General features: G+C 45.7%; 5 protein-coding genes and 1 pseudogene across 5 annotated transcripts; 1 reads left to right on the top strand and 5 right to left on the bottom strand.

The window, feature by feature from the left end:
- Nucleotides 1-8,609: 8,609 nt before the first annotated feature.
- On the bottom strand, nt 8,610-9,567 carry LOC123345016 (olfactory receptor 5V1-like). Its single transcript, XM_044981564.1, has one exon. The coding sequence runs from the start codon at nt 9,537-9,539 to the stop codon at nt 8,610-8,612; it is 930 nt and encodes a 309-aa protein (XP_044837499.1). The 5' UTR covers nt 9,540-9,567.
- Nucleotides 9,568-13,482: 3,915 nt separating this feature from the next.
- LOC123346868 (olfactory receptor 10A7-like) lies at nt 13,483-17,916 on the bottom strand. The gene is made up of 2 exons (XM_044984317.1): nt 16,998-17,916; nt 13,483-13,538 (listed from the first exon to the last, which is right to left on the bottom strand). The coding sequence occupies exons 1-2, from the start codon at nt 17,914-17,916 to the stop codon at nt 13,483-13,485; spliced, it is 975 nt and encodes a 324-aa protein (XP_044840252.1).
- A 5,003-nt stretch (nt 17,917-22,919) lies between these two features.
- Nucleotides 22,920-23,867, bottom strand: LOC123346535 (olfactory receptor 6C76-like). The gene has a single exon (XM_044983987.1). The coding sequence runs from the start codon at nt 23,865-23,867 to the stop codon at nt 22,920-22,922; it is 948 nt and encodes a 315-aa protein (XP_044839922.1).
- A 5,375-nt stretch (nt 23,868-29,242) lies between these two features.
- Nucleotides 29,243-29,982, top strand: LOC123346867 (annotated as a pseudogene).
- An 18,714-nt stretch (nt 29,983-48,696) lies between these two features.
- On the bottom strand, nt 48,697-49,617 carry LOC123346866 (olfactory receptor 14A16-like). The gene has a single exon (XM_044984316.1). The coding sequence runs from the start codon at nt 49,615-49,617 to the stop codon at nt 48,697-48,699; it is 921 nt and encodes a 306-aa protein (XP_044840251.1).
- A 17,374-nt stretch (nt 49,618-66,991) lies between these two features.
- LOC123346865 (olfactory receptor 14A16-like) lies at nt 66,992-67,912 on the bottom strand. The gene has a single exon (XM_044984315.1). The coding sequence runs from the start codon at nt 67,910-67,912 to the stop codon at nt 66,992-66,994; it is 921 nt and encodes a 306-aa protein (XP_044840250.1).
- Between the last annotated feature and the right edge of the window lie 3,643 nt (nt 67,913-71,555).

The raw sequence follows: 71,555 nt of genomic DNA, 5'->3' as shown, positions 1-71,555 counted from the left end.
CTACTGGAGGGTGATCCAGTTAAGCTATAATTATTTTGATTAAAAATATATATTCTCCTAACTTATGTAAGCAGAGTCAGGATGAGCCCCACCCTGACATCTGGTGGTAAATTATGGGGAGTGCGGAAAGAAGTTTAAAGTGTTGCATTGGTATTTTGGTTATTTGCATCGGCACTCCCACCCCACTTAGCATACCTCAAAGCAGCATGGGATGGTTATTTTCACAGCTGTGGGAGCCCCAATTTCATTGTTATTGGGGCAGGAGTAATAAAATGTTGTCACCCCGATTAAGTAAATGAGGAACTACAAAACTGTCTTATGATAGAGGGTTTCATTGTCAATTAAATAGCACTTGCTAGACAAGGGACATGGGTTCCAAAACCCAGTCAAGAGAGAGAGGCTGGGGACAGATATCTGTACTGGGTGGTGCAGGCTTCTTGTGTGAGCCAGAAGCACCAGTTCCACCTGTGCCTCTCTCCACTGTGGAATGTCAGAGTTAATTTTTGATTCCCTTAAGAATCTAGATACAGGTTACTGAGCTGAAATCACTGGCACTGGGGCTCCCCTACTATGAGCTGGAATCACTAAGAGCTGAAATCACTGAAGAGCTGGACTTGCTGAGCTGAGAGCACTGAGTACTGTGCTAATGAGTGGGGGAACCTGAAGCAATACCACGGAGCAGAGCAGCTGGCAGAGCGGAGTGGAGCAGTTTGTGGGGACGACTAGTGGAAGCAGAACCCCACAAAGAGGCAGGGCAGTTGGCCCTGAAAACACGTAAGGTGCCCCTTTCTACCCAGGCTGGGGAGGGGGACCTCTGCAGAGAGACTCTTGAACTCTGGTGCTGCACTGACCCAGGACAGAGACTTTTGGATTGTGGGACTTTTGGGACGGTGGGTGATTTGGGGGTTGCTGGACTCAAGGGCCCCGGGAGAAGGACACGGCCCAATTTGCTGGGGTGGGTCTTTGCTCACGGTTTGACCCATGAACTCTAGCTGACGTATTTTCCCAATTTAATGCTTGTTGTTTATCATGTATTAAACCTTTTCTGCTACACCAAGACTCTGTGCTTGTGAGAGGGGAAGTATTGCCTCCTCGAGGCACCCAGGGGTGTGTGTAAGATTTTCCCAGGTCACTGGGTGGGGGCTCGAGCTGGTTTCGCATTATGTTGTGGGGAAGGGACCCCTATGTATTGAACCTGGCCCTTGCTGCTATCGTTTCGGCCCGGCAGAAGGGTTACACTTATACCAATGCAGGAACTGTGTGTCAACCAGGCTTTTTAAAATCAGGTTCCACACACCATGGCTGACAATGGTTGAATACCTAACACCTAAGAAACACAAATGTGTGACTGAGGAAAAGCCTAATTTTTTTCCATAGCAATTTGTAGATGTGAATTGTGGGAAGTTAATGCTTCTGACTAGAAGAAAATTGAAGCTTTTAAAATGCAGTGCTGGTGAAGACTCTTGTTTATCTGCTGCATGGAAAAATATAGAAAAAAAAAGAAATAAAAACAAATGCCTATGTTAGAAATTTTATTGGAGAGAAGCAGACCCTGGTGTCGGAAATCACAACTACAAACTTATGTACTTTGGTTACATTAGGTGTCGAGATGGAAATAACTTTGAGAAAGTTATTATGGAAGGAATGGTGGAGGGACATTGTAATAAGGGACAACTATTAGGGAGATGGCTGGATGGTATGCGGCAGAGCAGGTATGAGCTGCTGAGTGCTTGACATTTGTGATGGATCTTGAAGGCTGATATCACTGATATCAGACTTGAAAAATGCACTTAAACACATATCAGACAAAGACATGCAGCAGTGGCACACGATGATAAAAATATAGGCTGAAGGGAGTTACGCACCCAACCGCCTTAAAGTTTGATGGGATATGAGTGCCTAATTCCCTTAAACACCTTTGAAAGAGCCTAATTCCCTGAAACTCCTTTGAATATCTACTATCATGACATCTCAATCTAGTTCATATTGGACAGAAGTGACTGAGTCTCTCATTAGAAGTGCTGTAGCCAGGCTGGTCCCAGGATACTAGAGATATAAAGTGGATGAGGAAGTATCTTTTATTGGACCAACTTGTGACCCACCTGGTTTCTCTCACATTAGAAGACATTTTCTCCACCAAAGTACTTTTATCTTTAAGTCTAGGTCTTTGATGAAAATGTTCTGGTTTTTCATATAAAAATAAAACTAATCCTCTGTCACCTCCCTCCCCCAATTTGTTTTGTTTTATTTTTTTGGGAACCAAAATGGAAATGGAAAAAAAAATGTGCAAATGGAAAAAAACGTGTTCTTGTTGAAATTTTGGGTGGGTAAAAGGACCATTACCTGATAACCTCTACAAATGTTGTTCTCTATCATCAAAATGAGCTGCTTTTGTTAGAAGTCAGGACAGTTACAAATATGGTATTTTTCTTCACAAAAATAGCTAGTGATGATTCTGTGGATTACAGGCAAGTCAATCTTATTTGAGTTCCAAGTATATTTGTTCAAATAATATAAATACAATTATAAAATTGTATAATCCCACATCAGTTTAACCAGGCTCAGAAAAGAGGACAGGACTGGGTGCTCAACTGAAAGACACAGCTTCAGCAAGAGGGGCAGCTCAGCTAAGCCCAGACTCAAGAGGTTGGGGCATCTGGGATAAAGTGGGGGGGGCAAGTGGGGCAATTTGCCCCAGGCCCCGTGCCTCGCAGGGGCCTCTATGAGAGTTTTTCCGGGCCCCTGGAGCAGGGTCCTTCACTCGCTGCAGGGGCCCTGGAAAACTCTCGCCGGGCCCGGGCTCCCGGAGCTTCTTCCGCTCCCGATCTCCGCCGGTGAGGGGTCCTTCCACTCTGGGGTGGAAGGACCCCCCGCTGCCAAATTACTGCCAAAGCGGGATCCGCTGCTGAAGTGCAGCCGGGTCTTCAGCAGCGGGTCCCGTTTCGGCAGTAATTTGGCGGCGGGGGGCCCTTCCATTCCAGGACCCGCCGCCAAAGTGCCCTGAAGACCTGCAGAGGGGTCTCCCGCTGCTGAATTACTACCGAAGACCCTGCACTTTGGCGGCAATCCCGCTTTGGCGGTAATTCGGTGGCGGGGGGCTCAGTGCAACATGAGCCTTCCAAAGACATCGGACATGACAAACTTTGCATTGGAAACCACACAATCATATTATAAGGATGAACATGGGGGTGTGGGGTGTTTCCCCGAGATACAGAGTGTCATATGGGGAAATGTCAAAACAAGTCATTGTGACATTTTGGAAACGAAACCTCATTTCTAATCAACATTACATTTATGAAACAATATTTAAGTTTTCATAATGTGAACTTGAATCAACATGCAAAATGTTTCATTAGATCCCAATGATTTTGTTTTGTTTTCTTTTTTTCATTTTGGTGAGACAACCAACCAACCAACTCCCCAACATGTAGTTTGAAACTGAAACAAACCAATTTTGTACAGATTTTTTGCTTCAGCCACTGAAGCAAAAAATCAATAACTCACAGAGCTCTAAGCAAAAGCTATGGGGACTGGCTGTTTCATGAGAAAGGAGGACTGTAAACTTTGGTTCTTGATTTTCAAAGGGGATACTTTCAAATGCCTTTGAACTCCCCTAGTCTCCTTTGAAAATCCCATGCTGGAATACCTGGCCTCTACCACTCAAGTGAAAACAGGTCTCCTTTAGCTACTAGTAGGTCTCTTGTTCTCTTCTGGGTCCAGCTTCTAGAGGGAGACATAACATAGATATAAACAGAGCTATTATATCACCCTGTAGGCCACTCCTCTAGACTTTGCATCTGAAACAACCATAATGCCTCCTTGTGCACTAAAGGAAACACAAAGTGAAATGGGATTTATAAGGAATAGCCCCATGTATTTGTCAAGAACAAATCATGCCAAACCAATCAAATATCCTCAAATATCCTTCCTTGACAGGTTACTGGGTTGGTGCATGAGGGGAAGCAGTAGACGAGATATATCTTTATTTTAGTAAGGCTTTTGACACAGTCCCACATGACATTTTCATAAACAGACTATGGAAATGCAGTCTAGACAAATTATTATAAGATGTCAAGTATCAGAGGGGTAACCGTGTTAGTCTGGATCTGTAAAAGCAGCAAAGAATCCTGTGGCACCTTATAGACTAACAGACATTTTGCAGTATGAGCTTTCGTGGGTGAAGACTGGGGGAACCTGATAAGGAGTATGGGGATCAATTGTTCTCCATTTCCACTGAAGGTAGGAGAAGAAGTAATTGTCTTAGATTTAGGTTAGAATTTTGGAAAAACATTCTAACTCTAAAGACTTGGTCATGACTTATAACAGAGACTGGAACTGATGACTTCACGAGATCCCTTCCAGCCCAACATTTCTATGATTAAGTGATTTGTTACCCTGTTCAACAGGGGACCACAAATGGTCATCTAGCCCCAGTACTGCTGTGGGGAGACGGATCATAGCTGTGGCCAATTACCCCCTGCCTTTGTTGGAGTTTTAGTGCCACGGTGAGTGCTGGAGTCCACAGATGCTTATGTGTCGACACAGGGAGGGCTAACGCTGTGCCATGCTTCTCCATGGGTCAACTGGGGTGAGGCAGGCTCCTGGACTGTCTGCCTGGCACCATCCAGAAGAACTAGGGGCTAGCTTCATAAACTAGGCATGGGGACACTGAGTGTAACCAGACCTAACCTTTAGGTACCTAGAAAACCACTGGGAGTCTGGGATTCACAAAGGCTGAGTTCAGCTCTCAGGCTCCCTGTGCAATGAGTGGGAAGTGACAGGTGCCTCAGAATGAGATTTGCGAAAGCCAGAACTCTGGTTGGGGAATCAGCTAAGGCAACTAGTGGACACGACAAGGAGAGGAATGTGTGCTAAGCCCCGCCCCTCTCAGGCAGTTCAACACCTAAACTTTTTTTTTTCCAAGTGGGGGAAAGAGGTGCTCCCCCATCACCTTTAGTGTAGTAGTTATGAGATACACCTGGGATATGGGAGACCCCAGGTTCACATCCCCCATGCAGAGTGGCAGAAGGGATTTGAACAGGCCTTTGCCACCTCTCAAACCACTGCCTTGTGGGATATTCTGTCAGGGGGCTTACTCAATTCCTCCTGCTGGAGTCATTCCAGTGTGGATTAATAATGAAAGTCATTGGAGCAGGGGGACTGGATTCTGTGTCTCCCAGCTGAGTGCTCTAACCACCAGGTTACAGAGTCATTATCATGCTTGGTCTGTCTCTGTCTGGCCTACCCAGAGCAGAGCGGGAATACTCCCTCTATCTACATCTTTAGGGAAATAGCATCTGCTCAGCTGTAGGCCTCTTTTTTCCCCAAGGTCTCTTCTCCTACAGCAGGGATGGGGTAGCCCCTCTTCGTATGAGTCTGAGGATACCCCCCTCCTCTGCACTCCTGGACATTCTGTGCTCAGATCAGGGCCCCAGAATGCCAGAAGACTCCCAAATAAAAATAGACCTGTGTGCAATGGAAAACCTCAATGCCTTCTCTGAGCTATTAGTGAGATGCTCAGATACTATGGTGATGGAAGTCATAAAATTAGCTCTAGATTCATAGGCCAGAAGAGACCATTTTCTAGAGATCTTTTTGGGGAAAAAAAATCCCATCTTGATTTTAAAATGGTCAGTGATGAAGAATGTACCGCAACCCTTGGTAAGTTGTTCCAATGGTTAATTACTCTCAGTACTAAAATGCACACCTTATTTCTCGATGGCATAGATAGGATAGATTAGATTGGGATAGGCAACCTATGGCACGGGTGCCGAAGGCGGCATGCGAGCTGATTTTCAGTGGCACTCACACTGCCCAGGTCCTGGCCACCGGTCCGGGGGGCTCTGCATTTTAATTTAATTTTAAATGAAGCTTCTTAAATATTTAAAAAACCTTATTTGCTTTACATGCAAGAATAGTTTAGTTATTTATTATAGACTTATTGAAAGAGATCTTCTAAAAACATTAAAATGTATTACTGGCACGCAAAACCTTAAATTAGAGCGAATAAATGAAGACTCGGCACACCACTTCTGAAAGGTTGAGAAAAGAAGGAATAGCTCTGGATTAGATAGATACTGAAGAATAATATGAAATCAATTTTATTTTATGTAACACCTTTTCAGAGAAAATATACCCCACACATTTTGCAGAGAAAAAAAATACATATAACAGGATTAAATAGTATACAAAAGCAGAGAAAAATTGTCATAATTAGTATAAGTTAATGAGAAATAAACACAGATAAATCAGAAATACTGTAACTAAACTTTTTTGTCACTTTGGGCGTGTCTATTACAGACTCTTGGCTGGAATTGGTGTGTCAGCAGATCCCCATAGTGGCATAGCTGCACCATTTGCCTGAAGGACATAAGCTATACCATCAGACACACACTTCTGTCAGCATAGTTCCTCTACATGACCTATTTTGGTGGCATAGCATGTCAGTGAGGGGCTGTGACTTTTTTCACATTCCTAGCCCACATAGCTATTTGGCAAATTTTGCAGTGTAGACCAGACCTTTCACAGTATTTCTCATCTAAAGATATGAAATGACTTTCCAGACAAAAAAAGGTTGGGAAGTTTTGTTTTGTTTTTTGAAGGAGGCTTAAAGGAGTTCACTGAAAAATCAATGGGAGTTGGGTGCCTGACTCCCTTAGGCTCCCTCGGAAATCTGAACCCACATGCTTAAGTAGTTGAAGGACTGGCCCAAAATTTCATTTTTTTAGTCAAATGTATATCATAGAATCATAGAAATGTCAGTCTGTAAGGGACCTTGAGAGGTCATCAAGTCCAGCTCCCTGTGCTGAGGCAGGACCAAGTGAACCTAGATCAGACCTGACAGGTGTCTGTCCAACCTGTTCCTAAAAACCTCCAGTGATGGGGATTCCACAACCTCCCTTGGAAGCCTGTTCCAGAGCTCATCTGCCCTGAGAGTTAGAAAGTTTCTCCTAATAGCTAACCTAAAATCTCCCTTGCTCCAGATTAAGCCCATTGCTGCTTCTACTGTCTTCAGTGGGCACAAAGAACATTGATCCCTCTCATCTTTAGATGAGTCATTAACATATGTGAAGCCTGTTATCAGGTCCCCAGTCAGTCTTCTTTTCTCAAGGCTAAACATGACCACCTTTTTTCACCTTTCCAAATAGGTCAGGTTTGCCAAACTTTTTATCATTCATGTTACTCTCATCTGGACTCTCTCCAATTTGTCCACATCTTTCATAAATATGTGACACACGTTCAAGGCCACACAGAAACAAACATTATGTTTATAAATTAAGGTTAAGTTTAATTGTAATGTTCTATTGTTGGATCTTCTCTCAAACTTTCCTAGTGATTAACCTCCACATTTAATAAAATTTAGCATCCTATAAAAGCTTTCATCCATAGATATGAAAGCTCTTTGCAACAGTCCTGGGGCTTCAGCTCTGCTGCTCCAACCCCTAGACCCATTCTCCTGCAAGAGTCATCAAATGTAACCTAGGACCCTGACTCCCAGCATCCCCCCTCTCTAACCACTAAAACCCACTCCCTTCCCAGAAAGCAGAATAGAACCCAGGAGTCCTGTCATAGGTTTATTCCCCACTTTGAACTTTAGCGTTCACAAGATGGGGACCTGCATGGACTCCTCTAAACTAAAATCCTAGTTTAGATCTGGTTCTCGCTGCCACCAGTCAAGTTTTAAGTGTCTGACACACTCCCTGTTCCCCCAAAAACTTCCCCTGGGGAACACAGATCCAAACATCTTGAATCTCAACACAAAGGGAAATAATCCATTTCCCTCCTCCCCTCTCCTAGTACTTAGGAGAGATACCTTGATTCAAATTCCTTGAATCAAACAAAGAGGGATTCACTTTTCCCCCTCCCCTGCTCCGGAGAGATTACACACCGAGTCAAATCCTTGACTCAACACAAAGAGGGACTCACCTCCCCCTCCCCTTCCCTAGTCCTTGGGACAGAGATACCTTGATTCAAACTCCTTGAATCAAACAAAGAGGGATTCATTTTCCCCCCCTCCCCTTCCCTTGAAAATCCAAACAAGGGAAGAAATCAATCAAGTTCTAAAAAAGAAAAGATTTTATTAAAGAAAGAAAAAAAAGTACACTATCTCTGTATTACCAGGATGCAAAAATACAGGGTCTAACTTATAAAAACTGGAGAGACTTCCCCTCCCTCCTCCTCAGCATAATCAAAGTAACAGCAAACAGAAATAAAGAATTCCTTCTGCAAACACACAATTGCAAATGTAGAAATCAAATTATAAGACTAATTTGCCTTTCTAATACTCACTATACTGGATAGTAGGAAATACTCCAGGAGAACTTGGAGACATGTCTGACCTCTCTTAGATCCAAAGAGAGCACACAACTCAAACATAGAACACAGACAAAGCCTTCCCTCCACAGAGATTTGAAATTATCCTGTCCCTTGATTGGTCCTCTGGTCAGGTGTTCATCAGGTTACTGAGCTTGTTAACCCTTTCCAGGTAAAAGAGACCTTAACCCTGATTTGTTTATTTATGACAAGTCCTGACTTCCAGAACCCATATGTTCTAACTTACTACATCCCATTCATGGAAGTAGATACCGATGCAAGTATTCTTGATTCTCTTAGAAGAACATTTTCCTCACAAGGACCTTTTTCATGGCTCTCTTCACATCCTTGTTCCTCAGAGTATAGATCAATGGGTTTAACATGGGGGTGACGATGTTGTATAGCAGAGAGATTAACTTGTCATTATCCAGGGAGTAGCTAGAGAGGAGTCTGACATAGGTGAAGATACTACTTCCATAGTAGAGCAGGACTGAAGTGAGATGCGACACACAGGTGGAGAAGGCCTTGCTCCTCCCCTCAGGGGAATGTATCTTCAGTATCCTTGAAACAATGTATCCATATGAAAGTCCAATGCACAGGGTGGGGCTCCACCCCAAGAAGATGCTGGAGACCAGTATCATGGTGACATTGAATGAGATGTCTCCACAGGAAAGAGCCAGCAGTGGTGGGATATCACAGTAGAAGTAGTTGACCCTGTTGGCCTCACAGAAGGGCAGGTGGATAGTGAGGAACATGTGCAAGGCTGCATTGAGTGCACCACTAAGCCAGGAGACTGACACCAGCAGAACACAAAACTTCCTGTTCATGAGCAGCGTGTAGCGCAGGGGTTTGCATATGGCCATGTAGCGGTCGTATGCCATGATGGCCAGCAAGATGCACTCAGCACCCACAAAAAAGACGACGAAGTAGAGTTGTGTTGCACACCTTGCATAGGAGATACTGCTCCTGCCTGAGACGAGGTGCACCAGCATCTGGGGGACAGTTGTGGTGGTCTGGCAGATGTCTAGGAGGGAGAGGTTTCCCAGGAAGAAGTACATTGGGGTTTGGAGACATGGTTCCACCAAGGAGAGGAAGATGATGAGCATGTTCCCCAAGATGGTGAAGATATAGATGATGGAGATAACCCAAGACAGAAGCAAATGTAACCCCTGAATATTATGAAATCCAAGAAGGATGAATTCAGTTGGCGTGGTTTGATTCTCCATCACCACATCTTCACTTGGCTGCAGCAGAGAGGAGAATGGTCTATAAACAAGGGAAAAGGAGTTATGATACAAGAATTTGCATATTTCAGTTTGGTCACTGGCAGAACCAGGAGTCTAGAATTTCTTCCCACTAATCCTCTCTAACCATTAGATCCTATTTCCCTCTCAGATCCCGGAATAGAGGCTAGACAACCTGATACCCTGACTCTGATCTGATTCCTAGAACCTGCTTGCCTTCTTGAACTTGTACTAGACCCCAGGAATGTCACAGTTAGAGCACACACCATTCCCAGGGCTTTGGAATGCTCGTGGCTCCTAGACCTCACTGCTCTAACCACTACAATACACTCCCTCCCAGAGCCTGCAATACAATCCATGAGACCTGTCTCCAAGCCCCCTGTGCTAATCCACTAGACCCCACTCGCCTGCCAAAAATTGGAATAGAAACCAGGAGTGCTGACTCCCAACCTCTGCTTCTCTAACCAATAGACCCAATTTACCACTCATAGTTGAGAATAGAATCCAGGAGTCCTGATTCTGAGTCTCCCAAATCACTAAACAGTAGAACTCACTCCCTTTCTGAGCTTGGGATAAAACTCAAGAATCCTTCCTTCATTGGTAGATCACACGCCTTTACGAGGACCTAGGAAAGCTCCTGATTCACCATCTTTTCTTTAACTCTTAGATACCAGTTTTTCCCTTAGTCAGGGCTAGTGCTTGTGCATTGGAGAAAGTTTGTCCTTCCATGGACCATACCACACATATTCAAGTGATAAATAAAGGATTTTAATCTTCATGGACTGTAAATCTAATAGTACAGTCAGGGGCATGGTACTGTGAAAACAGTGACAGTGGAGAGACAGATTATTACCACTAGCTGGTAAAATATAAAACAATCTAATTTTCATTTCTTTAGCTGTTATGTATTTCCAGATTTCATTCAAAATAAACATTAAAAAAAGATAAAAAGGTAAGTATGAAATGTATGTGCCTGTCAACTCATTTTATTCTTTCTTTATCTGCTTTATATTTCCACCATGCAAAGTATGGCAGTCCACTTGGTATTGGGATCCATTTGTTTTCAGTTTAGCTAAATGACAAAAATTGCAGTTTCTCATGATTGCATATATGAAATCTACATGCCCCTCAATGGCGTGGTAGGTTAATACAAGGCTTTACAGAAAAGCCATATTCTGCCTCCACAACACTGGAAAGTTATTAATATTCCAACAGAGACAAATGGCCGGCTAGATAGGGACAGAAAGAAACACACAAAAAGAGAAATGGGAAAATAATATTATGACAAGCGCTTGCTACCCACCTGATTCTGATAGATTCAATACTGACTATGAGACAGAGATGATGGTGATGGTGAAGATGATGATGATGAATGTTTTTATTACAAGCATTAGTAAAAGATAGTAGTAAAGTATAGACTCACCCTATGTTTGATTTTGATCTATTTTATGTTTCCAGATTTTCAGCATACAAAGTGACAAAGTCCAATTGATATTGGGATCCATTAGTTTTTTCCTTACCTAAATCAGAAAGATTATACTCTCTCATGTTTGCAAGTTAGTGGTACATTCAGAAACAAAAGCACAACATAAATAAAGTGTTTCTATTCAAAATTTCTGTGCCCTTCAGACACTACAAAAGAGTGAAATTGTGCACCCCATAGCACCAGAAAGTTTCATATAACTCACTAAAGCGAGAAATGGTGAAATAGATAGACTAGATAGATGAAGGACATTCAAAACATCCATGAAAGAATGAATATTCACAATCATTATAATAGCTATAGTAATATGTGAAATGCCTCTCACCTACCAGTTCAAATAAACAAATGATGCTGGCTCTGCATTACTAACAATGGAGACCTTGAAGGAGAACTTAAATATCTATTCTTTAAAAGGACTCTTGAGAACACATCCCTAGAGCATTTGTTTTCAAAGATGAAGCTGCTTTGGGTGGAATTTCAGTGGGGAGGAGGGAGAATGGGAGGGAGATACTGTCAGTTTGTTCTCTGCTGAAATACCTGTAACTGTACTGTGTAATGGTGATGTAAATTGTATTTGGAAATAGTAGTGTTCATGTTGATGTATGTCTATACCCACTGATATCCAAAGCCAGATGGTGGCTCTTTGGAGTGGAGCATAGATCACAGCCACTGTTCTGGTGTCTTTGACCATTTCTGCAGAAATGAGCTTCTAAACCCTATGGATGGAAAATAAACTCTCCATATATGACCCTGATAAAGGACCCAATAGGGCTGTGAATGGAAAGAGGTCTTGAGCATCTAAAATTCTTAGGGGTCATTTGGAATCCCCAGATTAAAATATCTGTTCAAACACCATTTAAATCAATGGATTTATGCCAGGGATGAATTTTGGTTCTATTACTTCTCAGATAGGGTGGTGACTCTGAAACCTACTGATGACATATTGGACCAGATTTTCAAACTTGGTTTACGTAATGGTAAGGACTGAGACTGGGATTTTCAAAGAGGCCCAAGGGAGTTAGGAATCCAGCTGGCTTTGCACTATGTCCAATGGAAGCTGGGTGCCTAACTCCCTGCGGTCCTTTGAAAATCCCAGCTACAAATCTTTATTTGAGCAACTTCATATCAAATTCTATTTTGACCATTTGACAGCAGAAACTTAAAGTGCTTACTGGATTTGGGGTAGAGTATGGTATTTTAGTTGGAGACTGGGATATGGGTGTGCTGTGAGCAGAGACTCCATTTTCCTTAGCAGAGAACTAGAAAATGCCCTATTGCCATAAGATCCACACATTATTAACTTTGTCCTCCAGTCTACCCTAGACTGCTCCGGAAATCAGAGGACCAAGAACTGTATGAATTCAAGTCACCTCCACAGCTGATCAAGCTTCAGTAGCATACCACCACCTTTCCCCATTCCAAATTGACTCCTGTCTCTCTTTCAGGAAGAATCACATATGCTTTAGGGAGTCAATAGGACTTCTTTGTACCCTGTGATGTGTGACTAAATTATGACATGTAGATATAATAGTGTGAGGTGTTTTACAAAATTTTTAATTAGGGGTGAATTGGAGCCTAGAGAATTTAGTTTTGCCTTGAACCTGCAGGAAGGGAGTAACACCCCCAAATGGAATTTGGCAAAGTTATAAGCAACTGAAAACAGGGGTGTAATGGGGTTGGGGTTCTCACCGTTAGTGAGGGCCCTTGGTCGAGCGTGTGCAGGCTTGCACTTTCTCTCCCTGTAGCCCTTCTTGGGCTCAGGTCCTTAATTAGTCCTGTAATCTATCAACGGTCTTCGCCTTGTTATTGAGCCGTACTCCTAGGGGGTTTCTACAGGAGGCAGTGACCTCGCCCTCTTTGGGCACTTCAGGCCCCAGCTCTCTTGCTGGGCCACTAAGGAGTTCCACTCCCCTTCTGGGGTGCCTCAAAATCCAGGCTACTACTCCCTTGGTGGCTAATGGGGATGCGGGGACTCAGGCCCACCCACTACTCTGGGTCCCAGCCAAGGGACCCTGTTGATAGCAGCCATTCACTGTATCCCTTTATCTAAGTCATATCGCTGCTTTAGTTCCTTGGGCCACTTCCCTACAGCTCTGCGCCTTCTTCACCCCTACCTCAGGACCTTGTCTGTATAGAGTCCCAGCTACCAGCCTAGAGCTCCTTCTCACTCCCTTGGCCAGCCACACACCATCCACACTCCACCAGTTCCAGCAACAAATGGACTCATTCAGGCCCTGCAGCTCTTCTTTTACAAGCCTGCTGGGCCCTGATTGGCTGTGTCACACATAGCCCTTCTAGATAGCTTGGAGGATCCTCTCCACTGCCTTTTTCAGGGGCAGGGTGTGGCAGGGCCATGAGGTCTTGAGCGGGGGGGCAGTTTGTAAAAGGATGAATTCTTCTGTTGGCCTAGCTACTGTTTCTCAGAGAGGTGGATTCACTAAATCAATGGATAAACTCATTCCACCGACAAAGTAAGTGTCTATGCAATAGTGACACAGCTGCAACACTGTAGCTGTGTGGCTGTAGTATTGACATGTGCAAATCTTCATTGGAGCAGGGAGTGAAGCCTGGGTCTCCGGATAATGCATTAGCCACTAGGCTATAGAGTTATTCCCACGCTCTCTATACTTTCTAGGACTCTACTCAGCTAATTTCTAGAACATTCTCCTGGGATACCCGCACTCCACTCCCTGCCCCAATGAAGATTTCAGTACATACACAGAATAGAAAAGCTTCAACAGAGGAGATTGAGAGACACATCTGAGCACACCTACCAGATTAGACCCCCACAAGTGAGATACCTGAGGGAGCAACAAGTTTGTAAATGCCACTGGGGAGTTGGCATGAGTCAGGGCTGAGCTGCTCAATGGTGTCAGTAATTTGATGGCTTCCCACAAGCCCACTGGCAAAAATGTAGGCACCTCTGGGATTTTATTGGTGGAAACTTAGGTATCTGAGGACATTAGGCAACTATAGGGCAAGGTAGCAGGGGTTTCATTACTGTTAATAGTGTCTAAATGTTGGCCTCAGGAACCTAAGTTAGGCAGTAAGGCACCTAAATCCCTCTTGTGAATCTAGCCCTAAGTCTTTAGAGGGTGTGGTTACAAAGAAAACCTAGCAACTATGACCTGAGTGAAACCCCTATGGCAATGTCTGAGTAAACAATAGCTCGGAAATGTGAACTGACTCATTTATTTCAATGGGTGCTGTTACAACCTGGCCCTGCCCTCGCCCTTGTCAGTTATCAGTTTGTTGTACTCAGACCCAAACTATGGTTCCCATGTGATTCTAACCCCTCTTGGTCTAGATAGTGACTGGTCACTGTCCTTAGCTCTGGGTCTCTTTTAGGCATATTGCCAGGTGAGGACCCCATGCATGACACCCTTCTTGGGCAGTGGGACTCTGTAGTCCACCTGTCTTAGACCACAAAACAATTGACTTATTTCTCCCATCCACCAGTTACTTATACCCATTTCCCCTCACCTGGCAGTGCGAGCCCAGACAAATCCTTCAGGGACAATGCAGCAGGAAAGCAAGAGACGCAAACACTTTATAACACAACATCAGAGGTACAAAACTTAGGAGAACAACATCCTCAAGGCACCCCTCTCAGTCTGATTTCACCACCCCTGGTTCTGGTCAGCATCCTCAGGTGATGCTGAGTCTCACAGCCACGTCCTGTTTCCAGGTGCTTTTGTTGAGGGAATTTCCCAGCTCCAAATCCTACCCCTGTTTGCTGCTGTGTAGAGAGTCAATCAAAGTCTGCGGCCCTGCCAGCAGAAAACCCATTATTCCAGCATAGAAGAATCAGTACGCATTGATGGCCAGTGATGGATCTCTCCCTGTGAGTGATTTCCAAGGTATCCTGCACTCTAGCAGGGGCAGCAGTGCTCAGAAAGACTGATGCTGTCAGGGTGAACCACTTTTTCACTAGCATTTGGATGTTCTAAACCAACAAGGAGGTTACAATGGAAAACAAAGGTCTCAATGAAGGTAACAATCACAAAATTGCTAAGGCACATAGGCATGCTATGTCATCAGCCCTGTACAAACCTAACTCTGCATTCAGAAATTCTTTGTGAGTGAATTTCCCAGGTGTTTTTATTTTTGTTTATTTTTTTTATTCTATTGGTAGGAGATTAGAAGTCATTTAGGCAGTTGTAGTTGTCAGACATTCATAGAAATGTAGGGGTGAGAGGGACCTCAAGAGGTCATCAAGTCCAGCCCTCTGTGCTAAGACAGGAACAAGTAAACCTGGAGCAGCCCTGGTAGGTGTTGTCCAACCTGTTCTTAAAAACTGCCAATGATGGGGATTCCACAACCTCCCTTGGAAGCCTGGTCCAGAATTTAACTGCCCTTCTAGTTAGCAAGATTTTCCTAATCTATAACCAACATCTCCCCTGCTACAGATTAAGCCCATTGCTTCTTGTTTTATCTTTGATGGACATGGAGAACAATTTATCAACGCCCTCTTTATATCAGCCCTTCACATACTTGAAGACTGTTGTCAGGTCCCACCTCAGCCTTCTTTTTTTAAGACTAAACAGGCCCAGTTTCTTTAATCTTTCTTCCTCTCAGGTTTTTTAACCCTTTGACCATTTTTGTTGCTTTCCTCCATACCAGGGCTGCTCGGGTGGCAAGTGGGGCAATTTGCCCCAGACCCCACAGGGGCCCACACGAGAATATAGTATTCTATAGTATTGCAACTTTTTTTATGGAAGGGGCCCCTACAATTGCTTTGCCCCAGGCCCCCTGAAACCTCTGGGTGGCCCTGCTCCAGACTCTCTCCAATTTGTTCACATCTTTCCTAAAACATGGATGTTATAAAATACAGACCAGACTTTAAATCTGACCTGCCCTTCTGGATTTCTCCTGAGTAAGCTGCCCATTTCCGAGACCCTTCTCCAGCCCCAGGAATGAACCCCTTCCAGCTCATGCCTCTACTTCTCTCTGGGGTGGGATCCAGAAATCCAGCCACACTCCAATGGGGTTGCCAGTTTCCCCCTTCATGGGTGCCAACCCCATTACCTCTCAGGTCCGATGTTCTTGGACTCTGCCAAAGTTCCCCGTTGGGACCCTGTGGTCAGGAATAATTTGTAGTGACACAGAAACAGGAGTATTTGTCCAAAACGTGCACAGTGCTTAGAGAAGCAGATTTTTAAAATAACAAAAAGACCTACAGGACCCATTGTCTTCCTTATGTTTGACATTCCCCTCCAGCCCCTTGGTAGACATGACCTAGCCTTGGTGTCTCCTGTTCTCTCTGGGAACCAAGTTACAGCTTGACCACTGCAGTTCCTGCCTCTCACTCTGTCTGTCTGTCTGTCTTTCTTCACCCTGTTGGCTCTGGGTCTTTTTGTTAGGTTCCAGCAGAGCCAACCACTTCCTTTTTAATCCTTCGGGATCTTTTGATCTCAGCCCTAGCCTTAGGAAGAGTAAAACATCCTAACATGGATGGTGCCAGCCAGGTTGGTTCTTCCCTCAGTTGATGACCCAGCCCATTGTTGTCTTAACCCTCTGAAGTGGGTACCTCAGAGGCTGAATTACCCTTCATGGGTTCCTTAACAGCATACTTTACAAGCTCCTTTGCTTTAACATTACACAGTCATAGAATCACAGAGTCAGAAGAGACCTCAAAAGGTCATCTAGTCCACCCGCTGCTCAAAGCAGGACCAATCGCTAGACAGATTTTTGCCCCAGATCCCTGAATGCCTCCATAAAGGATTGCATTCACAACTGTGGGTTTAGCAAGCTCATGCTCAGACCACTGAGCTATCCCCCCCAGCAGTCAGATGCCAGTATAGAACTAAAAAGGGAAACCAAATTATACATCATATTGTTAAGCAATAGTACAGACATTTTCCGACTTTGTGACACCTCCCAAGTTGAGACACTTCAATGGGGCTCAATGATCAGAAAAAACAACAACCGTATTTATAAGAACAAAGAAATGTTACTCCTGGTCAAGAATTTCCTCAGAGCCTCCTTGACTTCTTTGTTCCTCAGACTGTATATGATTGGGTTGAATGTTGGAATAATGACTGTGTACAACAGGGCGAGGGCTCGATCGGTGTCCACAGAGACATTGGAACTGGGCCTCATGTAGGTGATAAAGGCGCTGCAGTAGAATAAGATGACTGTGATTAGGTGTGAAGAGCAAGCGGAGAAAGCTTTGTGTCTCCCATCGCCTGAATGCATCTTCAGAATGGTGCAGATGATGCTTGCATAGGAGGTGATAATTAAGATTAAGGGGACTACTGTGAACACTATAGTGAGAAAGGAAAGAATGGCATTGATAAGCGATTTGTCCGTGCTCACCAGCCTAAGCACGGGGAGGACGTCGCAGAAGAAGTGGTTGATTTTATTCGGCCCATGGAAGGGTAATGTGAATATGGCTGCCGTTTGCTCACATGCCACCAACTTACCCACGATCCACACCATAGTTGCCAAGCTTAGGGTGACCTTTCTGCTCATGATGACTGAGTAATGCATGGGGTTGCATATGGCAACGTACCGGTCATAGGACATAACAGTCAGCAGGCCACACTCTGTGCTGCCAAAGAAAAGATAGAAGTACATCTGGACTGCACAGCCCAGGAAAGAGATAGCCTGCTTCTCTGACAGGAGGTTGGTCAAGGTCTTAGGGACAACCACTGAAGTGTAGCAGATCTCCAAGACTGACAAGTTCCTGAGGAAGAAATACATGGGGGTGTGGAGGGCCAGGTCAGCAACCGTGACAGCGATAATGAGGCCATTTCCTATCAGTGTGAAGAGGTAGATGAGTAAGATGAGGACAAAAAGAAGGGGCTGCAGATGCTGAAGGTCTGAGAAGCCCAGAAAGATAAACTCTGTCACTGCTGTTAGATTTTCTTCCATAGCTCGGTCATGTTGAGACCCCATAGGTATTTAGATCCCTCTCAGGGGGTTGCATGGTATCTCATAAAAGATAGAAAGATAGATTAGATAGAATCACAGTTACACAATCAGCTTCACCCCCTCCCCTTTCTCATCTCTCTATGTTCACACAGCTCAGGTGTTCTATCCCTTGGATCTTACTCATCTCTGGTTGGCGATTCTGACACCCTATCCCACACTCACCTCAGGAACAGACATTGGTAGCTGCTGTGTCCACTCCAGAGGTGTAGTTGGGCCACACCTGAGCGGCACTGCGACCCCATGCACTTGGTCACAATGCCTGGAATGGGGGCCTGGGTATAGCACCGCAGAACAGGCACTGCAGGAGCCTCCACTGCAGGGTGAGTCATGGACACACACAACAAGTCATGAACAAATGGGAAAATCACAGTGTCTGTGACTTCTTTCCCATTGTGACAGACATGCAGCCCTACGAATGATTATTAAAGAGCACCCCCACATTTGTTCCCACTACCCTACCTCTTACAGTGCCATCCCATTAATGAGAATGAGATACCAGAGTGTTGAGAGAAAAAGCACTACACAAACCAACAACAAACAGCCCAGACACATGGCTGGTCTCGTCTAATCTTACACTTCACTGCCAGCTAATGTGATTAGATTTACCTCTCACGTTACTGGAACACAGCTGGACCAATTTCTGTTCTTCTTTACAGATAAGATTCTCCAAGTGTCTGTGGGACTCTCAAATCTGGGTGAAATGAGAGAGAATCCTGTAGATGAATATATTTTAGGTGTCATTGAAAATGACATTGCAAATAGATAGAGTCGATAGGCAGATAGATGAATCATTCATTACTATTAGTTACCTTAATAGAAAGACATTATGCATAATATCTTTGATAAGACAGAGAGAAAGAAATTAAGAACAATTCTGTAGATTAGATACATAAGAGTAAATTAGATTGAGTGATTAGATGAGAGAGAAAGAGAGAGAGAGTATAAAAGTTGTCTATTTTTCCTTCAATTCTGGAGATTATTTAGGTGTTGATGGCTCCATAAAATGAACTTGGGGTCAAAATAGTAAAGAAGGAAAATGCTTCAGACTGTCCCACAAATACCTTACTCTGAGCAGTCAAACCTTCCCACTTCTGAGCAGTTCCATCATTTCTGAAATTGATTTTTCTTGACCGAGAAGCTTCTCTGCTAGTGAATCTCAGACATCAGTCCTTTCTGTACTGTTCAGTGACTACTGGGATAAAATCCCCAGGGTTCTTTCTGACTATGGGTGCCTGGGAGAATTTTTAATTGTATTCTGTTTGTAAGCACTTTGATCAATGAAATCAACTCAGCAATAAAGAAACTAACATTAAATTCAGACATGGTCCAATCCAAATTGCAATGTCAACTGTACTTGTTGATCAAGGTCAGAATATCGGCTTACTCTCAGTTCTCCAAGCGTTTACAGTAGACATATTCTTCATCATGATTAAGATGTGTTTGTTGCAATAAGGGTCTGAGATCTTAGAACCTAGACAATTTATATAAGCTTCTCAGGCACAGGCTCCTGAAGGACATGTAACAAGGATGTATAAATTGTATCTACAAATGTCAAGAACAAATATAACTAATAGGTAAGCCAAAAGGTTTTAGCACTAATTGCCGGTGATCTCAACAGCATAGATCTTGGTGGAACTGGTGTGAGGTCTGACTAGTCTTTAAGGAGATATGATGTTCACTTCATCATGATCTCAACATCCAACTGGGAACAAATTCCCCGCCCCCCCGTTGGCACTCTCAGGATGGAGCTGAGAACTCACTGGAACATGGGTAGTTATTAACTCCCCTCTTATCCCTAGAGTGACTTCATAAAGACAGAGTTGAGGCACTCTGGTCAAGAGCAGGGAAATTCACAGTGCCATTTCCATGCTGTGATTGATCTACAGAAAGCCAAGAATAGCATCCTCCAGGGATGTCAGCTCTTCCCACCACTAATTTCTAAATCTCCAGTTCAGATCTATCCCCTGGCAGACGTGACTCCAATTTGTTACCATATGATGGCTGCTTGTTGTCTCATGTGAAATGTATGCAGTGGTTCTCAGACCAGCTCCCAGCGGACAAGTCTCCATGTCTAAAATGTATTCAACAACAGCCTTGGAAATTATTTGCAAACTTCTTGGTAAGTTCATCTCAGCAGCCAGGGGCTAGTGGGGAAATTCACTCCAGTGTCATTCCCATTGGGGGTAACTTTCAGTGTGAACTGGACAATCACCTCCCTTACGCTTCTTTGAAAATCCTGGCCTAAACCTGCAAAGGCCTTCAGTGGTGCACAGACCTTGTGTGTATTCGACATGGAAGTATCATGGACATTGAACTAGCCTGGGACACATGGATGCAGGCTCCCCAAGGCAGGGCTGAAGCAGGTTAGTGGGACAGTGTGCTGGAACTGTCAGTACTTAAGCTATAGCCTGAGCTGTTTGATGGGTCACTGGAGGAACTCTGTCCTCCTGTGCGGAGTTGCATTATTGCCTTGTTTTATAAAGTTTTTCTTCACCTTCCTCTGAGACATCAGATCTTTGCAATTGACAAAGTTATGACACTGATAGCAACAGTCTCAGCCTTTTCTTGCCCGTGATTTTCGTCACTCATGATTATTAAGAAGAGGTGGTATATGAATAACAAAACCTCTGATTTATAAATATGTTTGTGAATAACATAGTAAGGACACTTTGCCAATGGCCTGAGAGAAGTCTGTTAGAAGAAGATTGACTGTTTATAGCAGGTAGCTGAGCATCAGCTTTTCTGGGTTCAATTCCTAGCTCTGGGAGAGGAGTGAGTGTAACAATTAAAGTGTGTTGGGTGGGTGGCTTGGGGGCAGAGGGGAGTCAAGATTTTTAGAGAGCAGGGCACATCAGGGAGTTGATTCTGAGTATGTATGTATTTCATAATCTCTCTCCTCCTTCCTGTGGAGGCCAACTGTCTTCTTTAATTGACAGCTCTTCAGAGAAGGGACCAAACTTTCAATTATACCCTTAATATGGGCAGATCAATAGATCCCCTGTCCTGTTTGGATCATCTGAGCATGGATATCACTCCTTACATGGTTGTAGACTTGGATTTTCAAAGAATCCTAGTGGACTTAGGCTCCAAAATGCAATTCAAAACCAAGGGGAGTTGGGTGACTGACAGTCTCAGCCTTTAATATTTTAGCCATATCATCAAGGTCTATAAAAATGACCGAATGACCATAGACTGGTGGACAGAGTCTGTGACTGGTTTCATTCCCCTGAAGGAAGTCCCAGTTTTCAACAGACTGGAAAGGACTAAGGAAAGGGATTCTTATTCTGGGACATGATTCCATTAAAACATGAAGGCGAAGACTCATAATCATCCAACTCCTATTGACTTTGAATAGCATTTGAGAGCTTCCTCAATTAGAATTTTGTGAAATTCCAAGTGAGCTGTCAATGTAGTTATGGAATACACATCTTGCACACCTTGACAAATTTCTTCACACCCATCCTGTCAAACTTTTTACACTCCAGATATCAAAATTGGTTCTCACCCCTCAGTGCTGGTTGGTCAGGGGACAGTGCTAAGAGACTTGTTCGGGGCAGTGCTAAGGGGGGCATGATGTAGGTCCTGCACCCAATGAGCATCTGCTCTGGGGCACAGGCAGGAACTGTTAGTGGTAGTTCCTCCTCTCCCCTTAACCAATCAGCACTGAAATCCAGAAATCACAATTCTGAAACCACGCTTCCCAGGGCATGCGTTATGAGTGTTTGGTTTTATCTCCAGCCCCCATGACACCTTCGGCATCCTGCCCACACTCCCATCTGTCTGTCGGTCTCAATCTAGGACTCCATGCAGGTCCCATTGGAGCGTGAGCCAATTGGGTGGGGCCTTGAGGTCAGCGAGGCCCTCAAACCCCAGACTAAACCAATAAGGTATCTAGGTCAGAATCCTGACCTCTAGTCAGTCAAGTGTTGACAACTTTTGCATCCCCAATCTATTTTGAAAATCACCACCTGAATAGATAGAGTCAATAGGTAAATAGAGGAGTCATTTATTTCAATGACAAGTATCAGAGAGGTAGCCATGTTACTCTGGATCTGTAAAAAGCGACAAAGAGTTCTGTGGCATTATATAGATTAACAGACCTATTGGAGCACAAGCTTTTGTGGGTGAATACTCACATGCATCTAACAAACTGAGTTTGCGCCCATGAAAGCTTATGGTCCAATACGTCTGTTAGTCTATAAGGTGCCGCAGGACTCTTTGTTGCATATTTTGATGAGTTAGCTTGAGAGAGATAATGATGCACAGTCCATTTCACCATGATTGCACCATCACACTGGCACAATATGTGTACCCCATAATCACTCCTACATAACTGTCATTTATTTCATAGTCTTTAGTATTTATTATTCATATTTCAGGATCAACTAGGATCCCCAGTAATAGACCAAGACAGCATGGGCTAGATTCACAAAGGGACATAGATGTTCCAGTGCTGATCATTGAAGCAGATGACTTTTAGGTGCCTAGAAATTCATAGGGATTCACAAAGCCTCAGCTTATGCACCCGGGTCCCTATATAATGAAAGGGGAAAGTTAGGCACCTAAAAATGGGATTCACAAAAAACAGCTTGCTCAGGGGTTCCTCATCTAGGCTAGCTAATGGTAGATTCCAGGGAGGGTGCCTATGTGTCAGCTGTGAACACTTTCTTGCGGTAAGGCACCAAAGGTGTTTTTCACAAGAGGCCTGGGGAGTGAGAAGGATGCCTCATTCATCACTCTTAGCTCAGCCATTTGGGTCCTCAACTAGGATGCGAAAGATCCAGCTTCAATTTCCCCCTCTGTCTTAGGAGAAAAGGGATTTGAACAGGGAACTACCACTTCTTAGAAGAGTACTATAACTTAGAAGAGTACTATAACTTAGAAGAGTACTATAACTATTATTCATGTTTAATTTCCCTTTCTTTTCCCCTCACAAAACCCATTCAGAAGTTGATATGCTTCCTTGAGAAATTCATGCTTCTCTTCAAGGCTGCCGTCAGGGAATCTTTCATCTGCTGGTTCCTCATGCTGAAGATGAAGGGGCTCATGAGAGGGGTCACCACTGTGTTGAGCAGGGCCACCAGCTTGTTGAGCGAGATATCGCTGCCTGAAGGCCGGACATACATGAAGATGCAACTGCCATAGCCCATGGTGATGATGATGAAGTGGGAGGAGCAGGTGGAAAAAGCCTTGTTGCGTCCTGTGTGGGATGTTATCTTGAAGATGGTGGCAACAATATAAGTGTAGGACACCACGGTCAGGATCAAGGAGCCCAGCAGGATGGTGGAGGAGGTCATGAAACTCAGCAGCTCCACAAAGCTCGTGTCCACACAGGACAGCTTGACCAAGGCCAAGCCGTCGCAGAAGAAGTGGTCAATCTGGTTGGCATTGCAGAAGGGCAGGGTGATGAGCAGGATGGTGGGGATGATGGTGGCCAGGAACCCCGTTGCCCATGACCCCACCACAAGCTGGAAGCAGAGCTGAGCATTCATGACCATGCTGTAGTGCAGTGGGTTGCAGATGGCCACATAGCGGTCATAGGACATAACAGCCAGCAGGACAAACTCACTGCAGCCCAGAAGGAAGTAGAAGTAGCACTGAGTGATACAAGCCAGGTAGGAGATGGACCTGTCACCCGTCAGAAAGCTGGCAATCACCTTGGGTAGGACAGAAGATGTAATAAGGATCTCCAGACAGGAGAGGTTCCAGAGGAAGAAGTGCATGGGGCTGTGGAGGTGATGGTCTAAGAGGATGATGGCGATGATCATGATATTGCCAGACAAGATCAGCAAGTAAGAGGCCAGGAAGCCAACAGCAATGAGGCATTCCAGATGGCGGGGGTAGAGGAAGCCAATGAAGATGAATTCGGTCACGGTGGTTTGGTTCCGCATGGCTACATTGGATCTATCTGTGAGGGGTAGAGGGAGGACGGAGGGAATAGGGAATAATGTGTCAGATGAACAGGAGAAAAGAAAAGTAGAAAAACAGAAGAGTACAGAAGAGGAAAGAAAAGATCAGAAGAGAACATAAAAGGAAAAGGAAGAGAGATACGGAGGAAAAAAATGATAAACTGTAGAGGAGGAAAGCAAGGGTGAAATAAGAAAAGTGAAGAAGACAAAAGAACAATACATCAAATAAAAAATTACCCTGTGGGCAATGGGTGGGATGGGAAGAACAACAAGTCAATGTGAGCAGGGAAGTGAAGACAACGAGAAGAGAAAACAAATGGCAAACAGAAAAGGAAAAAAAAGTGGAGGAGAGAAAAGCCCCAAAAATAAAGAAGAGCAGAGCTGGGTGGAATTGTTTCCCTGGGCAATTTTTTTACTTTTTTTAGGTGTGGGGGAGAGAGGGGAAGAAAAAAGAAATGTTTTCAGCTGAAAACTCTTAAAAATTTCTGGTTTTTATTTTCTTAATGAAAAGTCAAAAATTGTCCACAAAAAGCAGACACTTACCACAAAAGTTTTAGTTTATTTGAAAAGCCATTTATTTTTGTCAAAAACAGTTTTGATAGAAATATTTGGACTAGCCTTAAAAATAAGGAAAGAAATAAAAAGTAATAACAGGTGTGGGTGGCTGACATTCTGTGGCCTGCGTTGTGCAGGAGGTCAGACTAGATGACCATAATGATCCCTCATGACCTTAAGTCTATGAGCCTAAAAGAAAGGAGAAGTAAAATTAAAATAAAGGAACAGAGAAAAGCAATAAAGGAAAGGAGAGGGTGAAAATGAAAGGAGAGAAATTAAGAAAGAGAATAAAAAGGAAAGGAGAAAAATGTAGGAACCAAAAAAAAAAAGGAAGGAAAGAAAGAAAAAAACAAAGAAGAAGAAAAAAAAGATGAGTGAAAGAAAAAAAAGGAGAGAAAGGAGAAAGGGAAAATGAAAATAGAAAAAAAGTTATCAAAATGGAGATAAAAGATATTTAAAAACGGAAAGAGAAGAGGGAAAAGAAAAACTAGAAAAGGAAATAGATAAACAGAAAGGGGGGCAGAACAGCTACTCACGTTAGTCTAGGTCTGTGATGTTAGGAAGATACCATAAGGCCAAGCCGGCTACACACAGATTGAGTCTTGTGCCTCAGTCATCACCAACTACTGTAAAACAAATTCTTGTAGGGTAATCTTTTAAATTCTAGTCCCAGCTCTTTTGGATTAAATACTAAAGTAGTTTATTCTGAACTTCTTCAAAGACTGAAAAGTAGTAATCATTCTGATTTTTCCCTTCATGTCAAGCCGTGAGAAGCCCTCAAACAGCACCTGCAACATCAGAGTCTTTTGACTTGTCCAGCGGGTATTGTCACATCTAAGCGAATTGTACTTTCATATGTTGACTCTTGTTCTTCTGGTCTCACAATCTACTTGCCATTCTCTGTGAAGTAGGTCTGCCTCAACTGGGTGAGGCTGATTAGTTTTAATGATCACAGGTACCCCAGGGGATCCACTCACTGGAGAATCCCAGAGCCACTTTTTGAGATGTACATGGAAAGATAAAAAATCATGACAACTTTCCAAGAAATTTTAACTAGGTTACCATATGTGAACCCAAGTACTGTACCTTTCAGAATGTTTTAGCCTTTGCCCATATGTCATAGACTCATCTGTGATGGCAGAGACCTTTAACGTGCCATTTAATTAATTTCATGTGCCTCCTACAATATAATTATTGTGTTCCTTACACTTCTTTGGTGCATGGCATAGTCCAGTGGGTTATGCACTGGTCTGGGCAACAGGAGATGCTCACTTCTAATTATATCTATTCCATTTGCTCAGGGCAGGTCCTTTAGCACTAAGACCCAGATCCAGAAAAGCATTTAGGCGCCTAACTACTGCTGTGACAATTGGGCCCATCATTTTTGCCTGCTTGGGAATTAACTATGGAAAGTTCACTAATAAATGTTATAAACAGGTTAAGTCCCAACCACTGCTTCAAATGAAATGTGATTGGAGGGACTTTAACAATAACAACTCCAGCCCATCTCAACTAATTAATTCACTTTCCCGCCAAAGGACAGTTATTACCGTCTTTGATGCCATCAAAGAGACTGACAGATGAGGGTGGTTGTTTTTTTTTTCCCTTCTAAAACTCTCTTCAGCTAAAGGGACAGGGAACGAGGGACGTTGTTAAAATGAAAACCTTATTTAATACCTTACATTTCAAATCTTTTAATCTGCTCTCTTCTTTTCTTTATCTTTAATAAAAGGTTAAAAGTATTTTAATGGTGTGTTTGCCATGGGATTAAGCAGGCTGAGGCCTGTGTGTATTGAACCCTGAACTTTGTTTAACATTGTTTGATATTGGACAGTGACAGGGTTATGGTAACACCTTTGACTTTTTGGGCCCACATATTCCATCTTAATTAACACAACACTAGTACGTTAGACACCTACGTTCAAAATTTAGGCAGCACTGAGATCCTGAAAGCCCTCACTTAGCTGTTGCCTAACTCTGTAAGTGCCTTAATTCACTCAAAGCCTAAAGTTTTGCTGCAAAAGTCACCTAAGAGCTTATGTTTCTGCCTCTAGGCATGCACACTGCTGCCTCACTTGAGGTGCCTGGTTGCCTCTCTCAAGTGTGAGTCCCAGCCGGATCCTCAAACCAGGTGAACATAGGCATTGCTGCACTTCTTTCTCCTGGGGAACTTGATCTGCTAGGGTTCTGAGCATGCCTAAATCCACAGAAAACAGTGGCGGGAGGAAGGAGGATTTCCCTCATAACTAGGTTAGGAGGGATTCCATTTTTATTGGTGAATATTAATAAATGTCGATTTCACCAAACACCCATTAACTGACAAAAAATATTGCCATCGATAATCAAAATTGACAGATAGACAAAGTAAGAAAAATACTACCTGAGAACTTATTACAGTTTGATTTAAGGATATTTACTTTGTATATTTTCACATGTGATGTTGACAATGTGTATTATAACATTTTATAAAGCTTTAACTTTTTGAAAGTCAGCATCTACTGTCATTAAATAATTATTGTATGATCCCCTCCACCATAATTTCCTGCAACTGTGAACATTAAAAAAGATAAACATTGTGGTGATGGGGGGGAGCTTAAAACCCCTGATTTTGCAAAACTCTGAAATCCTAAATCAATAAAAATTGGGGGGGACTTAAAAATAAACATCAATAATATTGCTCAAAATTACTTTTTTTAAGAAATCAATTCTGCCAACTCGACTCATAACTTGTAACCCAGGGGTAATGACACACATGGGGGATGAGGGATCCTATGTTCCTAACCTCTTGTTTCTTGTTTTCACTGAGTGTCCAAGGCCCAGATCCACAAACAGACTGAGGCATTGCAACGTGTGGCAACACCTAATTTTAAGACACCAAGACAGCCAGTGGAATCCACAAGTCCTGATTTAGGCACCCAGGCTCCCTATACAATGAATGGGAAGAGACAGGCACCTAAGAATGGGATCCACAAAAGCCATCATGCTAGGCAGGGAGATGCTTATATTAGCCAAAGCCAGATGCCGATGAGAGGGATGTGTCTTCAGCCTGCCCCTCTCAGGGAGTTCAGCTCCTAAATCTGGGCTGGAGGTAGGCACCTAGCTTTGTTTGGGATTTTCCGCTGTGAATCCTCTCCTGGAGTTAGGTACCGATGTCATTTTTTGCAAGGCATGTCTGGGGGAGAAGAAGCAATGCTTTATAGCTTTTAGCCCACTTATTAGGACACTCACCTGGGACGTTAGAGACCCGGAGAGGGAATCTGAACCAGGGCATCTCACATCCCAGGTGAGCACCCTAACAATTGAGCTAAAGGTCCCCTGCTGTCCCCTGTGTGGAGTTGGGCTACTTCAGAGCACTCCTACTGGATCAGACCCTGCCGGTGAGATAGGCTAAGAATTGCCACTACGTATGACAATGAATAATCATTGGGCCAGGGACAAGATCATGAGGATGACTCTAAAGCTTAGTGTTTTGAGCATTCACCTAGGATGTAGAAGAGCTATGTTCATGTCTCTGTTTATTATTTATACATAGTGGAGCAGCTTCAACATCAAAGACTGAGAGAGAGTCCTGCACCATCCCATCCCATAATCCAATGTTTAGGGATCTCTTTTGTAGTGTGGAAGACCCAACTTCACAGATCTTCTCCACATGAGGTACGGGGGGAACCGTTGGGTTTTCTATAGCACATTGTGGCCAACACACTTGGGTCGGGTCAAACATTTATTTGAACCAAAAGCATTTCTTGAGGTTAACACCACTGTTAAAGCAGTAGATAGTAACAGATAGGCAGAGAAAGGTTAGGACAAGTTACCTCTCTGAGGAAGCTGAGTCAGGAACTCTAGGTGGAGAATTGGCTCTGGGCCATGGGAGGGGAAATCTCAAAGAATGGGGGCCAGGAGCGTTTGTGAGGTGGAGGGTTGTGAGAGGGGAGGAAGGGAATTAGGGGCTGGGGGTTTTCTTTGGGGGCCTGAGCTGTGTGAGGCAGAGGGAAGGAGACACCCAGGGAATAGAGTAAGAACATTTACGGGGTGGAGGATGCGGCAGAGGCTGGAGTCAAAGGGCCTGGATCTCCTCTCCCTGAAACCAGACATACGCCACTGTAATACTATGGACTTACCTTGAGATGAGTGACTGGGAAATCAGCCCTATTGACCAGGGGCGGCTCTAGACCCCAGCGCGCCAAGCAGGCGCGTGGGGCGGCCCTTTCCCGGGGGGGGTGGCATTTGGCTCCGGTGGACCTGCCGCAGGCATGACTGCGGCGGGTCCCCTCTTCCCGCGGCTACGGGTGACCTGCCGCCGTCATGCCTGCGGGAGCTCAACCGGAGCCGCGGGAAGAGGGGGCCCGCCGCGGGACCGGGGAAGGGCGGCGCAGCGCACCGCGCTGCTTGGGGCAGCCTGATTTCTGGAGCCGCCCCTGCTATTGACTCCAGTGGAGTTACTCCTGATTTACACCAGGGTGAATGAGAGGGAAATCAGTTGACTGCAGTGAAGTATTTCTAACTTTTCTTACTGTTGGTACATTTGGGTGCTGATTTATTGTGTACAGCTAAAGATCAAACCGGGGCGCAGATCCTCACACTGGGGACTCCAAAGCTCAGTAGAGTTCAGTCCACCTACTTGCCCTTGGGGGAAATAAAGTGACAGCGTTATCAACCACAATGTTTAGTTCTCATTTAGGGGCATCAGCCTTTGAAGTGATTGGAGTCACGCCAAACAGATTGCACTGTGAATGTGCATGGCAAAAGGAGGACCTGGTTGAAAGCTGTTTCTGACTTTCAGCCCCATAGCTGCTGAAAGGAGAATGTTCTGGCCAAGAAACCTAGGCTGGAGAACTTCCTATCAGAGGAATACCATCTCCTTTTATGGCTGCCTGGCTCAGTCTTACTTCTATTTCCTGCTGGGCATTTCAGAGAATGTCTTGTTGGCCATGATGTCCTGCGATCAATATGTGGCCATATGTTACCCACTGAACTATAGCACTATCATGATAGAAAGGTCTGTGTCTGGTTGGTGATGGGATCATGGATGTGGGGATTCTTCTCCATCTTGGACCCTAACATGATCAAACTTGAATTGCCCTGCTGTGGCCCCAACATCATCAACCATTTCTTCTGCTATCATGCCCCCTTGTTATACCTCGTCTGTGCCGTCATCCGGCTGGTGGAATTCATCGACTTCATCATCTCGCTGTCTGTGTTGCTAGGCTCCCTGCTGCTGATGGTCATCTCCTACATGTATATTATCTGCACCATCATCCGTATCCCATCTGCCAAGGGCAGGGAGAAAGCTTTCTCCACCCATGCATCTCATTTCACCATTGGCTACAGCACCTCCATCTTCATCTACATTAGGCCCTCGCAGCCCCCCTTCTTTGTGTGGTTTGTCCCCTGTCTGGTACTGAGAGAAAACCAGATGTGGTTTTGTCCAGTATCACAGACTAGGGAGGCATGCAAGGTCACACTGGTGGATGGGGCCACAGCTTTCCCAGAAGTACCAGAATGTCCAATATTCCTGGAATGCATCAGTAGACAACCTAGTTGAGGGCAGAGTTGGGCAACATTTTTCCAAGCCATTGGCAGATTGTTTAACTCAGCTAAAAACATAGCAGCATCTGTCAATGGCAGGGAAATTATTGAGATACACCCAGAAAATCATGGTAGGTTATCCGCACCACATGCTGGAGAGGAAAGCGAACCCTCACAAGGTCTGACACAGTCTGCTTCTTTGTCCCCCTTTAATGGTTAGGTCACAAATGGCAGTTTATAAAACAGTGGGCCCAGTCGCCAGCTGGTGGCAATGGATATGCAGCTCCATTGGAAGCAGTAGCTCAGATCCAAAGATGCTGCAAATTGCTTTAGGGCCACCAAAGTCGATGGAATTACACAGATGGGGATGAGGATCTACCCCAAAAGCAGCAAAGAATCCTGTGGCACCTTATAGACTAACAGACGTTTTGCAGCATGAGCATTTGTGGGTGAATACCCACTTCTTCAGATGCAAGAAGTGGGTATTCGCCCACAAATCTTGCATCTGAAGAAGTGGGTATTCACCCACGAAAGTTCATGCTGCAAAACGTCTGTTAGTGTATAAGGTGCCACAGGATTCTTTGCTACTTTTACAGAACCAGACTAACACGGCTACCCCTCTGATACGATCTACCCCAAATGTCTTCTCTCACCTACCCCAGTGTTACACCAGTCTGACTCCTCAGGTTCCAATGAAGCCATCCTGATTTATACACACAAGCAAGACAACTCCAATCATTGTTTTCAGTGGCCATGGAACGGGTGCTAGTGGCCAAGCAGTGCAACAGGTATGGTTTTCGCACAGAATTAAAGTCTGATTCCTTTTATGCACAAAATGTATACCCATTTAACTCCACAACTGGACCAGATTTTCTACTGGTGAAAATCACCCCAGCAGCAGTGATATCAGCAGAGTTAATCTGGATTTGCATTGGTGCAACTGAGATCAGAATCAGACCTGGTTGTGTGTAAGCTGTGTGGTCATGGAAATCACTGACATTAAATGAACAGATACTAAGTAAGCAAACTTTAATTAGAGAAAGACAGATAATGAATTCTTGGTGAATTATCTACACCCAGTCAGTCTCCTCAGGGCAGCTTTGATCTCCTTGTTTCTCATGCTGTAGATAACTGGATTCATGATTGGTTGCAATACAGAATAGAGAACAGCCAAGACAAGATCCAGAGCAGATGAGGAGCTGGAGGTGGGTTTTAGGTAGGCAAAGACGCCAGTGCAAACAAGCAAAGAGACCACAGTGAGGTGAGGAAGGCAGGTGGAGAAGGCTTTCTGCCGGCCCTGCTCAGAGGGGATTCCGAGCACTGATTTGAAGAACCCCAACTTCACTCATATATGAGTCAGAGCAGGTGAGCTTCAGTAGCTGGGGGATTTCACAGAAGAACTGATCCACCATGTTGCCTCTACAGAAGGTCAATGCAAATGTGTAGCACAGAGTAGAGAATCCCACTGATCCAGGCACCAGCTGCCATTTGGACACAAGCTCTGCTATTCATCATTGTCTCATAATGCAGTGATTGGCAGATGGCGACACATCGGTCATACGCCATGACGATAAGAAGGGAATAAAGTGCTACCAGCAATAAGAGGAGGAACAAGACTTGAGTAACACATCCAGCATAGGAAATGGACTTGGTATTCATAAGGGAGTTGGCCATGGATTTGGGGACAGGGACAGAGATGGAGCCAAGGTCTACGATGAACAGATTCATCAGGAAGAAGTACATGGGGGTGTGAAGGTTGTGGTCGAAGACTATAACCATGTAGATGAGAAGATTCCCCACCAGGGCTGCCAGATAAATCACTAGAAACACCACAAAGTGCAAAATCTGCAGCTCCCAAACTTCAGAGAATCCCAGGAGAAGGAATTCAGTCACGGTGGTGCGGTTGGACCTTTTCTTTCTCAGGACATGTCTCAGGATGTCTGTGGAGGGAAGGACAAGAGCAAGGGCCAGGATTACATCAGTAAAATAACTCTCCTTTTTAAAAAAAAACACCTTAATTTCCTTGAGTTAGAAGATTGGTGTAATATGGGAATGAGTATGGAGAAAACATACCCACTGACTCCAATGGACTCCTGATTTACACTGGGGTGAGAGAAAGTACAATCAGCTCAATGGACTCCAGTGGAGTTACTCCTAATTTACACCAGGGTGACAGAGATGAGAAATAGGAACAATTGCTTTCGAGGTATTTGTAAAGCTCTGTCACCCAGAGGTGGGCGAACTCTGGATAACAGTCTTGCTATCCTCAGTTTACCGAGGGAAATTGGGGGTCTGCCTGGCCAGATTCTGCTGTGAGGGACACTGCTGTAAATGTGGGGTAATTTCACTGCATGCAATGGAATAATTCCCACTTTATACTGCTCTAAACTGGAGCAGCATCTCACATGGAGGTGACCGAACCCAATTATAATTACACGGTAAACTTGAGTTAGGAATACAGCCCAGGAGCTCTGATGTTCCATCCCCCGTTCTAGCCAGATTTCCACACTCGCTGTGAGAGACAGACATTCCGGCTCCCCTCCTGCTTCTCTAACCACTCATCTAAACTCCCTCTCAGAGCTTGGAAGAGAACCCAGGAGTCCTGACTCCCAGCTCTCCCCCTGCAATAACCCAATAAATCAACAGGCCAGGAGTTCTGGCTCTACCCACTGGACTCAACTCACTCCCAGAGTTGGGAACACAAGTGATGTGTCATAACTCCCAGTCCTCTCTAACGACTGCATCAGCCTCTGTCCCAGTGACTCTCCATTACCATCAGCAGTAACTGCCAAGAGTGACAATGAAGAGTCATTGGGCTAACGAACGCAAGTGAGAAGGATTCTCCAGTGTGGTACTTGGGGCACTCACTTGGTGTCTGGAAGAGTTCAAGTCCCTGCTCCAGTGACTATTTAATTATTGATACAAATGGAGCAGCTTCAACAGGAGAGACTGAGACAGTCTCATTTCAGAACAGCCCATAGCCTAAAGGCTCAGACACCCTCCTGTAAAGTGGGAATTCAAACCCCTTCTCATCATCAGTCAGAGGGAGAGATTGAGTCCGAGTTTGTCACAAGCCAACATAGTGCCCTAACCACTCAGCTTCAAGTTATGAGGGGTGCCTGCTCCAGAGTCCTTATGAGAGACAGAAATAGAACCCCCAGTTCTGGTTCCTTTTCTCTCCACCCTGAACTGAATTTCCACCCAAAGACACATATAAAATTGAGGAGGCCTTACTCTCTGTCCCCGCTAATCTTACCCACTAGACCCCCATCTCTTTCCAGAGCTCGGGATAGAATGCAAGAGTCCAGGCTCCTAGTCCCCACTACTCTAACCCACTTGACTCAACTGCCTTGCTGCAATTTAATAGGCAGAAGTAACAGTAAACTGAGAACTAGACACAAATTGATAGATAAATAGATAGTTAGAACAACAAACTAAGAGAGAGAAACAAGTAAGAAAAGAATAGATACAGAGAATGTGAAAGAAACAGAGAACTAACAAAAACTAACAGATAGAGAAGTAAAAACAAACTAATTGAGAGAGAAAAGTACAAAGAGAGCAATAACAACAAACTAATGTATGCAGAGAGAAAACTATTAACGAGCTGATAGTGTTTGTCACAATTTTTGGACTACTTTAATATAAACTCCTCAATCCATTCTAAAAAAAAATCTGTCAGGTTAATCAATTTCCCCGCTCCCAATAGAAGGAAACTGAGGCACAGATATTCTGCCCTTTCTTTCCTAAGATATATTCTTCGGACTGTCTCAGTTTCCCATGCCAAAATTAAACTAAAAGTGAAACTATGAAAAAAAATCACTTACAATTTAATCCTTAAAGTGCCACTGTGTAACTCCCAAATATATTTAATTGCAAGAGCAAACTTATGGTGCCGGTCAATGTGGAATCTTCCCAGACTGAGATGTCTTTTCTCCTCCAGCTACAGACTGTAATTGGTTTCCCCTCTCTCTCTAGCCCCATACACACTGCTCTATCCACCAATCTCTCTATCTAATGATCTTATCACTGTATTATGAGAGGCTGTTCCCCCACTGCACTGAGCTGCTGGAAATACACTGACATCTGTGCTGTCTGCAGATGAGCTGTGTGAAAAGGGCTGCTGCTGCAGGAAGGTGATTTATCCATGTCTGTTTTCTAAGGGCTTGTGGGACTCATTCCCTGGAGCCCTCAACAGCCCAGAGGCAACTTTTAATTTCTCTTGACATCTACTTCCCTGAACAGACTCCAGAAACTAAAATAATTAGAATTAGAATTAGAATGAGGCAGCAGGGTCTAGAGAAAAGCTTGTGAGGCAAACTCTGTGGGCACACAAGACTGTACTCCAGACTTCTGTCATCAATTCCTAGCCCTGCCGCTGACCTGCTGTGTTATCTTGGGAAAGTCATTCCCTGGGGTTGTCTTTTCCCTCCCACCCTTTGCCTGTCCCTGGGGCAGAGACTGTTTCTTATGTAATATAATAGGCCTCTCATATCAGGTTCAACCATCAGATAATTAATTATTAAAAAGGTAAGATCCAAGGTATCCTGAGATCTGATTCCAATTATTCCTCTGACTTTGTTCAGTCTCTTCACCGCTCCATTCCTCAGTTGTCATCCCTACAATGGGGATAAGAGTTACAACTTGGAGTAGTTGGAATTGTTACAACATCTGTCATTGTGATATATGTCATCATGTGCCAGCAATGTCCCTCTGCCATTTACATTGGCCAAACCGGACAGTCTCTATGTAAAAGAATAAATGGACCCCAATCAGACATCGAGAATTATAACATTCAAAAACCAGTCAGAGAACACTTCAGTCTCCCTGGTCACTCGATTACAGACCTAAAAGTCGCAATATTACAACAACAAAAAAACATTCAAAAACAGACTCCAATGAGAGACTGCTGATTTGGAATTAATCTGCAAAAATTAAATTAGGTTTGAATAAAGTCTGGGAGTGGACGCGTCATTACACAAAGTAAAACTATTTCCCCATGTTTTCTCCTCCTCTTACCCCTATCCCCATCCTCTTAACTTCTTGTCAACTTCTGCAAATGGACCATTACATAGTCATCAAAATAGACAGAGGACAGATAGATACTTAGTTATTTGGTTACCTCTTATTCAGTGCTCAAAGTATATGCAAAAGCACCTGCAAAATAAAATAAAATAAAATCCCGGCACACCTGTCCAATTGCTTTCCATATGAACATTTGGTAGACATACCTGGTCTGTTAATATGTGAATACAGAAATGTCACTCACTTTAATAAAATCACCAGAAATGACATAGGAGTTGTAATGATCCTCACTCAGTACCATGGTAAAAGCCTGTTAAATAGAAAGATCTGGTGACTATATTCCTTTCTGATGTCTCTTTATACCAAAGTTTGCTCTTGTAATGATTGTTTTGTTTCTGATATTTACACAGCAAGAATTTGTAAAGTTGTTAAAACTTCCTAAATAAACAGTTTTAAAAAAATGAGCATGTTGATCAAGCCACCAGAGAAAAGTTCAGCTCCAACTTTAGACTGATGTAAATTTGGAGTAAATCCACTGACACTAAAGTAGATCAACAGAAATAATCAGGATTTATATGAGTGTGAGAGAAGAATTATGTCCATTCCTAAAAGGGACCATAGAAGTTTGGGCTGGTCAGAGGTTAAAAAAGTGGCATTGTCAGTTGAAGTGTAAAATAATTTCCCCTTTTGGAATGAAACATTCTGATTTTCCAGTACAAAACAACTTTCATTTATGTCCCAGTTTAGATGGTTTACTGTGTATAGTGATGTTACAAAACAAGGAACCAGATCTGAGTTTGGCATCAGTTCCCACAAATTCTCTGGGCTGAGAATTGGCAATGCACAGAGCGTGTGTTGGGGGGGGGGGGTCTACAAACCTCTCGCACAACAAGCTTCCCAGCACTGAAATGGAAACATGGGAACCCACTGGAAATCTGCTGGCTTTTTGGTGCTGATGTAATTGCATGATCTATCTCTTTATTCCCGTACATAATCTGTTGCCTCACTGTCTTGAACCTTCTGTCTGAACTATATCCATCACTGTGACATTTGAGGAATGTGTAGGGCTGCTGTCATTTCTCCTACATGAGAATTTTTATTTATATTGTCCTCAGAACACACCCAATATTATTACCTATCTTTGGTGAAAAAGTGGCATCTCTGCAAAATCTGCACAGGGTCTGCCTTCTCCTAGAGTGAGGCCAAAGCAGTGTGGTGGCTTATTTTTTTACCTCCTTTGAGATGCTTTGGGGTCAGATGCCTGCTGTGTATTGGCTCCAGGTCCATATTTCTGGGTAGCATTTTTTCCGTTCTCCAAGGTACATGAGAGAAGACAGTTGGGTTTGGAATATATGCAGCTGGATGTGGATAAATTGGAGAGAGTCCAGCAGAGGGCAACAAAAATGATTAGGGGGCTGGAGCACATGACTTATGAGGAGAGGCTGAGGGAACTGAGATTGTTTAGCCTGCAGAAGAGAAGAATCAGGGGGGATTTGATAGCTGCTTTGAACTACCTGAAAGGGGGTTCCAAAGAGAATGGATCTAGACTGTGGTAGAAGATGACAGAACAAGGAGTAATGGTCTCAAGTTGCAGAGGGGGAGGTTTAGGTTGGACATTAGGAAAAAAAAATTCACTAGTAGGGTGGTGAAGAACTGGAATGGGTTACCTAGGGAGGTGGTGGAATCTCCTTCCTTAGAGGTTTTTAAGGTCCAACTTGACAAAGCCGTGGCTGGGATGGTTTAGTTGGGTTTGGTCCTGTTTTGAGCAGGGTGTTGGACTAGATGACCTCCTGAGGTCCCTTCCAACCCTGAGATTCTATGATTCTGTGTATTGATGTATAGTTATAAATTGCTGAACAAGTCTATTTAAGAGCCATATTTTGAGTTACTTATAAGTGTTTAATCAAGCAAGACTGATTGAGCCAAACTGGGATTTCAATAACACCAAAGTAAAGCTGAAGTGATTGGAGTTATTTCGACTTCATCCCCGAGATCAGAATTTCCTCCATCATGAGTTTTGCCTGAGTAAAGATAGAGTGAAAACTGTCCACCCCATTGTACCAGTTTTGCTGTGGTGTAACCCCGCTGAAATCAGTGGAGATGGTGTCATAAAACTGGTATCATGGAGAGGACAATATAGATCAAGGACTTCAAGATTAAAAAAAAACAAAACAAAACACACTCTGGTTGCTATTCCTTATTCACGTGCAACATTTGAATGAGAATTATGCACAATGCAGACAACAGCTTTAATCTTTTAGGAAAACTAAATTAATAGTTCACTATTATGGTCTTGTGTTGCCTATGCAATGCTTTTTCCATTGCTACCTCTATAAGTAGTCTTGGAAGAATCAGATTTTTATCAGTAAATATTGGCAAATGTTGATTTCATATATATATATATATATTGTGGCAAAGTTCCTCCTCTCCTCTAGTAGGTCCTGCGCTTATTGGTGGATTTCCTCCCTTCTGTGGTCTTCCCCTTGGATGAAACCCACAGTCTGGATCAACTCCTCCTATGTCTGATTAGGAGTAGCGAGGTTTGGGGGGAACCCGGGCCCGCCCTCTACTCCAGGTTCCAGCCCAGGGCCCTGTGAATTGTAGCAGTCTCTAAAGTGCTACTTGTAACGGCTGATTGACCGCTACAGCTCTCTGGGCTACTTCCCTATAACCTCCTTCAAACACCTTCTTTATCCTCACCATAGGATCCTCCTGGTGTCTGATACAGCTTGATTGTATGGTGTTCCCTCAATCCTCCAGTAGTACATCCTCTCAGTTCTTAGTTCCTTGTGTCTCTGACTCCCAGTTCCTCATTCGCACTTCCTTCCTCTGGCTCCTCCTCCCCTGACTGAAGTGAGCTCCCCTTTTTATACCAGGTGCCCTGATTAGTCTGCCCTGATTGGCTGCAGGTGCTCCAATCAATGTAGCTCTCTCCCGTGCCTTCTAGAAAGTTCTTAATTGGCCGCAGGTGCCTTGATTATCCTGGAGCAACTGCCATTTTGGTTCCCATGGTACTAGGGATTTGCTTAGCCTGGGGCTAACATACCTGTTCCTCAGTACTTTCCTGTAGCCATCCGGCCTTGCTCCATCACAATATATATATTGTGGCAAACCCAGGCCAAATGGCTACAAAGGGGCGGGGGTAGGAATTAGTCCCAGGGGGGTTAAAAGGCTTCTCCCTATCCATTGAGGAGAGACAGCTGTGAGAAATTAGGTTCAGCTGGAACAGGGGTTACCAGGGAACTAATTTGGTTCAGCTGGCCCCAATTGCTCGTGACCTTTTTAAACCCTCCCTGGCAGGGAAACAGGGGGGGAGTGAGAGAAGCTGCCAGCAAATAGGTGCAGCAAGGCTCTGCCCTCTTCCAGGAAGGAAGACTGCACTCTGTCCCCAGAAGGGGAGAAAAACAGTGAGGGGCTGACTGAGAGGAGGATCAGCCAGACCCTGCATGACTGGGAAGGCTTTTACTTTGCCCAAGCCTGTGTCTCCAAGGCAAAAAGGGACTGAGCCAGCTGAGGGGAAGCAGGTACTTTGCCACACGTGGTGTGAGAGGTGGGATGTGATAGTGAGTGTGGCTCTGTGGCAAGCCACCTCAGGGCAAGGTAAATCACCGGAAAAAAAATATAATAATAATAACTAAAAATAAGAAAATGGAGGACGTAGTGAAGGCGCTGTTACAGGCCACTGCAGCCCAGCAAGAGGCTACCAGGGTACAGGCGGTGGCCCAGCAAGAGTCAGTACGTGTCCAACAGGAGACCAACCAGCTGCTGATGAACCAGGCGGCCCAAGATCAAGCCACCCTGAGTGAAGTAGTGAACCAGCTGAAAGCCCTGGCACGCTGACGCACGGGGCCCAGGGGACCCGGCTGCTATGGGCTAGCAACTATTTACAGAAGATGACTACAGATGACGATATAGAGGCATATCTCCTCACATTCGAGAGGACGGCACTGCGGGAGGCCTGGCCCCAAGACCAGTGGGCAGGCCTCCTGGCCCCATTCCTGTGTGGGGAGGCCCAGAAAGCCTACTTTGACTTGACCACAGACGCAGCTATGGATTACCCCCAGCTGAAGGCGGAAATCCTGGCGAGGACAGGCGTGACGCTGGCCATAAGGGCCCAGCGCTTCCATGAGTGGAAATACTGGGATGACAAAGCACCAAGGTCCCAGTTATTTGACTTGATACACCTCGCCCGGAAGTGGCTCTGCCCCGAGACCCATGGGCCGGGGAAGGTAGTGGAAATCCTAGTATTGGACAGGTACATGAGGGGTTTGCCGCCAGACATACGAGGGTGGGTCTGCCAAAATGATCCCTCCTCCTGTGATGAACTAGTTGCTCTCGTAAAGAGACACTTGGCAGCCCAAGAACTTTCTCAGACCACCGAGGAAGGGAGGCACCAGAGTCGGAGACCAGTCTCTGCGCCGAGGCCCCGGTTTACCCTAACGCCAGGCCGGACAATGGAGAGGAGGAAGGAGGCAGGAGAGCAGCCGGCAGTCCTGGAGAGGCTGGAGGATGGGGGGAGAAAGACTCGGGGGATAAATCCCAGCAGCCCGAAAAATAGGGGGCTGCCCCAAGCGGGGTACCGATGCTATGCCTGTGGCAAATTGGGGCATATTGCTGCCCAATGCCCAAATCTAGGAGAGCCTATGCAATGTGAACTGGGAGATATAGGGGGACTATGTGATCTAATAAGTCTGGTTGGGGTTGCGATGGTCCCGCATAGATACTAGACCCGTTAAGATGAACGGTATAGAGACCACGGCATTAATTGACTTGGGAAGTGCAGTCACATTAATCTCGGGGAAGCTGGTCAGACAGGACCAACTATCCCGGGCCAAACGCTTGGGAATATCCTGTGTGCATGGGGATATCAACTATTATCCAACCATCCCCGTAAGCATAGAAGTTCTCGGAAACCCCACTAAGTTGCCGGTGGGAGTAGTTCCGAAACTCCCTTACCCTGTCCTTATCGGACGAGATTTCCCAGGGTTTGATGGCCTACTCCCCGGGGACGAGGTAGAAGAAAATAATGACCCTGGGACCCAAGGTGTGGTCCAGATAGATGACTCTTCCCCGGCCTTCCATGAGTTTAGCCAGAATTTGTTCTCCCCGCCGGGGAAGCCCAGGAAGACTCGGAGGGAACGGAGGGCGGATAAAAGTAGGGGGACGAGGATCCTGACCCAGTACCAGAAGTCTATGCTGGCAGGGGAAAGAAGGGGCTTGGCTGACAGCGGGACTGGGTCGGCCATCAACAACCCTATCATTGGGCCTGGTTCCCCAGAGGCTGTCCCTGAGGGGGAGATGGAGGTAGACCCCCCGAGAATTTGGTCAAATGGGGACCGCACGCGGGAATTTGGGTCAGGATCAGGCCAATGATCCCATATACCACAATATTCATAAGGAAGTAGTCGAGGTAAATGGGGTCCCAGTGGAGGGGAGAGTTAAGGGCCCAGGGCCATATTACATGATTAAGAAAGATCTGCTATATAGAGTAGTCCGGGTCCAAGAGCAAGTTATAGAACAACTCTTGGTCCCCTAAAGCATCAGAGGGCGGTAATGGATCTGCCCCACAATCATCTGTTCGGTGCCCATCTAGGGGTAGATAAGACCCTTGATCAGATCCTACAGAGGTTTTTTTGGCCTGGCATTTATGCGGCCGTCCGGCGATATTGTACCTCCTGTCCGGAATGCCAAATACATGGGCCCCGACCATACTTAAGGGCCCCTCTGGTACCTCTGCCAATTATCGAGGTTCCATTTGAGCGAATAGCTATGGACATTGTAGTGCCATTGGAGAAGTCAGCCCGGGGCCATCAGTACATTCTGGTAGTGCTAGATTATGCCACTTGGTACCCCGAGGCCGTACCCCTATGGAATACCATGTCCAAGACCATAGCCAAAGAATTGGTCCAAATTTTTTCCCGAGTAGGAATACCTAAGGAGATCCTGACGGACCAAGGGACTCCCTTTGTGTCTAAACTGATGAAGGACCTATGTACCATGCTCCATATACGGACCCTTAGAACGTCAGTCTACCATCCCCAAACCGACGGCCTTGTTGAACGTTTTAATAGGACATTGAAAAAAATGTTACGGAAAGTGATTAGTCGTGATGGGAAAGACTGGGACGCCCTGCTGCCTTATGTACTGTTTGCTGTATGGGAGGTTCCTCAGGCTTCCACTGGATTCTCCTCCTTCGAGCTGTTATATGGTCGCCACCCCAGGGGCATACTGGACCTGGCTAAAGAAGACTGGGAAGAACAGCCGAACCTGGGGAGAAACGTTGTGGAACATGTGCTGGAGATGAAAGACAGAATAGCCCGAGTCGCTCCACTTGTGCGCGAACATATGGAGAAGGCCCAAGGGGCACAACGGACGTACTACAATCGTCAAGCGAGGACCCGGAAGTTCCAGGTAGGGGACCGGGTGATGGTGCTCATACCCACAGCGGAGAGCAAGCTCCTGGCCAGGTGGCAGGGGCCATATGAGGTAATAGAAGCTATAGGAGAAGTCGACTATAAGGTCCGACAGCCAGGTCGCCGGAAGCTGGAGCAGATCTACCATATAAATCTGTTGATGCCGTGGCAGGATAGAGAAGCTCCGGTGGTTGCGCTGGGGGCACCATCCCCTACAAGCAACCAGCCCGACCTGGTGGGAATATCCTCGGAGTTGACTCCGGAACAACGGTCAGAAGTGATCAGCCTGATAGAACGCAACCAGGATGTGTTCTCGGAAAAACCAGGCAGGATGACTGAGGTTCACCATCACATCTTCACAGAGCCCGGAGTGAAGGTGAACATCAAGCCATACCGGATCCCGGAGGCCAAGAGAGAAGAGATTAGGAGAGAGGTCAGGAAGATGCTGGCCTTAGGAGTCATCGAAGAATCTCATAGTCAATGGTCAAGTCCCGTGGTTTTAGTGCCTAAGCCGGATGGCAGTACGAGGTTCTGCAATGACTTCCGCAAGCTGAATGAGGGTATCCCTATACCCAGGATAGATGAGCTGATTGACCGATTGGGAAAGGCACGGTTTATGTCTACCCTTGACCTTACCAAGGGCTATTGGCAGATCCCCCTGGCCAAGGCCAACAAGGAGAAGATGGCCTTTGCAACTCCAGAAGGACTATATCAGTACACTGTTCTCCCCTTTGGGTTGCATGGGGCTCCCGCTACCTTCCAACAGCTAATGGACAAACTGTTACGACCCCATGGAAAGTACGCAGCAGCCTATCTCGACGACGTCATTATCTATAGCCCCGACTGGGAGACGCACATGAAGAAGGTAGAAGCAGTCCTGGACACCCTGAGGAAGGCAGGACTGACTGCAAATCCGTCCAAATGTTCAATCGGGTTAGCTGAGGCCAAGTACCTTGGGTATATAGTGGGGAGGGGCGTGGTGAAGCCCCAACTCAACAAGTTAGAAGCTATACAGAAGTGGCCCCGACCACTCCAGAAAAAACAGGTCAGAGCATTCCTGGGACTAGTGGGGTACTATAGACGGTTCATTCCCCACTTCGCCACCAGGGCATGCCCATTAACAGACCTAACCAAAGCTCGGGGCCCAGACATAGTAAAATGGTCTGCTGCAGCCGAAGCCACTTTTGCCAATCTGAGGACAGCCCTTTGCACAGACCCCGTATTAGTAGCTCCGGACTGGGGGAAGGAGTTTATCCTACAAACGGACGCCTCTGAAGTAGGGCTGGGGGCGGTGCTTTCACAAATGGTTTGAGATGACGAACACCCCATCCTCTTCCTCAGTAGGAAGCTCCTAAGGAACGGAAATACGCCATAGTGGAGAAGGAATGCCTGACAGTAAAGTGAGCCATAGAAAGCCTCCGCTACTATCTACTTGGGCAGCGGTTTACCCTGGTGATGGACCATGCCCCTTTGCAGTGGATGCACCAAAACAAGGACAAAAACGCGAGGGTAACAAGATGGGTTCTGTCGCTTCAACCCTTCCACTTCAAAGTACGACATAGGTCTGCAACCCAACATGGCAATGCAGATGACCTGTCGAGGGTGCACTGCTTTCCGACCCAAGTAGCCCAACCCCGTAGTGTTGAGCGTGGGTGGGGGGGTGTAGCAGGGTGGACCCTGCTCCTGCTCTGAAGGGGTTAAAAACAGCCCTGGGATAGGGCTGTGGCAGGAGAAAACAGCCTCTAGGCTGGGCTGATTGGGGGAAGTGGCTGCAGCTGGGGCCACGCCCCAAACTGAGCCAAGGGCCTTATAAGAAGGCCAGGGAAGCCAGAAGCGAAGACAGTTTTCCTCTGCCTGAAGAGGAAGAAGGGCCTGGCTGCTGGGAGCCAGACATAAGGTACCTAGGGTGAAGCAGAGCTGGGGAAAGGCTGAGGAGCTGGGGAGCTCCAGCCTAGAAAGCCCCAGGCTGCGGCCTAGCAGTGGGCCAACAGGTACTGGGGGTTGCAGAGGGCAGCCCAGGGGTAGGCCAAGGCAGCAGGTCCAAACCCTCCTTGCCAGTGATGAGTAGGCTGATACTGCAGTCTGCCCCAGAGTGTGGGGCTAGACAATGACTGGCAGTAGCCAATACTGAGGCAAGGTGGGGATAGAGGGTGGGGGTTCCCCAAGGAGGGGAAACCCAGAGAGAACGGGGTTACTGCTAGGGGGCAGCACCCCATGTAAGAGGGCACCGGGTCCAGGGAGGGACACGGGGGGCCTAAAGACAGGCGGATCATCAGCCTGCAGAGGGCGCTCCAGCGCTGGACAGAGCTAATTCCTGGAGTCACCAGCAGGAGGCGCAGCAGGGGTGAGTCCGACCCGTTACAGGGGGATATGTGGCAAACCCAGGAAAAATGGCTACAAAGGGGTGGGGGGTAGGAATTAGTCCCAGGGGGGTTAAAAGGCTTCTCCCTATCCATTGAGGAGAGACAGCTGTGAGAAATTAGGTTCAGCTGGAACAGGGGTTACCAGGGAACTAATTTGGTTCAGCTGGCCCCAATTGCTCGTGACCTTTTTAAACCCTCCCTGGCAGGGAAACAGGGGGGGAGTAAGAGAAGCAGAGAAGCTGCCAGCAAATAGGTGCAGCAAGGCTCTGCCCTCTTCCAGGAAGGAAGACTGCACTCTGTCCCCAGAAGGGGAGAAAAACAGCGAGGGGCTGACTGAGAGGAGGATCAGCCAGACCCTGCGTGACTGGGAAGGCTTTTACTTTGCCCAAGCCTGTGTCTCCAAGGCAAAAAGGGACTGAGCCAGCTGAGGGGAAGCAGGTACTTTGCCACTATATATATATATATATATATATATATAAAACAATTAAATACTGCCAAGTCTATGTATAAGATACTAATGTCTATGGTCAGGAGTCTTCCTTGCATTTTATTTTGAAAAGTAGCATCTAAAGGTTTTTTGTTTTTGTTTTTTGGTTTTTTTTAAACGAATAAATGTCAGCCCTACTTCAGCCCTCTTCTACTGGGGACAAACCTTCTTCAAATCTCCAGCCTAAATTTACTCATGGACAGCTTATCTGCATGAGTTCCTGTGCCAGCATTTTCTTTTAGCATCAATAACTCTTCTCCCTCCCTGGTGTTTATCCCCCTGATCTATTTATAGAAAGTGAAGACATCCCCTCTCAGCCCGTGTTTTGCTCGGCTAAACACACCAAATTATTTTAGGGTATATTAGAGAAAGAAAATCAGGATTATTTCCTCTGTCACTGTAATCCGGAGCAGTGCCCTTCTCCTGCCCTCCACAGGGAGGACATGATGTGCTGAGGAAGAAAATGTCCAACTGAACCACTGTGACCGAGTTCCTTCTCCTGGGATTCTCTGAGGTTCGGGAGCTGTAGATATTACACTTTTTGGTGTTTCTAGAGCTTTACCTGATAGCCCTGAAAGGGAATCTCCCTTTTATCATCCTTGTAGTGCTTGACCACCACTGGCACACCCCCAGGTACTTCTTCCTGATCAATCTGTCCATCTTGGACCTTGGCTCCATCTCCCTCACTGTCAGCGCTGGTGCAACCATTAGGCAAACTAGGCGGCTGCCTACGATGCCAAGATTTGAGGGCACCAAAAAGCAGTGCCCAAAATGTCTGGGATGCTCACCTGGTGCTGCGGCTTTGATCAGCTCCGGCAGGCCGGGAAGTGATGTCATTCCTCCTCCGGCTGCTGGCGTCGCTGCGCTGCTCCCTGCTGCTCTGGCTCTGCCCAGAGCCCCCGCCCCTGCTCAGCCCCACCCCCGCTCCCCTGAGTTCTACAGCAGGGCTGGACCTGCACGCACAGAGACCCAGCCCCAGCAGCGCCACCGGGGAGTGCTGGGGGGTGGTTGCCCCCTGCCCTCAAAGCCATCACCACCCCCCCACAGAGGCCTATCCACCCCTCCCACGGAAGCCTGCATAGGGCCCCAGAATATCTAGGGATGGCCCTGGTACCTGCCACCCTGCCTCCAGCCAGCCCCACACCCCCTTTCTCCAGCCAGCCCCTGCTGCACTCCACCGCCCTTCCTCCAGCGAGCCCCACACCCCCTGCCTTGCCCGCAGCCAGCCCCGCACCCCCTGTCTCCTGCCAACCCCTGCTGCACCCCCCGCCCATCCTGCCTCCGGCCCTGCACCCGTCTCCAGCCAACCCCTGCTGCCCCCCCTGCCAGCAGCCTGCCCCTCAACCTCTGTCTCTAGCCAACCCCGCCACACTCCTCCCCTGCCTCCAGCCAGCCTCTCACCACCTTGTCTCCAGCCAACTCCTCCCATACACCTCCTGCCTGAAGCAAGCCAGCCCCACACCCTGTCAGGTTATTCATTTATTTTCATTAAATATGTAGACTAAATAATTAAATTAATAAATTTTCAAGCCGAAGGTGTATTAATTCTAATGAACAATGCCATATTATGCAGTACTAATTTTTGAAAGTTTATCATCAATGCTCTGGGGAAGCAGCAAAGAATCCTGTGGCACCTTATAAACTAACAGACGTTTTGGAGCATGAGCTTTCGTGGGTGAATACCCACTTCGTCGGATGCAAGTAGTGGAAATTTCCAGGGGCAGGTATATGTATGCAAGCAAGAAGGAAGATAGAGATAACGAGGTTAGTTCAATCAGTGAGGATGAGGCCCTGTTCTAGCAGTTGAGGTGTGAAAACCAAGGGAGGAGAAACTGGTTCTGTAGTTGGCAAGCCATTCACAGTCTTTGTTTAATCCTGAGCTGATGGTGTCAAATTTGCAGATGAACTGAAGCTCAGCAATTTCTCTTTGAAGTCTGGTCCTGAAGTTTTTTTGCTGCAGGATGGCCACCTTATGCTCTGGGGGGAAGTTTCGCCTAGGGCACAGAGTATCCTTACACCAGCCGTGGAGCCACAATGTTCACTGTTGGACAATATACCCACCACCAGTGCCTCTGGGACAAAATGCAGGAGATTCAGTTTGTTGGAACATATTTCTGGTAGAGGAGGTATCTAAGAAGCAGTGCAGAAGCTGCGCGGGAGGGTTGAGGTAAATGGCCATTCATTCGGTTTTAAACTGGATAATCCACTTTTTTTGTGGCTTGTCCCCTGTAATGAGAGAAAACCAGACGTGGTTTTGTCCAGTATCACGGACTAGGGAGGCATGCAAAGTCACACTGGTGGATGGGGCCACAGCTTTCCCAGAAGTACCAGAATGTCCGGTATTCTGGGAATGCATCAGTGGCCAACCTAGTTGAGGGCAGAGTTGGGGAACATTTTTCCAAGCCATTGGCAGATTTTTTAACTCACCTAAAAACATAGCAGCACCTGTCACAAACAGGTTGAGGAAACCATTTCCCAATGACAAGTTACTTTGACCTGCTCTACCAACCTGAGCTGAGAGCAACACACACACCCCTGCCCGTGCCATGCATCTTCTGTCTCCAAGGTGCAGAGGGACTAGGATTGGGCATGTCTGAGATAATCTGGGAATAAACCTGCCCTTCTCTCACAAGGGAGTACTCCCCTCTTAGGTCTCACTCCCGTTGCTGTTCTGCAGTAGATTGGTCCCTTTAAGTTCTCAGGCCATTTGCATGTATGTGAGGGTCACCATCTAATCTAGGCTGGCACCCGGGAGGTTAAACCAGAGACATCTAGGGCCCAAAGTACAAGCTTCTACAGCTTGAGCTGAACAGCCAGGCTGCCTGAAAGCCACTGGAACAGCCTCCTATTTTCTAGGTGGGGCACAGAGGGGCCTCATAACATACACTGCCCATGGGTGGGGTTTATACAGATACACAGGTCAAGGGCTCCATCTGAGCTGGAGTCACCTCCCTCTGCCAGGAGGACAGTGCCTCACAGACACTTGTACTAATGCAAAGCTATGGACTGTACTCGTTTGTATTCTCTGTGTGGCCCCTTCTCCTCTCCGCTGTCCCTGCACATCCATAAAGTCACAGAGTCATAGAGTTCAAGGCCAGAAGGGACGACCAGATCATCCAGTCTGACCTGCTGTACTCCAACACCATCCGGCACCCGCACACCAAACCCAACAACTGAAATTAGACCAAAGTTTCGCAGCCCTCAGGAAACTAGATAGTTCTGTGCCACCGGCAGAGAATAGGAGAGACTGAGGTGCATCACGCCCGAGGCCTCCACAATGGCAGGGAAATGATTGAGATACACGCAGAAAATCATGGCAAGTTATCCGCACCACATGTTGGAGAGGAAAGCGAAACCCCCCAAGTTCCCTGCCAATCTGAGTTGGGGGAAAATTCCTTCCTGTCCACCACATGATGATCAGTTAGACCCTGAGCATGTGGGCAAGATCCAGCCAAGCAAACACCCAAGAGAGAGAGATAATGGTTCAGTGCCACCTCAGAGCCCTGGCACATCCCACCCAATGTTCCATCTCTAGCTAGGGCTGCCCCAATGCTTCAGAGATTAAAAAAAATACCTCCCAGAATACACTGCGGGGGGAAGGGGCGAAATTCCTTCCTGATCCCTGCCAGTGGCCAGACGAAACCCTGAAGCATGAATTTTAGAAACATAAGACATACGCTGCAAGTGAGACCCAGGGGTGCTGAACCCTGCCCTCCACCATCACAAGCAGCCCCATCATACAATCCCACTCAGACATGTGTCCAGCTGTCTCTTAAAATGAATTCGGTCACTTCCCCCAGCCCCACCCAACTTCTATTTAGAGGCTGCTCCAGAACCTTGCCCCACTGGTGGTTAGAAACCTCCCTGTAATTTCTAGCCAGTCTCTCCAACTCATATGCTCAATGTACATCTAAGCCCCGCTGACACTGTCTGGCTCCTTGTCCCCCTTTAATGGTTAGGCCACGAATGGTGGTTTATAAGACAGTGGGCCCAGTCCTCAGCTTGTGGCAATGGATTTGCAGCTCCATTGGAAGCAGTAGCTCAGATCCACAGATGTTGCAAATTGCTTTAGGGCTACCGAAGTCAATGGAACTGCCCCAAGTGTCTTCTCAACTAGCCCAGTGTTACACCAGTCTGATTCCTCTGGTTCCAGTGAAGCCACTCCTGATTTATACATACAAGCAAGACAACTCCCATCCTTATTTTCACTGGCCATGGAAGGGGTGCTAGTGGCTAAGCAGTGTAACGGGTATTGTTTTCACACAGAATGAAAGTCTGATTCCTTTTGCACACACAATTTACACCCATTCAATTTCACAACTGGACCAGATTTTCTACTGGTGAAAATCACCCAAGCAGCGTGATATCAGCAGAGTTAATCTGGATTTGCATTGGTGCAAATGAGATCAGAATCAGAGCTGGTTGTATGCAAAATTCTTGGTGAATTACCTACACCCAGTCAGTCTCCTCAGGGCAGCTTTGATCTCCTTGTTCCTCATGCTATAGATAATTGGATTCATGATTGGTGGCAATACAGAATAGAGAACAGCCATCACAAGATCCAGAGCAGATGAGGAGCTGGAGGTGGGTTTCAGGTAGGCAAAGCTAGAAATGCAAACAAACAAGGAGACCACAATGAGGTGAGGGAGGCAGGTGGAGAAGGCTTTATGCCGGCCTTGCTCAGAGGGGATCCTCAACACTGATTTGAAGATCTGAACATACGACACAGTGATAAAAATAAAGCAGCCTAAGAATAAACATATACCAAAAGCAATAATCCTAACTTCAGTCAGATATGAGTCAGAGCAGGTGAGCTTCAGTAGCTGGGGGATTTCACAGAAGAACTGATCCACCATGTTGCCTCCACAGAAGGTCAATGCAAACATGTTCCCAGTGTGTAGTACGGAGTAGAGAAACCCACTGATCCAGGCACCAGCTGCCATTTGGACACAAGCTCTGCAGTTCATTATTTTCTCATAGTGCAGTGGTTGGCAGATGGCAACATATCGGTCATACGCCATGATGGTAAGAAGGGAAAAATCCGCTCCCACCAAGAAGATAAGGAAAAAGACTTGGGCAACACATCCAGCATAGGAAATGGACCTGGTGTTGATGAGGGAGTTGGCCATGGATTTGGGGACAATCACAGAGATGGAGCCAAGGTCTAAGACGGACAGATTCATCAGGAAGAAGTACATGGGGGTGTGAAGGTGGTGGTCGAAGACTATAACCATGAAGATAAGAAGATTCCCCATTAGGGCTGCCAGATAAATCACTAGAAACACCACAATGTGCAATATCTGCAGCTCCCGAACTTCAGAGAATCCCAGGAGTAGGAACTCAGTCAAGGTGGTTCGGTTGGACATTTTCTTTCTCATGACATTGTGTGATGTCTGTGGAGGGAGGGGAAAGAGAAAGGGCCAGGATTAGATCAATAAAATAACTCTCCTTTTTTAAAAAAACACCTTAATTTCCTTGAGTTAGAGGATTGGTGTAATATGGGAATGAGTATGGAGAAAACATCCCCACTGGCTCCAATGGAGTTACTCCTGATTTACACTGGGGAGAGAGAAAGTAGAATCAGCTCAATGGACTCTGGTGCAGTTACTCCTAATTTACACCAGTGTGATGGAGAGCAGAATTAGGAGCTATTGCTTTTGAGGTGGGCAAACTCCGGATAACGTTGTATAAATGTTACTAATCTCAGTTTACCGTGGAGAATCAGTGGTCAGCCTGACCAGATTCTGCTGTCAGGGACACTGCTGCAAATGTGGGGTAATTTCACTGCATGCCGTTGAATTACTTCCACTTTATACTGCTCCAAACTGGAGCAGCATCTCACATGGAGGTGACTGAACCCTGCCACAATTACACAGTGAAATCGAGTCGGGAATACAGACAGTACCTCTGACACGCCATCCCCTTCTTCTAGCTGGAGTTTCATGCTCATTTCAAGAGACAGATGTTCCGGTTCCCTCCTGCTTCTCTAACCACTCATCTAAACTCCCTCCCACAGCTTGGAAGAGAACCCAGGAGTCCTGACTCCCAGTTCGCCCCCTGCACTAACTCAGTCAATCCAGCACCCCTGGAAATACAGGCCAGGAGTTCTGGCTCTACCCACTGGAGTCAACTCGCTCCCAGAGCTGGGAACACAAGTGACATGTCATGACTCCCAGTCCCCTCCTCTAACAACTGCATCAAACTGTATCTCAGCCTCTGTCCCAGTGACTCTCCACTGCCATCAGCAATGACTGCTGCAAGTGAAAATGGAGAGTCACTGGGTTAACGAACACAAGTGAGAAGAATTCTCCAGCGTGGTACTTGGGTCACTCACCTTTTGTCTGGAAGAGTTCAAATCCCTGCTGCAATCACTATTTAATTATTGTTACAGAGTGGAGCAGCTTCAATAGGAGAGACTGAGACAGTCTCATTTCAGAACAGCCCTTAGCCTAGCGACTCAGGCACCCTCCTGTAAAGTGGGAATTCAAACCCCTTCTCATCATCAGTCAGAGGGAGGTATTGAGTCCGAGTTTCTCACAAGACAGCAGAGTGCCCTAGCCACTCAGCTTCAAGTTATGAGGGGTGCCTGTCCCAGAGTCCTTATGAGAGACAGAAATAGAACCTTCAGTTCTGGTTCCTCTCCTCTCTACCCTGGACTGAATTTCCACCCAAAGCCACACATGAAACTCAGGATGCCTGGCTCTTGTCCCCGTTACTCTTACCCACTAGACCACACTCCCTTTCAAGAGCTGGGGATAGAACCCAAGAGTACTGGCTCCTAATCCACAGCACTCTAACCCACTTGACTCAACTGCCCTTGCAGCAATTTAATAGTCAGAAGTAACAATAATCTGAAAACTAGACACAAATTGATAGATAGATAGAGAGAACAACAAAGAGAGAGACACAAGTAAGAAAAGAACAGATACAGAGAGTGCGAGAGAAACACAGATTTAACAAAACCTATCCGATAGAGAAATAAAAACAACTAATTGAGAGAGAAAAGTGCAAACAGACAGGTAGACAGCAATAACAACAAACTAATATATACAGAGAGAAAAGTATCAACAAGCTGATAGTGTTTGTCACAATTTTTGACTACTTTAATGTACATCCTCAATCCATTCTAAAAAATGGGTGTCAATTTCATCAATTTCCCTAGTCCCCATAGAAGGAAACCGAGGCACAGATATTATGCCCTCTCTTTCCTAAGGTAAGTTCTTTGGACTGCCTCAGTTTCCCATGCCCAAATTGAGCTAAGAGTGACACTATGAAAAAAAAATCTGTTGTCATTCACAATTTCATCCTTAAAGTGCCACTGTGTAACTCCCAAATATTTTTAATTGCAAGAGCAAACTTACGTTGCTGGTCTGTGTGGAATCTTCCCAGCCTGAGATGTCTTTTCTCCTCCAGCTACATACAGCAACTGGTTACCTCTCTCTCTCTAGCCCCATACACACTGCTCTAGCCACCAATCTCTCTGTCTAATGCCCTTAACACTGTATTATGAGGTCATTCCCCCAACGCACTGAGGCTGAGCTGCTGGAAATACACAGAGATCTGTGCTGTCTGCAGATGAGCTGTGTGTCAAAAAGGCTGGTGCTACAGGAAGGTGATTTATGCATGTCTGTTTTCTATGGGCTTGTGGGACTCACTGCCTGGAGCCCTCAACTGCCCAGAGGCAACAATTAATTTCTCTTGCCCTCTACTTCCCTGAAGAGTTTCCAGAAACTAAAATAATCACAATTCCAAGGAGGCAGCAGGGTCTAGAGGAAAGATTGTGAGGCAAACACTGTGGGCACACAGGACTGTGCTCCAGATGGCTTTCATCAATTCCTAGCCTTGCCACTGACCTGCTGTGTTATCTTGGGAAAGTCATTCCCTGGGGCTGTCTTTTCCCTCCCACCCTTTGCCTGTCCCTGGGGCGAAGACAGTGTCTTACCTAATATAATGAACCTCTCATATCAGATAATTAATTAATAAAAAGCTAAGGTCCAAGGTGTCCTGAGATCTGATCCCAACTATTCCTCTGACTTTTTTCAATCCCTTCACTGCTCTATTCCAAAATTGTCATCCCTTCAATTTGGATAAGAGTTACAACTTGGAGTATTTGGAATAGTTACAACACCTACCAATGTGATATATGACATAATGTGCCAGCAATGTCCCTCTGCCATGTACATTGGCCAAACTGGACAGTCTCTCTGTAAAAGAATAAATGGACCCCTATCAGATGTCAAGAATTAAAATTTTCAAAAACCATTCAGAGAACACTTCAATCTCCCTGGTCACTCGATTACAGATCTAAAAGTCACAATATTCCAACAAAAAAAACCCCTTCAAAAACAGAGTCCAATGACAGACTGCTGAATTGGAATTAAGTTGCAAAATGGACACCATTAAATTAAGCTTGAATACAGACTAGGAGCGGATGGGTCATTAGACAAAGTAGCACTATTTCCCTGTCTCTTTTCCTCCCCTAAGGTAATAATTGGAGATATATCAACCTCCTAGAAATGGAAAGGACCTTGAAAGGTCATTGAGTCCAGCCCCTGCCTTCAGTAGCAGGACCAATTTTTGCTTCAGTTTCCTAAGTAGTCTTCTCAAGAACTGAACTCACAAGTTTGGGTTTAACAGGCCAGTGCTCAAACCACTGAGCTATCCCTCTCCCCTCAGCCTACTTCCTGTCCTCTTAACTTCTTGTCAACTGCTGCAAATGGAAATAGAAGACAGAAAATAGCAAAATAGACAGAAGACAGATAGATATTTAGATATTTGGTTACCTCTTATTAAGGGCTCAAAGTATATTCACCTGCAAAAAAAAATTTAAAAACCACAACAAAACACCAGCATATCTGTCCAGTTGCTTTGCATATGAACATTTGTTAGACATACCTGGTCTGTTAATATGTGAATACAGAACTGTCACTCTGTACTATGGTAAAATAGAAAGATCTGGTGACTATATTACTGTCTGATGTCTCTTTAAACCAAAGTTTGCTGTTGTAATGATTGTTTTGTTTCTGATATTTACACGGCAAGGATTTCTAAACTTGTTAAATCTTCCTAAATAAACAGTTTAAAAAATAGGCATGTTGATCAAGCTGCCAGAGAAAAGTTCAGCTCTAGTTTAGACTGATATAAATTTGGAGTAAATCCACCGACACTAAAGTAGATCAATAGAAGTAATCAGGATTTGTATCAGTGTGAGAGAAGATTTATGTCCATTCCTAAAATGGACCACAAAAGTTTGCACTGGTCAGAGGTTAAAAAAGTGGCATTGTCAGTTGAAGTGTAAAACAATTTCCCTTTTTGGAATGAAACATTCTGATTTTCCAGTACAAAACATCTTTTCATTTATTTTTTCCCCTTAATTTTACTTTGAAACATAGTCAACATTGAAAGAAAATATTTAGATTTTGTCAAAATGAAACATGAAACATTTTTTTTCTTTTTGATTCACCTGAAATTTGGAAATATACTATTTTGAGTTTGACCCACAATTATTTTTTACTGATTTATCAAAATTGCCAGTGAAATATTACATCTATTTTTCGCCCAGCTCTATTTGGATTTTGCCTCCTGCATATCATGGGGAATTTGATGTGCCAGATTACAAGCAATAAGGAAGGAGGAAGGTAGCTTTTATTGTGTTCAATAGTTACCATTTAAACACACAGGCAAACACTCACACAAGCATCCATGCAGTATCTTCCATAGATTGATGCACAAACACGCACCATGATGCTCATTCACATTTCACACAACCAGGCACACATACACTATCCAACATGCACACACTCACTCTGACACACCAGCTTAAATGACCCAAACACACTCTTTCCCCCAGCACAAAAACAATCGTAGACACACGCTCACTGGTTCTCACACACAAACACAAGACATAAAGGTGTGTATACTTTGTATACTGATGTTACAAAAGAAGGAACCAGAACTGAGTTTGGCATCAGTTTCCACAAATACTCTTGCCTGAGAATTGGCAATGCACAGTGTGGAGGGGATGTCTACAAACCCCTCCCACAACCACCTCCCTAGCACTGAAATGGAAACATGGGAACCCATCGGAAATCTGCTGGCTTCTTGGTGCTGAGGCACTTGTATGATCTGTCTCTTTATTCCTGTACATAGTCTGTTGTCCCACTATCTTGAACCTTCTGTCTCAACTACATATATCCATCACTGTGATATTTGAGGAATGTGTAGGGCTGATGTCATTTCTCCTACATGATTGTATTAATTTATATTGCCTTTGGAACACACCCAATATTATTATTACTACCTATCTTTGGTGAAAAAGTGGCAGATCTGCAAAATCTGCACAGGGCCTGCCTTCTCCTAGAGTGAGGCCAAAGCAGTGTGGTGGCTTATTTTTCTTACCACCTTTGAGATGCTGTGGGGTCAGTTGCCTGTTGTGAATGAGAGGAATATTCACACCATGTATTGTGTCCAGGTCCCTTATTTCTGGGTAGCACTTTTACCTTTCTCCCAGGTATGTGAGAGAAGACAACTGGGTTTGGAATATAGGCAGCTGTTGTATTGATCTATAGTTATAAATTGCGGAACAAGCCTATTTAGGTGCCAATTTTTGAGTTATTTATCAGTGTTTAATCAAGCAAGACTGGTTGGGCCAAACTGGGATCTCAATAACACCAGAGTAAAGCTGAAGTCATTGGAGTTATTTTGGCTTCATCCCCAAGATCAGAATTTCCTCCACTGTGAGTTTTGCCTGTCCACCCTGTTGTACCAGTTTGGCAGTGGTGTAACCCCACTGAATTCCGTGGAGTTATGGTGGCATAAAACTGATATAATGGAGTGGACAATATAGATCAAGGACTTCAATATTAAAAATAACAAAAAAAACACACACTCTGATTACTATTCCTTATTCATGTGCAACATTGGAATGAGAATTATGCACAGTGCAGACAGCTTTAATCTTTTAGGAAAAGTAAACTAATAGTTCACTGTTATGGTCTTCTCTTGCCTCTGCAATGCTCTTTCCATTGCTACCTCTATAAGTAGTCTTGGAAGCATCAGATTTTATCAGTAAATATTGGCAAATGTTGATTTCACCATAAACACACAAGCCAGTAAAAAAAAATATTTCTTTCAACAATCAACATTTCCAGCGAGACAAAATAAGAAAAATGCAGTTTGAGAACTTATGAGTGTTTGACTTAAGGATATTGACTTTGTATATTTTCATGTCATGTTGAAACTTTGTGCATTCATAGTTCTCAAGTTTTAACTTTTTGAATCTCAACATGTACTATCATTAAATAACTTTTGTCTGACCTCCTTCATAATGGCCTATAACTGTGAAAATTTAAACTGATAAAAATAAAAAATGCTTAATGATAAAACATCAATATTATCAATCAAAATTATGTATATCTATATCTATCTATCTATCTATCTATATATATATTATTTTCATTTTATTTTGAAAAGTAGTATCTAAAGATTGTTGGGTTTTTTGGTTTGCTTGTTTAGTTCTTTTTTAAGGAATAACTGTCAGCCCTTGTTCAGCCCTCTTCTGCTGGGGACAAACTTTCTTCTCATCTCCAGCCTAAATTTACTCATGGCCAGTTTATCCGCATTAGCTCCTGTAGCAGCATTGTCCTTTAGCATTAATAGCTCTTCTCCCTCCCTAGTGTTCATCTCGCTGATCTATTTATAGAAATTGACCACATCCCCTCTCAGCCGGTGTTTTGCTCGGCTAAACACGCCAAATTATTTTAGGGTATATTAGAGAAAGAGAATCAGGATCATTTCCTCTGTCACTCTAATCCTGTGCAGTGCCCTTCTCCTGCCCTCCACAGGCAGGATATGATGTGCTGAGGAAGAAAATGTCCAACTGAACTACTCTCCATCAGGTCTGGATCTTGTGGTGTGTGTATTTTATTCCGTGTTGCCTCCTTTGATGAATCATAGAATAACTGGGGTGGAAGGGACATTTGGAGGTCATCTAGTCCAACTCCCTGCTCAAAGCAGGGCCAATCCCCAACTAAATCATCCCAACTAGGACTTTGTCAAACCTGACCTTAAAAACCTCTAGGGAAGGAGAGGGGAATGATCACGTCCCTTGATCTGCTGGCAATGCTCCTACTTATACAGCCCAAAAATCTGTTAGCCTTCTTGGCAACAAGGGCACACTGTTGACTCATATCCAGCTTCTCGTCCACTATAACCCCTAGGTCCTTTTCTGCAGAACTGCCTGCCTAGCCACTTGGTCCCCAGTCTGTAACTGTGTGGTCTGATCATCTACAGCATGAGGAACAAGGAGATAAAGGTGCCTTGAAGAGACTAACTGGAGGTTATTCACCAAAAATAAAATTTCCAGATTTCTCCCATTACCATGGTTTCATTCTGTGTTTCCTCACAGATATAATCAAATGATGACATTATTGTCTCCATGGGAATGTGAAGTGCAATCTATTTTATACAAAATGTTGTGTTTACAGTGGTAATAATAAATTCACTGAAGTCAGTAGAGTTACTCTAGATTTACCCCAGTGTAAATCAGATAAGAATTGATTAACCAATCTAGCTATAAATGGCAGAAAAAATTAAAATGAAATAAAAGAAAAAGCAAAATCTTTTGTTAACACAGAGTTTCCCAGTGATAGTTCAGACCCTTCCATAATATTGTGTTGTACAGCAAAATTTAAACTTTGGAAATCAAGAAATAGAGAGTTAATATACACACTCATACTCTACGGGGAGACTTTGGCAAACCAATAAAGTGCTTGAAACCACTATGGCTTATTGTTAAAGGCAGCCTAGTCAGCAAGCTGTAAATTGGCCATTCAGCAATCTCAGCTTGACCAAAGCAGGAGGGGAGGGGGGGTTGGGGTGCCACAGAAAGGGCAGCTTGACCCTGCAACCTTCTTTATAAGAATTGTGTTGAAGTTGTTGATACAAGCATTTTAAAAGAGTAGGATATGCCCCAGGAATGTCTATTGAGGTCTCAAGGCTCCAAGTTCTGGAAAAAACCAAACACCTTGTTATTCAATAATCAGAAGGAGCCTCTTGCTTGATCATTGAAACTGCTTACTTAACAAGGTTTCTTTAAGGGACATGTCATTCTATTACTAATGTATAAAAAAGGGGATTCGTCTGGGGACTCTTCAGGACTGGTCTCTCCCTCTGGATGCATCTTCTGTTCTTCACCAGCAGACAGGCTGCCACTGTGCCACTCGTAATATCAGGAGATCTGGTCTCACCCCCGCACCACATGTGTGACCAAAGGGAAGGGGTGCACGTGTCCCTTGAGGGTCCCGTCTGCATCATGTCAATACAGAATTGTGTAGGTCATGTCAGTAGCAGGGCCCTGGGGTCATCTTTTCAGTGGTGAGGGGGGGATATGAGAGCAGACTGTGGGTTTAATGAGGGACAGGGGTAAGTAGAGTTTAGGTGGTCTCCTGTGTGCAAGTGTGAAGGGGCTGTAAAAGGGGATGTAGTTAAATTGTACCAATGTGGCATTCTGTGGGGGGAGCAGGCCCAGTGTTCAAGCATACGACAAGCACAGGTACAGGGCTAATTTAAGAACATACATTTGAATTATGTCTGGCACTCTTTAAGACGTTTGCTATCAGGTCAACCAAACATCTGGAGTCTATCATTTGTTTTTATAAAAAAAAAATAAAAAAAATGGGCTTTCATAGAATTCCCCAAAATCTACAATTGTTCATGTTTTGGCACGTGAGAAACAAACATTTTCAGCTAAAATTTGCAGAAAACTGATTTTTTTTCTGCCTAAATCCACCCAAAAAAACCCATCGGTTTTCAGTTCTGCTATGTATGGTGACAAAGTTCCTCCTCTACCTTGGTGGGTCCTGTGCTTGTTGGCAGATTTGTTTGCCTCGCATCACCCGGTGGGTCAAGAAACAGCCCAGAGACCTTCCGCTCTGGTAGAAGCCACAGTCCAGGTCAATTCCTCCTCCTCTGTTTGATCAGGAGTTGGGAGGTTTGAGGGGAACTCAGGCCCGCCCTCTACTCTGAGTAACTGCCCAGAGCCATGGGGACTGCAGCTGTCTAGAGTGCCTCCTGATACAGTTGCATGACAGCTACAATTCCCTGGGCTACTTCCCCAAGGCCTCCTCCCAACACCTTCTTTATTCTCACCACAGAACCTTCCTCCTGATGTCTGATAACACTTGTACTTCTCAGTCCTCCACCAGTATCCCTACTCACTCTCAGCTTCTTGCACACCTCTTGCTCCCAACTCCTCACACACACACACTTCCTTTCCTCTGGCTCCCCCTGGCATGACTGGAGTGAGTCCTTTTATAGCCTCAGAGGGGCCTTAATTAAAGTCAGGTGCTTAACTGCCTCACCTGACTCTTAGCAGATTAATTGCAGTCAGCTGTTCTCATTGGCTTGGAGCAGCCCCTGCTCTGGTCAGTCAGGGAACAGAAAACTGCTTCTCCAGTGGCCAGTATACCTCCCTTCTAATCCTCTGCTTTTGAGCCCCTATTCTGGCTCCTCTTAGATATATTATTACGTTTTTGGTTGCACTTTTCCCCTCACTTGTTTATCTACGCACTCCCCATCCATGGCTCCACAAAGTTGCAAGACATCCTTGTCATCCTCCTCCTAGCTCTGGTCAAAATGGCCATTTACAACACCAAGGAGAGGAGGTTGGCCAACCGGATTTCCTGCAACTTTGGGGCCTATTTCCTCTCCTCCGTCTGTTCACGCATCCAGGCAGAGTTCCTCTGGGCAGTGTCCACTGGCTCCCTTGATGCCTTCGAGGAGCAGTGGGCATTGTCCAGGGTTCTCTGCTCAGTGCCACCATCAGGTTCCCTTTATTTAGCCCTGTGACCTCAATCCCGTTCCTGTTATTTCATTGGTTGTCCCCCACAATTATTTGGTATCATGGACCTATGGATCCTCCTCTTAGACTGTGGGGAGGTCCTTTAGCAGTAGGTGGGCCCGCCCACTCCCTAGATACTAACAGGACTACTCTGCTGTTCTCAACTGGCCTGGGTCTATCACGGTATTTCAGGATACCTGTGATGTTCTGTGAAAATTTGATTAATTGAGAACACAATTTTCCTTTGAAAACAAAATAAGCAGAAAATTTCTGACCACCCTTAATTGAAAACAGAGCTTTAAGAAAGCCTGGGTAGTGCAAATATTGTCAATAATACAATAATTTCAAACTCACACACCCTATTGCATCCATTCTTATTTCTGTCTCAGAGTGTTAGAAAAATAAGCCAAATACAAGCCTGTGAGCAAGACTAGGCCCTTAGCATAAGTAGAATCAAGGCCTTAAAATGCAAGTAGAAAGAAAAAGCCTGTGTCAGCTATTATCAGTTTATGCTTGGTTTGTACTAGTTCATGCTTATCAGTCAGGCCCACGCTTGGCGTAACATACATGCAGCTGTCTTCTCATGCTCATGGCCAAAAGTAGTTCGCTTAATGGGTCACCTTCTCATGCGTGAAGCCAAAAGTAGTTAGTATGTTAGTATAGTAGGTCAGAGGAGATATCTTATGTCTTCCTTACAATGATAAATGTATCCGCACAGCTGCACCCTTATCATGATGGATGTATCCGTGACAGTTATGCATATCTTGTTCCTTTTTGATTGATATATGTATTCTATGTACTCCAATATTCCCTATAGATACATTTACAGGGTCCATAAGGTTAGCCAAATAACGTAAATAAGACGTCAACAAAGTTGTTTGTTTCGGGGTATAAAGGTAAGCCCATCTGGCCATGTAAGGTGTGTCTCTATCGGGCATTAGCCGGGACGAGAACACCCGCTCAGCTGATCGATCAATAAAGCTAATGGTACTCGTCTTCCTGGTCTTCCGTGCCTCCTTGGTGTAATTAGGTAAGCTCCGGGGGAAAACGAGCCCTTTTGGCTAACAAATGGCGACTCCACGCCGGGACTTCTCTCCCTGTTGGGGGCGTTGACCGGCGGCCGAGGACGGCTCAGGAGAGTGGCCACCTTGAGCTATTGCTTTGCTCGAGCTCTGGGTCGCCGCAATCGGCCGGGACGGCTACGCCCCCTTCATAGAGAACTCCAGCCGACACGGAAGCAAGACAGTACCAGAAGAGGGGAGTCCACCTGCCGGACGCGGCCACTCCGGGCGCGGTAAGTGCGTTTACCTCTTGGGTTTGAGGATTAACGCCCCCAAAGAGTGAGGGTTGGGACCTTGGGCCCCTAATGGTAAAGGAACCCACAAATAGAAAGGTGTGTGTGGGTAAAAGTTCTCTGACTGAGGTACTTAGGTTCAGGCACGGCGAATGAATAACTCCACTAACTCTACCGGTTCGTAGACCGTGCTGAACGAATATTGGAATGTAAATACTACCCTCTTGTGTTTGTTTTTGATAGCAATACTCGTGTTTTACATTGTATTAACAACTTGGAAACCGCGGTTGCGCTAGCCTGGTCTAGGACTTAAGCCAACTCTAGCCGCCCCAAGACTTTCGCGAGGGGAATTTCCCCCGGGACCGGAATATCTTGAAAGCAAGGGGAGTTGGCCGAACCCGTGACCAGGCTAATTAGACATCTAGGTGTAATGGGGTCCGGACAAAGTATGTCTACCCGGACACCCCTAGGATGTATGTTAGAAAACTGGCCGGCGTTTAGACGCCAGGCCGATTATGGAATTGTATTATGTAAAGATAACCTGGAAAAATTCTGTACTTTAGAATGGCCAACATTTGGGGTGGAGTGGCCCGCAGGGGGAACACTGAAATTGGAAACTGTACGGGCAGTACATAATGTTGTTACTCGGGATGGGCATTGGGATCAATACCCCTATATAGATATCTGGCAGGATCTTGTGGCCAATCCCCCCCCATGGCTACGGGAATGCAGGGCACAAGCTATCAGAGCCTTATTAGCCCGTGCCCCTGTTAAAAAGCCCTGTCCCCCCCATGATACCCCCCGTCCGCCCACTGTGATTCCTTCTGCCCCTGACCTGATGCCTCCTCCTCCTGTATACCCTGGTCTCCCGGTTTTGGCGGCCCCAGCAGCCCCAGCAGCCCCAGCAGCTCCAGCTCCTGCTCCCCCTCCCTCGAAGGAGGAAGCCCCGGCCGTAGTGGTAGAACCCTTGCCTGCCACGCAAAAGGCTGCAGGGATAGACCCGGCCGTAGAGATTTTCCAGTACAAAACATCTTTTCATTTATTTTTTCCCCCTTAATTTTACTTTGAAACATGGTTAACATTGAAAGAAAATATTTAGATTTTGTCAAAATGAAACCTGAAACAATTTTTTTTTTACTTTTTGATTCACCTGAAATTTGGAAAAATACTATTTTGAGTTTGACCCACAATTATTTTTTTCTGATTTTTCAAAATTGCCAGTGAAATATTAAATCTATTTTTCGCCCAGCTCTATTTGGATTTTGCCTCCTGCATATCATGGGGAATTTGATGTGCCAGATTATGAGCAATAAGGAAGGAGGAAGGTAGCTTTTATTGTGTTCAATAGTTGCCATTTAAACACACAGGCAAACACTCACACAAGCATCCATGCAGTATCTTCCGTAGATTGATGCACAAACACGCACCATGATGCTCATTCACACTTCACACAACCAGGCACACATACACTATCCAACATGCAAACACTCACTCTAACTGCCGGGAGTTCCCAGGCCTGGGGAGCTCAGGAGTGGCCCCCAGAGCGGATCATCAAACATTACGGGCCTGCCACCTGGAATCCCACCGAACTTGTAACGGGGGCCAGAGAACCAATTTACAATTTGAACCGCATTATTAGGCTGCAAGCTATCTTGGAAATATTAACCAACCAGACGGCTGCAGCACTAGATCTGCTGGCAGACCAGTCAACCCAGATGCGAAATGCCATCCTCCAACATCATATAGCCCTTGATTATTTACTGGCGGAGGAAGGCGGCCTCTGTGCTAAGCTTAATGAATCTAACTGCTGCTTGCAAATAGACGACAATGGGCAAACGGTGAAACAGTTGACTAAAGAGATGAGAAAACTCGCCCACGTCCCAGTTCAAACCTGGGGTGGGTGGGATACAGACTGGTTCACATCTTGGTTACCACAAATGGGATGGCTCCGTAAGGGCTTTTTGCTTTTTATGCTTATTATAGTTACCCTTGTAACCTTCGCTTGCTTCACCCCCTGCTTGGTTGCCATAGTCCGACGGCTGGCTACTCATGTTACGTATCAACAAATAATGACTTTGTATCAGCCTGAGGATCGGCCAAAGGAAACGGAGGAGTGGGGGAGTTTAAGCTCTTAAAACACCCGCTCAGCTGATCGATCAATAAAGGGAATGGTACTCGTCTTCCTGGTCTTCCGTGCCTCCTTGGTGTAATTAGGTAAGCTCCGGGGGGAAACGAGCCCTTTTGGCTAACAAGAGGGGTAGCTGCCAAACAGTAAAACTGAGTAAGCAGGAAAGCTGATAGCCCGCAGAATTTGTTTTGTAGACTAGTGCCTTTAAATTCAGGGTGAGAGCTGAACCAAGCAACCAAAACATATCTATCCTGACATGGAGAACAGGTGGATTCAAGGAGATTAAGAAAAGGAGACCTTGTGTCCAAATGGCAGCCAGTACCTGGATCAGTGGGGTTCTCTAAACTACAAACTAGAAACACGTTTGCAAAAATCTTCTGTGGAGACAATCAAATGGGTCAGTTCTTCTGTGAAATCCCCCAGAACCTACTTGCTATGACTCATATCTCTGTGAGATTGGGGCTATTGCCTTTAGTGTGTACTTTGCCTTAAGCTGCTTTCTTTTTTTACTTGTGCCCAAATCCCCTAGGGACTTTTAAAATTCTAAAGCCTGTTTTTAGTATCTTGTTAGTTTGGTCCTTAATTGAGAGCCCTGGAGAACTAAATCCTTCTTTTCACCTATAAAGCAAATGCACTTGTCCAAGACAATGTGTCTGACAGCTATCCTGGAGGCATCATGTATACGAAGAAGACAGGAGGTTGGTCTAATTCCAGAGCTGTGATTTTCTAAGAGTCCTGAGATGTTAAGCACAAGTTCCCAAGGAATCCTTTAACTCTATTAGGCCCTAATCCAGAAGGGAGCCACACAGGGCCGGTGCAACCATTAGGCAAACTAGGAGGCTGCCTAAGGTGTCAAGATTTGAGGGTGCCAAAAACTGGTGCCCAAAATGTCTGGGATGCTCACCTGGTGCTGCGGCTTTGATTAGCTCCAGCCGGCCGGGAAGTGATGTCATTCCTCCTCCGGCCACCGGGGGCGCTGCACTGGTCCCTGCTGCTCTGGCTCTGCCCCAGAGCCCCCGCCCCTGCTCAGCCCCACACCCACACCCCAGAGCTCTGCAGCAGGGGTGGGCCGGACTCACTGGCGGGGGGAAGTGCAGAGACCTTTGTCCCAGCTGGGCCGCCAAGGAGTGGTTCCCCTCTGCCCACAGCAAGCCCCACACCCCTGCCCTGCCTCCAGCCAGCCCCACACCCCCTGCTGTGCTTGCAGCCAGCCACCGCTGCACCCCCTGCCCTGCCTCAGCCAACCCCACACTCCTTGTCTCCACCCAGCCCCACATCCCTGCCCTGCCTCCATCCAGCCTCACACCCCCTGTCTCCAGACAGCCCCTGCTGCACCCCCCTGCCATGCCTCCCTCGAGCCCCACACCTCCCTGCCTCCAGCGAGCCCCACACCTCCTGCCCTGCCCGCAGCCAGACTTGCACCCCCTGTCTCCAGCCAGCCCCTGCTACAACCCCCCACCTGCCCGCAGCCAGCCCCACACCCCCTGCCTTGCCCACAGCCAGACTTGCACCCCCTGTCTCCAGCCAACCCCTGCTGCACCCCCGTGCCTGGTTATTCATTTATTTTCATTAAATATGTAGACTAAATAATAAAATTAATAAAGTTTCAAGCCAAAGTTGTATTAATTCTAATGAACAATGCCATATTATGCAGTATTCATTTTTGAAAGTTTATAATCAATGCTCTGGGGGGAGGGGTGGGGGTGGGGGACACAAGGTGGAAGTTTCGCCTGGGGCGCAGAGAATCCTTACACCAGCCGTGGAGCCAAAATGTTCACTGTTGGACAATATACCCACCACCAGTGCCTCTGGGACAAAATGCAGGAACATATTTCTGGTAGAGGAGATATCTAGGAAGTTGTGCAGAAGCTGTTCGGGAGGGGTGGGTATGGTGGGTTGAGGTAGATGGCTATTCATATGGTTTTAAACTGGATAATCCCCCTTTGTGTGGCTTGTCCCCTGTCTGGTACTGAGAGAAAACCAGACGTGGTTTTGTCCAGTATCACGGACTAGGGAGGCATGTATGGCCACACTGGTGGATAGGGCCACACTTTTCCCAGAAGTACCAGAAAGTCCGGTACTCTGGGAATGCGTCTGTGGCCAACCTAGTTGAGGACAGAGTTGGGGAACATTTTTCCAAGCCATTGGCAGATTGTTTAACTCAGCTAAAAACATAGCAGCATCTGTCACAAACAGGTTGAGGAAACCATTTCCCAATGACAAGTTACTTTGACCAGCTCTACCAACCTGAGCTGAGAACAACACACACACCCCTGCCCATGCCATGCATCTTCCGTCTCCAAGGTCCAGAGGGACTAGGAATGGGCATGTCTGAGATCATCCGGGAATAAACCTGCCCCTTATCTCACTAGGGAGTCCTCCCCTCTTAGGTCTCACTCCCGTTGCTGTTCTGCTGTAGGTAGACATCAGCTTCTGATTAGTGCAGGAATAATGTCCCGTTAAGTTCTCAGGCCATTTGCATGTATGTGAGGGTCACCATCTAATCTAGGCTGGCACCCGGGGGGGGTAAAACCAGAGATATCTAGGGCCCAAATTACAGGCTTCCACAGCATGAGCTGAACATCCAGGCTGCCTGACAGCCACTGGAACAGCCTCCTATCCTCTAGATGGGGTACAGAGGGGCCTCATAACATACACTGCCCATGGGTGGGGTATATACAGCGACACTGTACAGCTACACGGGCCAAGGGCTACATGTGAGCTGGAGTCACCTCCCTCAGCCAGGAGGACAGTGCCTCACAGACACTTGTACTAATGCAAAGCTATGGACTCTACTCATGTGTATTCTTTGTGTGGCCCCTTCTCCTCTCCCCCGTCCCTGAACATCCATAAAGTCACAGAGTCATAGAGTTCAAGGCCAGAAGGGATGACCAGATCATTCAGACTGACCTGCTGTACTCCAGCACCATCCGGCACCCGCACACCAAACCCAACAACTGAAATAAGATCAAAGTGTTGCAGCCCTCAGGAAACTAGACAGTTCTGTGCCACCGGCAGAGAATAGGAGAAACTGAGGTGCACCAGTGCCCGAGGCCCCCACAATGGCAGGGAAATGATTGAGATACACGCAGAAAATCATGGCAAGTTATCAGCACCACATGTTGGAGAGGAAAGCGAAACCCCTCAAGGTCCCTGCCAATCTGAGTGGAGGGAAAATTCCTTCCTGACCACCACATGATGATCAGTTAGACCCTGAGCATGTGGGCAAGAACCAGCCAGCCAAACACCCAAGAGAGAGAGATAATGGCTCAGTGCCACCTCAGAGCCCTAGCACATCCCACCCAATGTTCCATCTCCAGGTAGGGCTGCCCTGATGCTTCAGAGATTAAAAAAAAACCCTCCCAGAATACACTGCGGGGGGAATCCCTTCCTGACCCCTGCCAGTGGCCAGACGAAACCCTGAAGCATGAACTTTTAGAAACATAAGACATATGCTGCAAATGAGACCCAGGGTTGCTGAGCCCTGTCCTCCACCATCACAAGCAGCCCCATCATACAATCCCACTCAGATATGTGTCCAGCTGTCTCTGAAAATGAACTTGATCACTTGCCCCCCACAACTTCTATTTAGAGGCTGCTCCAGAACCTTGCCCAACTGGTGGCTAGAACCTCCCTGTAATTTCTAGCCAGTCTCTCCATCACTCACATGCCCAAATGTACATGTAAACCAGGCTCCCCATGTAATGGTTAGGCCACGAATGGTGGTTTATAAAAGAATGGGTCCTGTCACCAGCTGGTGGCAATAGATATACAGTAGTTCAGATCCAGAGATGCTGCAAATCATTTTAAAAAAAATACCTCCCAGAATACACTTTGGGAGGGAATCCCTTCCTGACCCCTTCAAGTGGCCAGACGAAACCCTGAAGCATGAACTTTTAGAAACATAAGACATACGCTGCAAGTGAGACCCAGGGTTGCTGAGCCCTGCCCTCCACCATCACAAGCAGCCCCATCATACAATCCCACTCAGACATGTGTCCAGCTGTCTCTTAAAATGAATTCAGTCACTTGCCCCCTGCCCCACCCAACTTCTATTAAGAGGCTGCTCCAGAACCTTGCCCCACTGGTGGTTAGAAACCTCCCTGTAATTTCTAGCCAGTCTCTCCAACTCATATGCTCAATGTACATCTAAGCCCCGCTGACACTGTCTGGCTCCTTGTCCCCCTTTAATGGTTAGGCCACGAATGGTGGTTTATAAGACAGTGGGCCCAGTCCTCAGCTTGTGGCAATGGATTTGCAGCTCCATTGGAAGCAGTAGCTCAGATCCACAGATGCTGCAAATTGCTTTAGGGCCACCAAAGTCGATGGAATTACACAGATGGGGATGAGGATCTACCCCAATTGTCTTCTCTCCCCTACCCCAGTCTTACACAAGTCTGACACCTCGGGTTCCAGTGAAGCCACTCCTGATTTATACAAACTTTTATTAGATAAAGACAGAAATGAATTCTTGGTGAATTACCTACACCCAGTCAGTCTCCTCAGGGCAGCTTTCATCTCCTTGTTCCTCATGCTATAGATAATTGGATTCATGATTGGTGGCAATACAGAATAGAGAACAGCCATCACAAGATCCAGAGCAGATGGGGAGCTGGAGGTGGGTTTCAGGTAGGCAAAGCTAGAAATGCAAACAAACAAGGAGACCACAATGAGGTGAGGGAGGCAGGTGGAGAAGGCTTTATGCCGGCCTTGCTCAGAGGGGATTCTCAACACTGATTTGAAGATCTGAACATACGACACAGTGATAAAAATAAAGCATCCTAAGAATAAAAATATACTAAATGCAATAATCCTAACTTCAGTCAGGTATGAGTCAGAGCAGGTGAGCTTCAGTAGCTGGGGGATTTCACAGAAGAACTGATCCACCATGTTGCCTCCACAGAAGGTCAATGCAAACGTGTTCCCAGTGTGTAGTACAGAGTAGAGAATTCCACCAATCCAGGCACCAGCTGCCATTTGGACACAAGCTCTCCTGTTCATTATTGTCTCATAGTGCAGTGGTTGGCAGATGGCGACATATCGGTCATACGCCATGATGGTAAGAAGGGAAAAATCTGCTCCCAGCAAGAAGAGGAGGAAAAAGACTTGGGCAACACATCCAGCATAGGAAATGGACTTGGTGTTCATGAGGGAGTTGGCCATGGATTTGGGGACAATGACAGAGATAGAGCCAAGGTCTAGGACGGACAGATTCATCAGGAAGAAGTACATGGGGGTGTGAAGGTGGTGGTCGAAGGTTATGGCCATGAAGATAAGAAGATTCCCCATTAAGGCTGCCAGGTAAATCACTAGAAACACCACAATGTGCAATATCTGCAGCTCCCGAACTTCAGAGAATCCCAGGAGAAGGAACTCGGTCAAGGTGGTTCGGTTGGACATTTTCTTTCTCAGGACATTTTGTGATGTCTGTGGAGGGAGGGGAAAGAGAAAGGGCCAGGATTAGATCAATAAAATAACTCTCCTTTTTAAGAAAACACCTTAATATCATTAAGTTAGAGGACTGGTGTAATATGGGAATGAGTATGGAGAAAACATACCTACTGACTCCAATGGAGTTACTCCTGATTTACACTGGGGAGAGAGAAAGTAGAATGAGCTCAATGGACTCCAGTGCAGTTACTCCTAATTTACACCAGTGTGATGGAGAGGAGAATGAGGAACAATTTCTTTTGAGGTTGGCAAACGCCGAATAACGTTGTGTAAATGTTACTAATCTCAGTTTACCTTGGAGAATCAGGGCTCTGCCTGACCAGATTATGCTGTCAGGGACACTCCTTCAAATGTGGGGTAATTTCACTGCATGCCATGGAATTACTCCCACTTTATACTGCTCCAAACTGGAGCAGCATCTCACATGGAGGTGACTGAACCCTGCCACAATTACACAATGAAATCAAGTCGAGAATACAGACAGTAACTCTGACACCCCATCCCCTTCTTCCAGCTGGAGTTTCATGTTCATTTCAAGAGACAGATGTTCCGGTTCCCTCCTGCTTCTCTAACTATTCATCTAAACTCCTTCCCAGAGCTTGGAAGAGAACCCAGGAGTCCTGACTCCCAGTTCATCCTCTTCACATCCTCTGGATTTAGTCAATCCAACACCCCTCTCAGAGCTGGCCAGTAGTTCTGGCTCTGCCCACTGGACTCAATCCCTCCCAGAGCTAGGAACACAAGTGAGGTGTCATGACTCCCAGCCCCCTCCTCTAATGACTGCATCAGACTGTATCTCAGCCTCTGTCCCAGTGACTCTCCATTGCCATCAGCAATGACTGCCAAGAGTGACAATGGAGAGTCATTGGGCTAACGAACGCAAGTGAGAAGAATTATCCAGCATGGTACTTGGGTCACTCACCTTTTCTCTGGAAGAGTTCAAGTCTCTGCTGCAATCAGTATTTAATTATTGATACAAATGGAGCAGCTTCAACAGGAGAGACTGAGACAGTCTCATTTCAGAACAGCCCTTAGCCTAGCGACTCAGGCACCCTCCTGTAAAGTGGGAATTCAAACCCTTTCTCATCATCAGTCAGAGGGAGGTATTGAGTCTGAGTTTCTCACAAGCCAGCAGAGTGCCCTAACCACTTAGCTTGAAGTTATGAGGGGTGCCTGTCCCAGAGTCCTTATGAGAGACAGAAATAGAACCTTCAGTTCTGGTTCCTCTCCTCTCCTCTCCAACCTGGACTGAATTTCCACCCAGAGCCACACATGAAACTCAGGATGCCTGGCTCTTGTTCCCATTACTCTTACCCACTAGACCACACACCCTTTCCAGAGCTGGGGATAGAACCCAAGAGTACTGGCTCCTAATCCACACCACTCTAACCCACTTGACTCAACTGCCCTTGCAGCAATTTAATAGAAGTAACAATAAACTGAAAACTAGACGCAAATTGATAGATAGATAGATAGATAGATAGATAGAACAACAAAGAGAGAGACACAGGTAGGAAAAGAACAGATACAGAGAGTGCGAGAGAAACACAGAATTAACAAAACCTATCTGATAGAGAAATAAAAACAACTAATTGAGAGAGAAAAGTAAAAACAGACAGGTAGACAGCAATAACAAATAACTAATATATACAGAGAGAAAAGTATCAACAAGCTGATAGTGTTTGTCACAATTTTTGACTACTTTAATATAAATCCTCAATCCATTCTAAAAAATGGGTGTCAATTTCATCAATTTCCCTACTCCCAATAGAAGGAAACTGAGGCACAGATATTCTGCCCTCTTTCCTAAGGTAAATTCTTTGGACTGCCTCAGTTTCCCATGCCCAAATTGAGCTAAGAATCATAGAATCATAGAATCTCAGGGTTGGAAGGGACCTCAGGAGGTCATCTAGTCCAACCCCCTGCTCAAAGCAGGACCAAACCCAACTAAATAATCCCAGCCAGGGCTTTGTCAAGCCTGACCTTAAAAACCTCTAAGGAAGGAGATTCCACCACCTCCCTAGGTAACCCATTCCAGTTCTTCACCACCCTACTAGTGAAAAAGTTTTTCCTAATATCCAGCCTAAACCTCCCCCTCTGCAACTTGAGACCATTACTCCTTGTTCTGTCATCTTCTACCACTGAGAACAGTCTAGATCCATCCTCTTTGGAACCCCCTTTCAGGTAGTTGAAAGCAGCTATCAAATCCCCCCTCATTCTTCTCTTCTGCAGACTAAACAATCCTAGTTCCCTCAGCCTCTCCTCATAAGTCATGTGCTCCAGCCCCCTAATCATTTTTGTTGCCCTCCGCTGGACTCTCTCCAATTTATCCACATCCTTCTTGTAGTGTGGGGCCCAAAACTGGACACAGTACTCCAAATGAGGCCTCACCAGTGCTGAGTAGAGGGGAATGATCACATCCCTCGATCTGCTGGAAATGCCCCTACTTATACAACCCAAAATGCCATTAGCCTTCTTGGCAACAAGGGCACACTGTTGACTCATGTTCAGCTTTTCGTCCAACGTAACCCCTAGGTCCTTTTCTGCAGAACTGCTGCCCAGCCATTCGGTCCCTAGTCTGTAGCAGTGCATGGGATTCTTCCGTCCTAAGTGCAGGACTCTGCACTTGTCCTTGTTGAACCTCATCATATTTCTTTTGGCCCAATCCTCTAATTTGTCTAGGTCCCTCTGTATCCTATCCCTACCCTCCAGCGTATCAACCACTCCTCCCAGTTTAGTGTCATCTGCAAACTTGCTAAGGGTGCAGTCCACACTATCCTCCAGATCGTTAATGAAGATATTGAATAAAACCGGCCCCAGCACCGACCCTTGGGGCACTCCACTTGATACCGGCTGCCAACTAGACATGGAACCATTGATCACTACCCGTTGAGCCCGACCATCTAGCCAGTTTTCTATCCACCTTACTGTCCATTCATCCAGCCCATACTTCTTTAACTTGCTGGCAAGAATACTGTGGGAGACTGTATCAAAAGCTTTGCTGAAGTCCAGAAATAGCACATCCACTGCTTTCCCCTCATCCACAGAGCCGGTTATCTCGTCATAGAAGGCAATTAGGTTAGTCAGGCATGACTTGCCCTTGGTGAATCCATGCTGACTGTTCCTGATCACTTTCCCTTCCTTTAAGTGATTCAGAATTGATTCCTTGAGGACCTGTTCCATGATTTTTCCAGGGACTGAGGTGAGACTGACTGGCCTGTAGTTTCCTGGATCTTCCTTCTTCCCTTTTTTAAAGATGGGCACTACATTAGCTTTTTTCCAGTCATCCGGGACCTCCCCCGATCACCATGATTTTTCAAAGATAATGTCCAATGGCTCTGCAATCTCATCGGCCAACTCCTTTAGCACCCTCGGATGCAGCGCATCCGGCCCCATGGACTTGTGCTCATCCAGCTTTTCTAAATAGTCCCGAACTACTTCTTTCTCCACAGAGAGCTGGTCACCTCCTCCCCATACCATGCTGCAGAGTGCAGCTGTCTGGGAGCTGACCTTGTCTGTGAAGACAGAGGCAAAAAAAGCATTGAGTACACTAGCTTTCTCCACATCCTCTGTCACTAGGTTCCCTCCCTCA

The sequence above is a fragment of the Mauremys mutica genome, chromosome 12 (assembly GCF_020497125.1).
Source record: "Mauremys mutica isolate MM-2020 ecotype Southern chromosome 12, ASM2049712v1, whole genome shotgun sequence".
Classification (NCBI taxonomy): Eukaryota; Metazoa; Chordata; order Testudines; family Geoemydidae; genus Mauremys; species Mauremys mutica.
Note: the sequence above shows the minus strand (reverse complement) of the source record. Positions and strands in the feature narration are given on the sequence as shown.

Bases quoted from the DNA above. Each gene is read 5' to 3' on its own strand.
- LOC123345016 (XM_044981564.1), bottom strand. From the start codon at position 9,539: ATGGAGAATCAAACCACGCCAACTGAATTCATCCTTCTTGGATTTCAT.
- LOC123346868 (XM_044984317.1), bottom strand. From the start codon at position 17,916: ATGGAAGAAAATCTAACAGCAGTGACAGAGTTTATCTTTCTGGGCTTC. The intron at 13,539-16,997 runs GTAACATTTCTT...ACAGTGTTGCAG, and splicing joins GAGGAAATTCTTGACCAGGA to CTGTGTCACTATTGCATAGA.
- LOC123346535 (XM_044983987.1), bottom strand. From the start codon at position 23,867: ATGCGGAACCAAACCACCGTGACCGAATTCATCTTCATTGGCTTCCTC.
- LOC123346866 (XM_044984316.1), bottom strand. From the start codon at position 49,617: ATGTCCAACCGAACCACCTTGACTGAGTTCCTACTCCTGGGATTCTCT.
- LOC123346865 (XM_044984315.1), bottom strand. From the start codon at position 67,912: ATGTCCAACCGAACCACCTTGACCGAGTTCCTTCTCCTGGGATTCTCT.